The 72,089-nt window shown below is 42.6% G+C and overlaps 1 protein-coding gene across 4 annotated transcripts; it reads right to left on the minus strand.

The window, feature by feature from the left end:
* Nucleotides 1-28,150: 28,150 nt before the first annotated feature.
* On the minus strand, nt 28,151-40,001 carry LOC147447203 (RPM1-interacting protein 4-like). Of its 4 annotated transcripts, none has more exons than XM_086524274.1 (5): nt 39,723-40,001; nt 38,854-38,901; nt 37,934-38,467; nt 28,592-28,801; nt 28,151-28,295 (listed from the first exon to the last, which is right to left on the minus strand). In XM_086524274.1, the coding sequence occupies exons 2-5, from the start codon at nt 38,857-38,859 to the stop codon at nt 28,272-28,274; spliced, it is 774 nt and encodes a 257-aa protein (XP_086380400.1). In that variant the 5' UTR covers nt 38,860-38,901; nt 39,723-40,001; the 3' UTR covers nt 28,151-28,271. The 4 variants fall into 4 exon arrangements, with proteins under 4 accessions (XP_086380400.1, XP_086380398.1, XP_086380397.1 ...); XM_086524272.1 differs by having other exon boundaries at nt 28,586-28,801; nt 38,854-38,898; nt 39,723-40,000; XM_086524271.1 differs by having other exon boundaries at nt 28,586-28,801; nt 39,723-40,000.
* Between the last annotated feature and the right edge of the window lie 32,088 nt (nt 40,002-72,089).

A 72,089-nucleotide genomic window follows, 5' to 3' on the forward strand; every position in this document is an offset into this window, starting at 1 on the left:
TCAAGAAATTTTGTTCTTTCATGAGGGAATCGCATTTGGCATACATATCAGCCAAAGTATTGCCAATCACAACATGTTTCTTTAATAGTCTCACTGACCATCAATCTCATTGTAAATTCTCACCCGTGTAAAGGTCTTGTTTGAGTCCACATGCTCTTTGTCTAAAATAATGTTATATTCTTCCCTGATGTTGTGATATATCCAGTAATAACACTTCAAAGCTTTGTCAGCTAGCCCTTCAAGGTGCAAGCATAGTGTTACCATATACATGTGGTAGTGATGTGTGTGAACACACTAGGACCGCTGGGGCATTTTTTCCCTCTTTAGGAGGTTTTTTCCCCCGTGCATTGTATATACGCCCATCACTCTAGGGCTATCTATCTTTCCATTACACACTAAGTAACACACTCTCTATTGTGTTCCTAGAGCTTCCTTCGTCTTCTCCAAGTTGTGTGTGTTTCTCTGCAACCCTAATTCCAACAATTGGTATCGGAGCAGGTCACGTCCTCCAGAGCTTAGTCACCAGCTGCTCCAGCACACGCCTGCTCACTTTCTCCGATTTCAGTGAGCTTTGGCGAGCGTTCGTAGGTCGACAAAAATCTTGGGTGAGCTCGATGAGCTCGGTCTGCTCAAAATTTTGATTTGGGCTCATTTCGGCCTCCGTTTCCACTACAGGTAGTACTACACAGGCTATTTCGTCATTTTATGCAGAATTTCTGTCAGTGCCGTTTTTTTCATAACAGGTGCCTTATAGGATTCTACGGTTTGTGCTATATAGCACAGGTTGTTCCCGCTCCATTTCTCCTATTTTCGGGAAGTTTTCACATCAGGTGCAGCATTTACCATGGCTAACAACAACAACACAGATGTGTTCAAGATGTTTGCTGTTGAGGACAGGTTGGATGGGGACAACTACCCTATGTGGGCTTTTATGATGCAACATGTTCTTGTGCGATCAAAGGGTGTCTGGAACATTGTGCAGGGCATTGATGTACGTCCTGGTTCTGAGGATGTAGGCAATGTTGAGGATGTTGCAAGTCTTGCTGCAAGGATTGCAGCTGTTAGAGTTGTTTTGCCTACGGCAGAACAAGCTCGTTGGGATGTTAAGGATGCACAGGCTCATGCATTGACTGCGTTGTCTGTGAAGCGCACCATTGTTCCTCACATCCGTTCAGCAAAATCTGCAAAACAGGCTTGGGATATTCTAGCTGGTCTTTATGCAAGCCGCAATGAGGCTAAAATTGATTTGCTGCGTAAAGAGCTGGAGTCGAAGATTATGCATGAGGAAGATGATATGGACACTTTCCTCGCTAGTGTCAAGGATATCAATGAGCAGCTTATTTTTGTAGGTGAAGTCATTTCAGACAGTTCCCTTGTGCAGACTGTTCTTGATGCCTTACCAGATTCCTACCAGACTTTTGCTAGTACTTGGAGACTGATGACCCAAGGAAATCCTGAAGTTGTCAAGTTTGATGCATTATGCACATTGCTGTTGCAAGAGTCACTTTCTAGGAAAAACAGTACTAGGCAGCGTGCAGTTGAACAGGCTTTTATTGCTTCTCAAAGAAAGGGTGGTAACAGTAATGCAGCCACTTCTTATGGTTCTGCTGCGAGTAGCAAAAATTATGTTCTTAATGCTTCTGTTGGAAGCAATTCATCTGGAAATTCTGGTGATAAGGGCAAAAAGAAGATGCGTTTCCATTATTGTAAAGCCAATGATCACTTGATCAAGTCGTATCCTAAGTTGAAGGCCAAAGAGGCTAAGAAGAAAAAGGGTGGTTCCACTGCAAATGCAGCCATTGTTGAGTCTTTTGTGAAAGGAGATTGTGTTGCTGATGTTGATGAAGAATGGGCTTTTAGCGCAGAGTGCACTTACAATCCTGTTGTCCATGATGCATGCTTGTCAGTTGCTGCAGATTCACATATGTGGTATTTCGACAGTGGTGCTACAAAGCACATTACCTCACATCGTGAATTGTTTACCTCTCTCGAGTCTGTCCCTCATGGGAATTCAGTCACTTGTGCCAACAACGCCTCTTATCCAGTTCAGGGAGTTGGAAAGATTGTGCTTACTACTGCTAATGGCAATTCTTTCACACTTGTTGATGCACTTTATGTACCTGGGATCAAGAAGAATCTCTTGTCTGTATCCGCACTTGCTAGACTTGGACTTGTAGTCAAATTTGTGGATGAGAGATGTACAGTTCATGATCTCAGTTTTGGTGATGAAATTGTTGCATCTGGCCTTTTGTGCCGTGGGCTGTATAAGCTCACTTTGTATGACAAGTGTAGACAAAATTTTGCAAATGCTGTTGCAGATTCAAGGGCTATTTCAGATGCAAAACTTTGGCATGCACGTTTTGGTCATCTGAATTTTGCCAGTTTGCTGCGTTTGCAGAAATCTGATATGGTTGCTTCTTTGCCGCCTCTTGAAGCACCTATCAAACATGTTTGTGAAGGCTGTATTTTGGGTAAGATGCAGCGTTCTAAATTTCCAAAGGATAGTTCAGTTCGGGCCACGTGCAGGTTGCAGCTTCTGCATAGTGATGTTTGTGGGCCCATGCAAACTCCTTCCTTGGGCAATTACCTGTACTTCGTGACTTTCATTGATGATTACTCCAGGCATGCATGGGTATTTCTTCTTAAAGCAAAGTTCGAAGTTTTTATGTGCTTCAAACAATTTCTAGCTATGGCTGAAAATGTCTCAAAATGTACTATGGGCACCCTCCGTTCCGATCGAGGGGGGGAGTATATGTCTCATGAATTTAATGCATTTTTGGCTAGTCGTGGGATAAAACACCAATGTACAGTGCCTTACACACCTCAGCAAAATGGTGTTGCTGAGAAGAAAAATAGGTCACTGACGGAAATGGCACGATGTATGGTCAAAATTCAAGCTTTACCGCATTCTTTTTGGCTTGAGGCCATCATGTGTTCCACTTATGTACTTAACAGGTGTCCTACGAAAGCTTTACAGTCTATTACTCCATATGAAGCATGGCATGATAGAAAGCCTTCTATTGAGCACATGCGTGTTTTTGGCTGTTTGGCATATGCTTTGGTGCCACAAGTGCAGCGCAGAAAATTGGATGATAAGGCTGTCGAATGTAGGATGTAGTGTTTGTGGAAGATTCTGTTCAGCCCTTGCTGTCATGTACTAGAGACAGTAATGTAAGCTCACAGGACATTTATGACACTTTGTTGCCTCTTTTCAGTGGTGGAAATACGAATGTAAGTTCCAATGAGGCAAATGTACAGCCTATGGGGGTTTCTGAAAATGTTTTAGATCAGCCTATTATTGATGCAGATGTACATGATGTACTTGATGAGGAAAGGGCTGAAAATGAGCAGGCTAGAGGTATGCCAAAATGGTTGGTGCACACTTTGCGTGACAGTAAATTGGATGCACCTTTGTCTAGTCGTACTCGTTCAGGATCTTACCATGCATCTTATGCATCAGATTGTTATGCTTTGGCTGTGTCTAGCTTACATGATGTTGAGAAGCCTCTGACTTTTGATGAAGTACAAAATTCAGAAAATTGGATGGCTGCCATGCAATCAGAATATGATGCACTTATAGAAAATGACACTTGGACTTTATGTGATTTGCCTCCTGGCAAAAAGGCCATTGGTACGAAGTGGGTTTACAAGTTGAAACGCAAGCCGGATGGTGAGATCGATCGCCATAAGGCTCGACTTGTTGCAAAGGGTCATGCACAGCAAAAAGGCATAGATTATGAAGAGACTTTTGCTCCCACTTGTCGTATGACTACTGTGCGTTTTCTATGTGCATTGGCAGCTCATTTTGGTTGGGGTGTACATCAATCAGACATTGTTACTGCTTTCTTGAATGGTGACATATTTGAGGAAGTTTATGTAACGCAGCCTCGCGGTTTTGTCATAAAAGGACAAGAGGACAAAGTGTGCAAATGTAACAAGGCTTTGTATGGGTTGAAGCAATCTCCTCGTGCTTGGTATGAGAAAGTTGACACTCATTTGGTCAAACAAGGCTTTCGTAATAGTCCAACAGAAAGCACATTGTATGTAAAGCGTGAGGGTGATGTACTTCTCATTGTGGTTTTTTATGTTGATGATTTGCTGATCAGTGGACCAAATGAGAGACATATTGCTGAATTTAAGGCTGATTTGAATGCTACTTTCAAGATGAAAGATTTGGGGCTGTTGCATCATTATTTGGGTATACAGTTTAAGCAGTGTGATGGTGGTATTGCCTTGTGTCAGAAAAGTTACATAGAGACATTGCTATGTAAGTTTGGACTTGAGGATTGCAAACCTACTGGCACTCCCATGGAAAGAGGTTTGAAGTTGAGTCTACATGATGCTGATGATCCTGCTGATGTCACTCTTTACCAAACTGATGTTGGTTGCCTCATTTATGTATGCAACACGAGGCCGGATATTCAGTTTGCAGTCTCACAGGTCAGCAGATTTATGCATAGCCCAGGGTCTAAGCATTGGCAGGCTGTCAAGAGGATTTTTCGCTACCTTTGTGGCACTTTACATATTGGATTGTTTTATCCCAAGGGGGGATCATTGCCGCAAGACTTACATGCTTTTTCGGACTCAGATTGGGCTGGTTGTTTTGACACGCGAGTGTCCACAAGTGGTTTTTGTTTCATGCTTGGCAGTTCATGTATATCATGGTTGAGAAAGAAGCAGCCTACTGTGGCCACTTTGAGTTGTGAGGCTGAGTACAGGGCAGTCTTCACAGCTACGGTTGAGTGTGTATGGCTCAGACGCCTTATGGTTGATTTGGGTGTTGGACAGGACACTGCCAACACTATCTACACTAACAGTCAGAGCACATTGGCAGTTGCGAGGAATCCAATTTTTCATGCTCGCACAAAGCACATTGAGGTGCATTACCACTATGTCAGGGAGACTCCTCTAAGCAAGAGAGATCATCTTGGCTTTCCGCAACATAGGACAACCTTGCAGATCTTTTCACAAAGGCATTGTCTCGTGAGAAGCTTGAAGCTTTCTGCAAAGCTTTGGGCTTACTCCCCTTTGTGGACTGATCCTGTCCTCAGGGCATGGCACTTCCCTTTACTCACGTGCCAGCTCTCGTTCACCGCATCACTCTAGGGGGGATTTGTTACCATATACATGTGGTAGTGATGTGTGTGAACACACTAGGACCGTCGGGGCATTTTTTCCCTCTTTAGGAGGTTTTTTCCCCCGTGCATTGTATATACGCCCATCACTCTAGGGCTATCTATCTTTCCATTACACACTAAGTAACACACTCTCTATTGTGTGCCTAGAGCTTCCTTCATCTTCTCCAAGCTGTGCGTGTTTCTCTGCAACCCTAATTCCAACACATAGGTGGTGTCCTTGACTATAAGTGTCATCACAAATTCTTGCACCTATGTGAAGGTCTTGCATAAGGCCAGTGTAGGTGAATGCATCTAGAGATGTTCCTTCACATCCACAAACCACGATAATTAGCATACAAATTGATGAAAGCGCTACCAAGCAGGGCACAAGCCTTCAAAGTTCAACCATAGGTAGTGTCCTTGACTATATATCTCATTGAGAAGTATCTCACTTATGTGAAGGTCTTGCATAAGGTGAGTGTATCTAGAGACTACCCTTCGCATCCACAAGCAACAATTGGCATACATATTGATGAAACCACCGCCAAGCACGTCTTTCTCCAATAGCCCTTGACAAGCAATCTGATCATCGTGAATTCTCTAAAGTAACACATTGTTGTGGACCTGAGTGTGTATCCTACTATCTTGGTACAAATCTTTCTTCTAAGAATAAACTCATTGCTCTTGAGTCCTCTTTGTGTCTATGTACTTGTGCATCAAACACTGCTTTTGCCTTGGATTTCCCGCAGCTCTATGGACAATAAACTGGTTCTTCCTATAGTCTATGACGCTTCTTTCCTGAATTTGTCCAAAGACTTGTTATGTTTCTTTGATGGCGTCGAACGAGGGTGGACATGGAGAAGAAACACACATATGTGGATTTTAAAATCCGGCTTAAATAGGAGCCTCATAAAAAGCAGCAAGGATTGAAAGGTTTCTATTAGAAGCCAGGCCTCGTGGAAGAAGCAACAGCAAGAAATTTAAACAGAGATGTATAGCTAATGAAGTAAAGAAGAACTAGGGATTCACGTGTTCCTAGCATGGTTTCTATAGACAACAATCGTCATTATATATGTTTATGTATCTTTCATCCAACAAGTTTTTCTCTGCCGGGCTACCCAATTTGTGTAAACATATGCCTTTCAAAACAACTCTAGGATGACAAGTGAATTTTTTTCAAAATCAAGCTTCTAAGTGTGTGATTCGTGAAGGGCTAAGCCATATTAATTGATGTTAAAAAGAGCTATAGATTTTCAAGTTCTTAATGCATGTAATCATAAGTAAATTTCTAATGATGGATTCCTCAATGAGATCGGCCTCAAAAATTCCAACCCTTTGTGTTGTGTCAATTGATTAATTTTGTATTTTATGCAAGCTATATTCAATCAATACATATGATTAAATAGTTTTAGGAGTTAAAGAAAATTATGCATAAGTAGTAGCTATGCTACATTGGTCTCAAAGCACAACTTCTCTTTGAAGAAGAGATGGTTCAAGGGTAGAGCATGAGCAGTTCCCTATTAAGCAAAAAAGTAAGTCACATAGGGATGTAATGTCTTGTTGGGAATATGGATTGACACCCCAAGAGGTATAGTCTTAAGAGTGGACCCTTGCAAGAGTTAGCTTTAGCTTAACCACCACTATATAGCTATTAGGTAAGCCAGGAAGGATTTGTTGACATAGCATGGGCATTGTGATCACCCTCCTCTCTATTCTTGTTAATAGTACTTAAACCATTGGTATTGGTGGTACAATAACTATGTTTGAGGCTGAAGAACTGATATTCAATAAACATAAATTTTAAAGAAGATAATAAACTTTTTTTTTTTATCAAACGAATTTAGGAAAAACGTAAGATTCTCATGTGTCAAACTTTGGTATATTATGGCACTCATGAATCAATTACTAAGCTTTTATCGTGCAAAGAATGATGATTGCATAAGATGCATGAAGAATGAACTTTTTTTTTTGCTATCTTTTGCATATGTTGATTGTCTAAAGTACAAACTTTCATTGTTGAGAGGACCTTAATAATCAAAAGCTTCTATTTGATAGACTAGGATAAGTTTCTTCCTCGCACATGCAGAGAAGGATTACGATCCTATGAGGATTCACGTTGAAAAATGAACTATATGAGGACGGTTCGAGGATGGATTTAGGAATATTTGAATATACTAGAAAACTTCCTCTCTTTCATAAAGACAAGAATGTTATGCACAAAGTTGGTTTGAGGAAGAAGATAATGTTCCAAGCCAAGCCTCAGATTTATAAAGGCATAAGCTTGTGTCTATCATGGAGCTCATGAAAACGTAGATCAGTTTCAAAATTTCTTACCTCAAATTGAACAACTTGCCAAATAGTGATGATTGCCCATAGCAACTCAATATCTCCAAGGCATGGCTATACAATGGTGGGCATACTTAAAGGAACTTCAAACATAGGAAGCTTTCAAACCCACTTTTCACAGAGGTTTCTCTCCAAGGAACACTAGAAGATTTAGAAAGTGTCTTTTTCAATGTTTTTCATACAATACATAACATCATGAGCTTCTGCTCGAGAGGCACCGCATACCTAGCTAGGTACGATTGGGGGCAGGGGACCGCCGGCCCCCCCACCGGGCTGGCGGTCCCCTTCCCCCAATCGTACATAGCTAGGTATGCGGTGCCTCCCTCACAGAAGCTCATGACATTGAGGTAAGTCACAATGTGGGAATTTTTGTGAGAATTTGTCCAAAACTTCTTGTGGAAGAGAAGGCTCATTGGAAAGGAGGACTAGCGCTCTTTCTGTGATGACTCGAACAAGTGAGATTTCTTGTGACCATATTTGTGAAAAAATTGTTGTGATTAATAAAGCTATTGATTCTATATCAAAGTCCATTTGTAAATACAAAAAGATGAACGTTTTCTCATGCAAGGTTCATGTTGCTCCAATTGAGTTGATTTTATGTTGATTAAACTCGTATTCCTTATTTTGTTAAAATGCAAAGATTGATACCTAGATTAAAATTATGGTGAATTCTAGTTTAAACGTTTGGACTTTAGTCTCCAAAGGGATCTTTCTTCACTACCTTCTGGAGTTAAGAAAGATAGGAATAACTCAAGAGTAGGAATAAGTACATCCAAGATTCCAAGATTGATAAGATTCCTAAGGGGAGATTTTGCTACAAGCTACATATCAAGACTAGACACTATCTCTGAGATATCCAGAAAGCAAGTTAAGATGTCTTCAAATATGACTTTAGATCATGATTATATTTAGCTCAAGAAACTTTATGACCCCAAACTTTCTTAAAGTTCTCACAAAGTGTCTTTCACTAGACTAGCCTCAAAATTTCCAATGTTTTAATGAACCCCAGTAAAGCTTAACAAATTATGTTGTACTTACCAAGAATATGTACCATAAGAATACTCAGTGTAAAGCCAATGTGAGCTCATTTGATATCTCAAGATAACCAAGTAGGTTTTTAGAGGTTATCTTCAACCTCTATAATTCCAACAAATTAATGGAATGTGAAAAATGTTAAGCATCAAATTGAATTTGACCAAGAATGAAAGGCATGAGCGTCATCAAGGCTCCATTGAATACGTCTCAAACGGTATTCCAACATTAGGAAGAGAATGGGGTCTAGGAGGGCCTCTTAATTTGACAGTTTAAGGAAGTCGAACCTTAGTATTAAGAAAGTAATCAAAGGACAGCTTGTTTATTTGAATTCAAATTTTTTCCCCAAAATGGAATTTAAAATCTAGGGGGTAAAACCATATCATGTAGCATATCTATGGAAAGAGCTCATTGCGTAGATTGCAGATCTATGATCTTTGCTAAAATCGGAGATCATATGTTGGAGTTATGGAAGGCCAAAAAATCATAAAATTGTCCACCTCTTTTTTGGGGGGGAAAGTGCATCCTTTGACCACTCTTACGTATCTCTTACACACCCACCATTCTTGCACACATGGCATACACTAATTCGTCAAAATGATAATCGCCTATATAAGCTGATGGCAAATAAACAGACCTTCTTAGACCCCATCCTCTTCCTAATTAATATTCTTGAGCCTCATCGACCACGAAGCCATGGAATTCTTTTGGCCCACAATTGTGCTTGACCATCACTTTGCTTAAGAATTCCCAAAGAAGACGTTGCACATCTATGCACATTGCAAATATTGGTAGTTCATGCATTTAGGGAAAGAGGGGGATGGCTTGCATCACTGGTGTTTGAACAAGAAGACTGTGGAACACATAGAAGTGAAAGAGATAAGAAATAAAACCTTGGATCATAGATGTGACCTTTGTAACCCAATTTCTAGGGTGATCAAATTGAATCTATGGTAGATGTAGATCACCCGTTTGATTGTGTCTCATTTTATATATGAGGTCCACCTTGGGGACGATGGTGACACGATGGCTTGATGATGGATTTATTGAAAACAAAACATCTCTTGGTGTCTTTTCCTTGCCCTCAAAAAAACTCCCTTGGAAAAAATGTGTGCGCATTCTATTTTGAGCTTCAACAAGGCGTCGAAACCATAGATTTTCTTTGAGCCTCCATGGTGAGTTGTTGTTAGGATCTTGTAAAAATATTGGCATCAAACAAGATGGTAGAAGGGAGAAGCAAGCTTTAGAAAAAAGAGCTCTGCTTACCATCCATCGTTGGTTGATGTGCCCATCTCCTCAGTGATACTTACAAGCTCTTCCTCTCCTATGGGATCACTTGCTCCACATTCCTTCAACAAAGAGCCAATACCATTTCCTTGGCCACATACATTTTTCATGAGCCAATTGGCATAACCAAGTACATGAACGCTCCCCATTCAGTGATAAAGGTAGTTTTATCCCTATCTTCCAGCACAATGTTTAATTGATTGTAGTCATTATACCTATATAGAAGGCTATACATTTCATGATCAGCTATCTCATATAGCATCATAGCAGTGAATGGTAGTAAAATAGGTCCTTAATTATCCAAGCATTCAGCTTTTGGTAATCTACACAAACTTTAAGTTTTCCATTCTTCATCGGTACCACCACAATTGGAAATAACCACTCATTTCTTGCTCCCCATGTAATGAAGCCCCCCTTCAAAAGGTTATCAATCTCTTCCTTGAGCTTCTTTGCATAGTTTAGGTTAATCCTATACCTTTGTAATCTATCTAGTCGATCATCAAGCTTTAGTGGTATTCTATGATGGAAAAATTCAGGGTCTACCTCCTTTAAATCAATGTGTTCTCGGGCAAAAACATTTGTAGACTTTTGAAAATGCTATCTGGCTTTTTTCTTCACTTTTGGCTTCAAATGTTTGTTAATCTCCATGATTTTTGGATTTGGTTTCATGCCCAAGTTCCACTCTTCTACTTCTTGATCATTTGGTAACAACCAGCTGAGTGCCCAAGTTCCACTCTTCTACTTCTTGATCATTTGGTAACAACCAGCTGAGTGCCCCTTTGCCCTTTGTTCTAGCCAAGGATTTGGCCCTTCTTCTTTGTCCTTGTCCCAACTGCTTATTTGTTGCCAGGAGTGTCCGAACTAGTTGGAACCTTGTCTCCTTCAGATATCATTTGACTACCACCTTCTAATGTCTGTGTATTGTGATTATTGAACTTGATATCAACACTATCTAGTATAGTCCTACCTCGTGTGGCCCAGTCTAAAGTGGCACCATTTGAACTACCCCTCCTAGATGTATGGCTTTCTCCTCTGAAGCTCTCCCATCTAGACTTACCGGTTGATCCCCTTGGTTTAATTTGGTAAAGTTCTCAGTGTACTGTTGCTGCTACTCTTGAGCCCTTTTCTAATCTAACAAGACTACGTTTAGGTCAATTTCAGCTATGGGAAATATATTCATGTAGGCTAACATCCTTTCTATCTTCTTTGTGTCATACTTTTGACATAGCTCTTTAGGTCTCATTGCTTTATTCCATGTTCTAGTGTTATTCATATGGATCTAAATTCTTCTATTTGACCCTTGTGTAGTGAGTGTTTAGCCAGTAAAATCGTGTATGGACGCTACACTCCTTAGCCAAGATCTGCCCAACAGCATGTTGTAGGCGCCTTGAACGTCCATCACCAAAAACATTTTTTTTTATTTTTTTAAACCCCAATTTAATCTTGAGAATTTCTACTAGGACATTATATTGCACTACTCTTTGATCTGTCATTCTAGTTGTTGTGAATGGTGCATCCTTCATTTGTGTGATCCCTAGTTTTTGTCTGGCATGTTTGCCAAGCATGTTTACACCAACACCTGTATCTAGGATTACTCCGGACAGTCATTCCCACTAATTTTGAAAACTTTAAATCAATGTGGATGACTGGCACTTCATCATTTTTTATATGCAATCAATCTATTGCCATGTATTTAATCTTTTTGCCTTTGTTTCTTGATGAATTTTGCTACCTCAAGCAAAGTCTGTATGATGTCAATCCAATTCTATCATGAGCCTTTGGATTCTTTCACATACCTTAGCATAAATTTCATCTTGTTCATTTTTAGAACTTGAATTTAAAATGGAAGTCCTTCTTTTTGGGTAGCTATCCTTGCAGGCCATGACTACGCTTTCCTTCTCACCTTTTTTTGATGACGGATCCTTGTTTGGAGAGTCAATAGGTTCTTTTCAAAGCAATTATTATGTTCCCAAATCTTGTTTATTAACATTCACCACATCAACTCTTACTTGCAATATGTTCCTTTCAAAATTGTTTGTATCAAAACCAATCGCTAGAATTTATGGTGTCTTCTCAGAACTCTTCAAAATTGTTCATATCAACACCAAACGCTAGGATTTTTGGTGTCTTCTCAGGAATTTTCACACCAAAGCCAGATGTCACTAAGGTTCCTGCTATCTAAGCCATTGAAGCTACTGGTGAAAGCTTCTGAATGGATCGGGTCTCTAAGCAATCAAATTTCTTTGCATTTCTTTACTCTAGATCCTAACTCGTCTGAGCAGCCAAAATCCTTTGCTGTTGCCACTTGTCCACCTCTTTGATTTTCCCTTTAGAGTTCTACAATTCTCTTTCCTTCTCCCGTTACTAGCTCTTTTCACTTTGCTTGGGCTATTGGACTGACTCTGATGGGACTTCTTCAATGACAATGTCGTATCTCCTAGTAATCACATGCACTAGTACTGGCTCTACCATATTTCCTTCAGTCACTTTAACTTTCACATTTTCGAGACATTGTGTTGAAAGGTTCCCGTATTTCCCACAAGTATAACCACCAAAGTTTCTTTTAGTGAAATATATTCTACCCAGCCATACCATTGGTGTTGGCCCTATCGTCTAGGTCCTCAACAACTTTCTCTTGCTGGATCGGTTCAGGGTTGGTCAGTGCAATCATCAATATGTCTTTTGCTTCTTTGTGTATCTTGATTTTGAAATATTCTATACATTACCATAAGCTTAACAATACGTACGCTGAATGCATTCATTAGTTTGATGCTAGTTTGATTTGCATCAAATGCAGCAAGTTTCTACTTTGAGTGAAGGTCTGGTCTTTGATATTTCAAATATTTGATTTGATAGTTCTTCAATTTTCTTTGTTTAGGCTACTTTCTTCCTGGTCTTGGGTGGTTCTTCAGAGGGCTTGTCATCAAATGAATTAGAGCTTGATGGGGTCTCTTCTAGATTCACTAGAACGTGAGTCGGTTCTAGCTTTTTGGCCTTTCTCTTTCTTGGCTTGTCGTTCCAATTTAAGGGCTCTTTGAACTAATTGATTGAATTTCTTGGTTGGAGCTAGTACTTCTTGCTCCCTTAACTTCTTGCTCTTGAATCCATCCAAAAACCAAGCTCTCATCCGTTTTCTAGATGATGGCTCGTGTAACTATTTAGTGATCTCCTTAATTTTCTCTACATAGCTCCTTATTGGAAGTCTGCCCTATTATATTATATCTAAATCACAGAGGGTGTATTCACCCCCTCAATTCTCACTATACTCTAGGATAAAGGCTTCATCAATCTCAGTTTACATGTTGGATAATGATAGTACCACATCCTAGTTGCATCTTTTAACATCTGAAGGAAGTATTTTACTAGTCATCCTCGTCAATATCCTTGACGTCAGCGTATTGCTCAAAGGCTTAGATATGGACATAGACGCCATTCTCCGGGGTCCATTGTGTAATCATGTTAATATACCACATAATTTTAACATGCAGGCTTTTCTATTCTTGAAATTTAAGCAATTTAACAAAGGTACATTGACATGAGGGGTTTTTATAATCCCTTTTGGAACATCCACATGAACACAAATTATTAAAGGGTTCATAATAGTGGACCCCGCAAGATGCTATTGAGCCACAAGTTTTGTGCACCTTTGATCTGAAGATTCTGATTGCAATCTTCTAGTTTTAGGCTGAGTTCTTTTTGTATCCTTTTTATTTGCAAGAATAACTCTTTTGGGCACCTACATTGAGGTCTTTATTTGTGACATGCTCCAAAATTCACAATATTTAGGCACCCACAACACTTTGCTTCTATTTGGCATTTCAACCAATTCGATAGATCTTTAGGGTTTTATTTCTGTAAGAAATGCGGAATACAATAAGGATCTAGTAGCAAGGAGAGTAGAGAGAGAAACGATGCAAAGTAGATTAGTGGCAAATCAAAAACTTTAGATTAGCACACTATACAAATTGATGGCATCATCCACCCATGCGCTCTCAAGGTAGAGCTTAGATGGCGATTTAGACAACTAGAGCAAGTGAATACAAGGGACTAATAATCCTTACATAAGGATGTGCTGTGTGCGTCAAGTGTGCACACCATTCTACCCAAATACTCATGAAAAGGCCTCCTTATATAGTTGTAAGGGAGCCTCTAAACGCCCATGTGCAGCCGCCCTTAGATAGCCAAGTCCAAGTAGGAATCTCCCATGCGCCCATGTGTAGCCGCTTTTGGGTAGACAAGTCCTCCTAGAAATCGGCCACCGGCCAAAGACCACCGGCCGCCGACCACCGACCAAAGACCATGGACCACCGGCCACCGGACAGCCATTTTTCGATTGTCTTTCGGCCGTCGTCCGACCAACATATTCCGGCGAAAAGGAATATTCCTCCAAAGTTGCCCCTGAATTTGCTCCGTACCACCCACGATCACAAACAGAGATCTCATCAACGTGCATAGCTGGAATCCACCAAATATATGTGCACCATTGGCTTCTCATCATATGGGGGCCTTACAAACTGTGCAGCATATATTGTGGTGGCAAAACATAGAGAGGTGGGCATTGCAAGTATACCAACACCCCCCTTCAATGAACACCCAAAGATCCTCTATGTTGGCCGTGTGCCAACTCCAAGTTGATGAAGATGTCGAAGTAGCTGGTCTTTCCCTAGAGCTTTGGTGAAGATATCTGCACAATTATCTTCAGTAGGACAATACTCTAGCTCCACAATTTCATCCTCAATTAGCTCTCGAACATAATGATACTGAACCTCAATATGCTTTGTGCGTGCATGGAAGACAGGGTTCTTGGCAATCGCCATGCAACTCTGGTTGTCGCATTGAAGTGTTGTTGCTGAATGAAGAGAAACACCTAAGTCCATGAGGACTCGCCTTAGCCAAACTGCTTCACAAGCTGCAAAACAAGCAGCTTTATACTCTGATTCCGTTGAAGAAAGAGCGATGGTTGGCTACTTCTTGCTGATCCAAGAAAACACTCCAGAACCAAGTGAGAAACAAAATCCAGAAACTGACTTTCTAGAGTCACAATCTCTTGCCCAATCAGAGTCACAATACCCACTAAGAGTATTTGTGCCAATGCCATAGGAAATGCCATGGCTTAAAGTACCTTTGATGTACTTAAGAACTCGCATACCTTCCTTCCAATGAGATTCTCTTGGTTGGTTGGAAAACTTGCTTAAAACACCTACCGCAAAAGAAGTATCCAGCCTAGTGTTGCACAAGAAAATTAAGCTTCCCACAAGTTTTCTGTATTTTTTAATGTCGACTAAGGGAGAAGAATCTTCCATGGAGAGTTTTGCATTTACCTCCATTGGAGTGCTCACAGGTTTGCAATCTATCATGCCAAAAGCTTTTAGGATCTCTGTTGCATACTTTTGTTGAGAGATGAAGATGCCTTTTGAGGATTGCCAAACCTCAATCCCCAAACAATAATGCAACAAACCTAATTCTATCATTTCGAATTCAGAACTCAAATTCTCACGAGTTTGTTGGATGAGCTCTTTGTGATCACCTATGATTATCAAGTCATCAACATACAAGATAATAATGACTTGTTTTCCATTCTCTCTAGGTACATATAAATTCGCTTCAGAAGCACTTCTTCTAAAGCCAAGTTTTCTTGAAAACTTATCAATTTTGACATACCATGCTCTTGGAGACTGTTTCAAGCCATATAAAGACTTCTTCAATCTGCAAACCTTCTATTTTGAATGGGTGTCTCAAACCCTAGTGGTTGCTCAATATACACCTCCTCCTTGAGAATTCCATTCAAAAATGCAGACACGACATCCATTTGGAAAACAACCCATAAATAGATAGCAGCAAGAGCAAGCACAAGACGAATAGTTGTCATTAGAGTTGTGGGAGCGAAGGTGTCACTAACACCAAACCCTTCGACTTGAGAGAATCCTTGTGCTACTAACCTGGCTTTGTACTTTTGCAAAGAGCTATCAGATTTATATTTGAGCTTGTACACCCATTTTGTGCCAATGACTTTCTTCTTTGGAGGCCGATCCACTACTTCCCAAGTGTCATTCTTTATGATGATGTCGTATTCAAACTGCATCGCTTCCTTCCATTTTGGATCAGCCATGGCCTCGTCGACGAAGGCTGGCTCCTTCACAGAGCCCACAATTTCTATCATGAGAGCCATGTTGACGATGTGTTCGGAGGCTCTCCTTTGCTCCTCTATTCTCTTTGACCGTCGCAAACCCCCCTCCTCTTCACGAGGATTGTGAACTTGAGGGTTTCAAGCGTCAAAAAGCTGTTGAGCCCACTTTGGTAGTGGCTTTTCCTGTGATGCTGCAACAGGTTGGTTAGATTTATTTGAGTCATCATCAGACAACTCCTCCTCTTGATTTTTTACCTGACTTTGGTCTGGCACATGGTGAGTTATTTCTTCATTTGATGAGAAAGTGGACGAACCTGGTTTCTCGACCGTATGTGGCCCTTCTTCAAATACCACATCCCGACTTGTGAGTATTTTCTTTGCCTCTGGATCATAGAGTCTATAAGCCTTAGACTCTTCACTATATCCAATAAATACACACTTCTTGCTTTTGGCTTCTAACTTTGTTCTTTGAGAATCAGGAATATGAGCATAACAAAAACACCCAAATGTTTTGAAATGCAAGACTGAAGGTTTCTTACCAGAATAGGTTTCTTGAGGCGTTTTCCCTTTCAAAGCCTTTGTGTAGCTTCGATTGAGAATGTACAGTGCTGTACTTACTGCTTCGGCTCAAAAGGAATCTGGCATACCCTTGGCTTTGAGCATACACCTTGCCATTTCTACCACCGTCCGATTGCGACGCTCCACAACGCCATTTTGTTGTGGTGTGTAAGCTGTAGTAAGGTGTCGTTTTATGCCATGCTCATTGCAATAATTGTTGAATTCATTTGAGATGAATTCTCCTCCTCGATCTGTGCGAAGCTTCTTCACCTTCTTTCCTGTTTCATTTTCTACAAGCTTTTGCCACATTTTAAACTTTCCAAAAGCTTCAGACTTCTCACGAATGAAATACACCCACATCTTTCTACTAAAGTCATCGACTAACAGCAAAAAGTAGAAAGATCCACCTAAAGCGGATGTAGACATTTTTCCACAGAGATCTACGTGTACCAACTCTAGAGGAGACTGAGCTCGATTACTACTCTCTTGTGGAAATGCCTTTCTTTGTTGCTTGCCCATCATGCAAGCTTCACAAACTTCATTCATCTCTGAGATTTGAGGCAAGTGTGCTACCATCCCAGATTTTTGCTTCTCTTTTAGCACAGCAATGCTTAAGTGACCAAATCTCTCATGCCATAATTGAGTTGTACCTTTTTCTGTAGTGACCGTAACTGCAGAAAGTTCGTAGAGGTTGTTGCGCCTTACACCCTTTCCCACTGTGTTGCCTTTAGAATCCAAGATTTCTGCTCCATTTTTCTTGAAACGGACTTCAAGATCACGATTAGTGATTGCAGAAATTGACAACAAATTCTTCTTGATTTGAGGCACGTACAACACATTAGAGAGCTCTTTAGTTTCTCCTATAGCTGTTAAAAAAGAAATTGTCCCAGACCCTTCGGCTGGACATTTGGCATTATTCCCAACAATTACACTTATGGGTTCATGTAGAGGCTTCTAGGAACTATACCAGTCTTTCTTACTAGTCATATGTCGGGATGCACCACTATCTAGAATCCAAGAACCATCAACAAGCGGAGTTTGTGCTAATGAGCATACCTCTTCTATGACAGCCCATAGTTCAAGGTCTGTTTCAGCATTGTTGGCGGATTCTCTTTCCTTCCAAGAAGCTTTCATGGTGCCGTTCTTCTCATCTGCTTTCTTCTTTCTACAGTCTTCAACAGCATGACCCTTTTTGTCACAGTAAAAACAGCTACCTGAAAATTTCCTCTTCTTGGGCTTCTTCTTAGAATCATTTGACGTAGTCCCCTTGCCTTTTGCATTGGCTGTGAAGGCAGCATCACCTCCACCATCCCTGATTCTGAGTCATAACTCCTCTTCAAGCAACATTGCACTTAGTTCTTCAAACATAAGAGGGGTTGGACGAACCTGAGTGTTGAGTGCCGTAATGAGACCATCATATCTCGCCGGAAATTCAAAATTTCTGCAATTCTAGATTCATATGAATTGTTGGATACGGTGTTGGGGTCAAATGGTGCCGTCAAGATTTCCTTCGGTGAATGCTCGTGGACGAACAATGGCACTTGAAGACGCCGACACAATTGATTTTGCAAAGTAATACAAGTACTTCTCGTACTTTCTTAGCTACGAGCACCTATAGCTCTGATACCATGCAAGAAATGCGGAATACAATAAGGATCTAGTAGCAAGGAGAGTAGAGAGAGACACGATGCAAAGTAGATTAGTGGCAAATCAAAAACTTTAGATTAGCACACTATACAAATTGATGGCGTCATCCACCCATGCGCTCTCAAGGTAGATCTTAGATGGCGATTTAGACAACTAGAGCAAGTGAATACAAGGGACTAATAATCCTTACACAAGGATGTGTTGTGTGCGTCAAGTGTGCACACCATTCTACCCAAATACTCATGAAAAGGCCTCCTTATATAGTTGTAAGGGAGCCTCTAAACGCCCATGTGCAGCCGCCCTTAGATAGCCAAGTCCAAGTAGGACTCTCCCATGCGCCCATGTGTAGCCGCTTTTGGGTAGACAAGTCCTCCTAGAAATCGGCCACCGGCCAAGGAAATCCGGCCACCGGCCAAAGACCACCGGCTGCCGACCACCGACCAAAGACCATGGACCACCGGCCACGGGCCACCGGACGGCCATTTTCCGATTGTCTTCCAGCCGTCGTCCGGTCAACATATTCCAGCGAAAATGAATATTACGGTCAACATATTCCGGCGAAAAGGAATATTCCTCCAAAGTTGCCCCTGAACTTGCTCCGTACCACCCACGATCACAAATAGAGATCTCATCAGCGTGCATAGCTGGAATCCACCAAATATATGTGCACCATTGGCTTCTCATCATATGGGGGCCTTACAAACTGTGCAACATATATTGTGGTGGCAAAACTTAGAGAGGTGGGCATTGCAAGTATACCAAAAATTTCTACCTTTCACATGCAAACTTCATATTAGATAAAGTGGGGAAAATCCCATTCCTAGCTTACACTGATCTAGAATAATGTACCGAAAGCCATTTAAATGGAGGCTAATGTGTTAAAGAAATGATGGATGCAATGGGCAATGGGCATGGACCCATTGTGTCTATTCTTTTTGCTAACTATTAAGCTTTGTACAACACTTTTCTATTGTGAATTTTAATCATACTTTGTATGGTATTTTTGAATAGGATTCAATTTCCTTATATACATTGGAGGGATTGGATAAATGAAGCTTAAGGCACTCAATTAAAAATTTCCCTAGCTTGCAAAAATCACAAGAACACAGTAATGTAGTGTTGAATGGTCATGGGACCATTCTTGTCATCCTTTTGTTCTACTAAGAGGTTCTACAAGCTATTTTATTACACTAAATTTTATACATTGGGCCACAAGGATGAGTAGGAACATTGCAAGGGCTATTGAACATAATCTTGAGGCACCAGGAATTTCTATCTCTTAGTTTTGACAACGGGATGAAAAATACTATCAAGGCAAGCCCACCTCGTTTAGGTTAGTTTTCTCAACACTACATCATGTAAAAATTGTGATGCTCCCCATATGTACAATGCAAGTGCCCGCCAACAACACATCTCTACCACTGGCATATCTCATCTCATCCTGAGAAATCAGCTGAAATGAGATGTTATATTGGCGTCATCAATATGCCAAAATGACCTAGAGACCAAAAGGTTACATCCATGTGTGATCTTATACAATTTCCAAGAACGTAAAAAATAAAAATGAATGAAAGAGAGAGAGAGAGAGAGAGAGAGAGAGAGAGAGAGAGAGAGAGAGAGAGAGAGAAATTTTATTATCATTCTCGGACGTCAAATATGACCGATGGGACCAAAGTTACATGTGATGTAGTATGTGTGTGGCTGATGAGCGACTCTCGATACTCCAAAATTGTGGTGATGAGAGTCGCAATGGAGAGCCCACACACTGTGGTGGATGGGAGAGGAAAGTGTGTAGATCTAAGTCATGGGTAAATATGTGAGGGAAGCAAGTTCATATGTGACCAAAATCTGAGCACTCTAGTAGTGTGTGGTACTCAGACTCTCGAACTTGCAGTGAGCATAATGTGCATAATCGATTTGACTCTTCTCTATTTCCCCAACATCCTGTCTCACATCGAAGGAAGTGGGAGCTAAGCTGGATGCCTACATTAGTGGATATCTCTAACAAGGGGATAGGCTCAAGCATGTAAGGGTGAGTATGATTTCCTCTTTCATCAAAGAACATGGTTTTGTAGTTGGGGGCAATATGGGTGGTGTAATGTATGAAGCGTGACCCACCGAATTCCTCCCAAGCCATAATACATTGGCGTTGTAAAAAAGCTTCATTCACTTGGAAGTCAATTGAGGAATCATGTAGCAAGTATAATGCATCCCATCTCCCATACCGCTTCTTTATGTCTCGCATCCATCCCGTGCTCAAGATCTTGCTTTTATACGTCTTTTTAACTTTTTTGCTTGCTTCCCATGCAATCGTAGGAAGTCGCTGTGAGGGGTTTTGACGCATCTTTATCATGTACTCCACAACTCTTTCCATGCCCATAACCTCAATTGGAAAAGACCCCGACTCAAGAAGTAGGAGCATATATGGTGTTTGTGTCTTAGCTTGGAGAAAGTTTGTAAGAAAACGCTTTTGGAAATTCTCAAACTATTTCCAAGTAGATTTTGAGATGCTTCCTCCCCACACTTCAACTCCATAAAGAAGAACCGGTGTCACCAATGTGTCAAAAAGGTTCTTCTTGAGAACCCAACACTTGATGTTTCCCGCATTACATATGTTCTCAAATGCATAGTACGCTCCCTTTCCTACTTCCAAATGACGCTTATCACATTCATGCCACTTGTGATTGGCCAAAACTTCAAGGCCAAGGTACTTAAACCTCTCAACAACTTCAAGTGTCTCATTGTTGTACACAATGCATGGCTTCTCCTTATGGTTGGTTTTCACAAGCATAACCTTTGTTTTGGATTCATTCACAATCAGTCCACTATGCAAAGCAAAAGTTCTCAAGGACAACCATTAGTTTTTTTGCATCCTCTAAAGTGCGCTATAGAAGCACTACATCATCCACATACAACAAAAGCATGATTATCACATTGCAAATAATGATCTCTTCAATGCCTTCTTCTTGCATAAACTCAAGTATCATTCAGTCTCCGTTGTTCTTTTTTTGCATTTTCTTGCGTATTAGGGAAACGGTCGAGAGTGCCTAAAATAAAAAAATTTGTTTCAATTGATCAATGCATAGACCAAAGAGAGTTGGTGACAACGGACATCCTTGTTTAACCCAATAGTGCTTGCAAAAAGTTTTAAGATTACTCTTTCCATGAGCAATTGACACATCACCTTCTCATAAATTTGAGAAACCACAAGCATAAACTCTCTTGGCACTTGGAGTTCTTCCATCCTTCTCCAGATATTGCTACGTGAAATCATATCAAAAGCTTTCGTAAAGTCCACAAGGCAACAATACAATCACTTGCCTTTCAACCTACTTTCCTCCATCACAACACAAAGAGTGACAAGATGATCAATTGTGTTATAGCGTCGACAAAAACCCACATGTCCTTTTGTACGCTTGTCATTCTCTTCAGAGCAATCACTTAATTTTATCTTCATTATGCATTCAAATAACTTTGTTATAAGAGACCCAATCATTGTAGTCTGGTACTTATTTACGTTCTCTATATCCCCTTTTTATACAAAGGCTTGACCCAATTAGCACTCCAATCATAAGGCATACCATGTTGAAGTGCAAAGTTGAACATATCACACATCCTATCATGTGTAAAATCTCTTGTCCATTTAGTCATTTCCGGCTTAATACCTTTAAGATCTCCCGCTTTGCGAGCGACCAACTTTTGGAACCCACCGCATGTTGAGATGTCGAGCTCTATACCTTGAGCTGGCATCCACTACGGGTCTTGGCCGCTTACGGCAGCACTGGCGCGTTAGGTGACTGACACGGAGGATCTCTGCCAGTGATTCTACAGCTGGACTACACTTATAGTGCCAGCCTAGTACGCTTCTAGCGAGTTCACACTTAGTGACCGCATGTACATATGTGCTATTTTTCAGCTTTAGCACTTAGTCATTTCGTACTCTCTTTTCTATGAAGAAGAAGAAGAAGCTTTCCATCTCTGTGTGCTTTGTGCTTGTCTTGTGTAGCTCTCTTGCATCCTCATTCTTTACATGGTATCAGAGCCTGGTGCAGGCAAGAGAGGCTAAGAGAGCAAGAGCATCACAATCCCTTCGTTCGCAATCCAAAGTGCAGTATACAAAGATTTACTGTACAAGTACAGTGGTTGTATGTACGCTTGATTGTGGACACTCGTTGAGTGTAGAAAGCGTTACAGGTACCACGATAGCAGGTTCAGCAGATTTGCAGGTTTTTGCAGATTGCAGCTATTTTGTCTTGGTGCTTCAAGATGTCTGACGGTTTCAGTCAGATTGTTACTGAGAAGCTTGAGAAAAATAACTACCCTGTATAGAAGTTCAGAATAACAAATTTCCTAAAAGGAAAAGGTTATTGGGACTATGTAGAAGGAGACAATGAAAAGGAACCAGAGATTCCCGAGGCAAATGCTACAGCAGAACAAAGGAAAGCTTTGAGAGACTGGCAACAAGGCCAGAGCAAAGTGATGTATTGGCTTTCTATGAGCATCACAGATGGCATGATGGGCTATCTACAGGATGCTGAAACCCTCGCCATTGCATGGAGAAACTTAGGCAGAGTGTTCGAGGTGAACACCAAGGCCAGGAAGCTTCAACTAAAGTCGGAGCTAAATCGGGTTAAGAGGAACAACCTCTCAATCAATGATTATGCCTTGAAGATCAAGAGTATCATTGAGGCTCTTGGATCTATTAAAGTCTCAGTGGAAGACGATGACATTGTCCGTGCATGCTTGGATGGTTTAGGAGATGAGTATGTACATTTTAGGTCTTCCATGAATACAAGAGACGACATCTCCGTGTTCCAAGATTTGATTTCTATGCTTATTCTTGAGGAGAAGAACCTTGACACATCTTCTTCCCATGGCAGAAATAATTCTGAACAGGCCTTCTATTCTAACTCCAATAGAGGTAGAGGTAGAGGTCGTGGTCGAGGCCCAAGGGATTGCAGGGACCAATTTCTGGAAGGTCAATCAAATCAAAACAATACAGGTGGCAGGGGAAACCAGTCTCAAGGCAGGGGGAGTCAAAGAGGTCATGGTGCAGGATCAAGCAGGCAGCAACATACTCCAGATAGCAGAGAATGTTGGACTTGTGGTGAAAGAGGTCACATGTCAAGTGACTGTCCAAAGGGAAAAGCAAGTGGAAAGAGAGAACAGGGCAACTATGCATCTACTAGCAGAGATGCAGATGACAGAAAAAACGAGCGCATGTTTGTTATGCAGCAGGTAATGAATACAATGATTGCAGAGAATTCCACCCAAGATGATGTTTGGTATGTGGATTCAGGTGCCTCTAATCACATGACGTCTCGTGGAGAGTGGTTTAGAGATATGCGCAAACCAGATGTGTCAGGCTATGTGCAGACAGGAGATGACACAGCTCACCCCATTGCTCATGTAGGGGACATACCTCTAAATACGAAGAGTGGAAAATCAAAGTACTTAGCAGATGTACTTCATGTCCCAAACATTACAAAGAATCTTGTTTCTGTTGGACAAATAGTTGAGCAGGGTTTGCACGTTCGCTTCAATCCAAATGGCTGTTATGTAGAAGATTTTCAGAATGGCTGTAAGCTGATCATAGAGGGCAAATGTGTGGGCAGAATGTTTACGCTGAATGTAGACATGCCTGAGGTAAAAGCTGCATTATTTTCACAGGGCACAGGTGTTGTGACTGATGTTGACATTTGGCACAAACGCATTGGCCATGTCAATGAGCAGAGATTGCGCAGCATGCAATCAAAACAGATTGTAAAAGGTTTGCCCAAATTCAAGGTGGATGGTATGCATAAAGTGTGTGCAGCATGCCAGTTTGAAAAACAATCAAAGGGCTCATTTCCACATGAGCGCAATGTATGTAAAATTCCACTTGAGGTGGTGCACACAGATGTTTGGGGTCCCCAACCGATACTGCAAGTATACATGGTTGCAGGTATTATGTCTCTTTCATTGATGACGATACAAGGAAAGTATGGGTCTACTTCATGCGTAACAAAAGTGAAGTGTTTGGTCACTTTCAAGACTTCAAAGTCATGATTGAGAAGGAGACAGATATGCAAATCAAGACATTGAGGTCAGATGGAGGGGGAGAGTACTTCTCCAATGATTTTTTAGATTTTCTACGAATGTATGGTATACGCAGACAGTTTACATGCAGATATACTCCACAACAGAATGGGGTCGCAGAAAGGAAAAACAGGCACATTGCAGAGGTTGCATGTGCATTGATGAATGAGAAGAACATGCCTCATCATTTCTGGGCTGAAGCCGTAAATATAGCTGTGTACATTATGAACAGGACACCTACAGCTGCGGTGCATGATGTAACACCTGAAGAAAAGTCTACAGGTACAAAGCCTGATTTGGCACACTTGAAAGTGTTTGGCTGCACATTGGGATGATGCAATGAATGAAGAGATGGCTGCATTGGAAGCAAACGACACATGGGAGTTGGTGCCATTGCCAAGTGGCAAGAAAGCTATTGGCTGTAAATGGGTGTATAAAACCAAGCATAAGGTTGATAGTAACATTGAGCGTCACAAGGCAAGGCTGGTCGCAAAGGGTTATGCACAGACGTATGGCATAGACTATGAGGAGACCTTTGCTCCAGTGGCAAAGATGACGACTGTGAGAGCTGTCATAGCAGTGGCTGCATCTAGAGGATGGATTATGCATCAAATGGATGTAAAGAATGCCTTCTTGAATGGTGAGTTGCAAGAGGAAGTGTATATGGATCAGCCACCTGGTTATGTCGATCCAGGTTACCCAGATTATGTATGCAGACTTCTCAAAGCTTTGTATGGTTTGAAGCAGGGCTCTAGAGCATGGTATGACAGGATTGCCAAGTATCTTGTCAGTATTGGTTTTAGGAGAGCTCATGCTGATCATTCACTCTATGTACGTGAGAGTGATGTGGGGATTGTGGTCATTACCATATATGTAGATGACCTTATTATTGTTGGTGACAATGCTATGGAGATTGACCATGTGAAGGGTCTTCTCAAACAGGAGTTTGAAATGAAAGATTTAGGCGAGTTGCGCTACTTTCTTGGCATTGAGGTGATCAGGACTCCAGAGGGTGTATGGCTATCACAGAGACAGTATGCTTTGGACATGTTGTCAAAGTATGGTATGGATGATTGTAAGCCAATTTCTATTCCCTTGGATGTGAATGCAAAGCTGAGTGCAGAGAAGGGTGATGTTGTTGAGAATGTCAACATGTACAGGAAGATTGTGGGTAGTCTAATCTACTTGACTATCACGAGGCCAGACTTGAGCTACACAGTAGGCTTGGAGAGTCAATTCATGCAGCTTCCGAGGAAGCCACATTTGGATGGAGTACGACGCACACTTAGGTATGTGCAAGGTACTCTTGACTACGCATTGTTCTATGCAGCAGATGCACCATTAGCATTGTATGGGTATACAGATGCAGATTGGACAGGTAGCATTGTTGATAGGAGATCTACAAGTGGCTTCATGTTCTCTTTTGGGAGTGCTGCTGTTACTTGGAGCAGCAAAAAGCAGCCTACGGTTGCTTTATCGAGCACAGAGGCCGAGTACAGAGGTGCAGCAGTTGCAGCGTGCGAGGTAGCTTGGCTACGCACATTACTTGAGGACTTGGGAGTGCAGGTGGACCAGCAGATTTTCATTCATTGTGACAACCTCAGCAACATGCAGTTGGCTAGGAACCCAGTGTTCCATGCTAGGACCAAACACATGGAGGTCCATTACCACTACGTTCGAGAGCGAGTGTTGGCGGGCGACATCGACTTGGTCTACGTCAGCACAGAGGAGCAGATAGCGGATATCTTTACGAAGGCCCTCGAAGCTGAGAAGCTTCGACGTTTCCGGACTATGCTTGGACTCTGCGACATGCAGAGCTCGAGGGGGAGTGTTGAGATGTCGAGCTCTACACCTTGAGCTGGCATCCACTACGGGTCTTGATCGCTTACGGCATTTACTCACTGGCGCGTTAGGTGACCGACACGGAGGATCTCTGCCAGTGATTTTACAGCTGGATTACACTTATAGTGCCAGCCTAGTACGCTTCTAGCGAGTTCACACTTAGTGACCGCATGTACATATGTGCTATTTTTCAGCTTTAGCACTTAGTCATTTCGTACTCTCTTTTCTGTGAAGAAGAAGAAGAAGCTTTCCATCTCTGTGTGCTTTGTGCTTGTCTTGTGTAGCTCTCTTGCATCCTCATTCTTTACACCGCATACATCCTCAATAGTAAAAAAAAGAGGATATACATGAGAGTGAAGCATAAAATGACATTTTTTCAGCATTTGGTTGCTCATATAGTTGCTTACAATATGTATACATATCCACCAGACTCAAGTTACCAAAACGCTCAACACGCTTGTTCCTCAAGTTTCTCCAAAATCTTCCACATGCACGTGCCTTTTCTTAAACTTGAAAAGTTATTGTTTTACTTTCCATCTTCTCCTCTTCTTTTGAATCAATGCTTTGTATGCATGCAAATAAATTTGATAGTTTTTTTTATTCATAGTTGCATCAAGATTTATCAAGGACTTTCGAACATCTTGACATTCTTTATCAAACCACCTCTTGCGTGATCTATTTTTGTTGATACGATGGAGAAGAAGAAGAGATATTTTAATATCGTAGTAACAATGCCAAGAGATTAGGAGCTTTGAAGTACCAAACATGTAAAAGAGTTAAGAGCTAGTTAAGAATAGAAGTTATATAAGTTTTCTCACCTCGTTCTAAAGATAACACACACATTGCAATTAGAATTACACTAAAGCTCAGCTCTCATTTTATGTGTGTTGCTTAACAATCAAGGTGAACAACATGATGTGTAGACATTGAGATCACACTCTCTTCAAGTTTAATGCCTAACAATGTTCACAAGGTTGTGTAAAATTGCACTTACCTAGTCTACATCCAATGTTGTTGTCAATATTTAATGGGGTTCGGTTCAAAGAGTAGATAGGCTTCATCAAGCTAAAAGCAATAAATTAAGAGTAGTGTCAAGGAGGAGAAAACAAGTGGTGGGAATAGATAGCAATATGAGTAATGCATTATGCAAAGCTAAAAGCCCTCTCACCACTACCTCACCAAAATTTGAGACGATATAAACATTGGAATGTGTTGGCATAAAATACTTAGCTTGTGAATCTCCTCTAGTCAATAAGCTCACAACCTATAGCTATTGTTAGTGGTATTGAACCCATTACCAATGACCTATCTATTTGCTACGATTGACCAAGCTCAGATCAAGAAGTCTAGCCCACTTGAAAGAGTGTGCAAGTTCAACTCTACACTCTAGATATTATCCACCCAATATCATATCGATAATATCCGGACCCGCTGTCTTTATAGAATAGCCCCATGTACCAACCATTTTATATGTATGCAGTTGAAACTTTCTTCAAGAAATGAATGGCTTGTTTTTCCATCCTGAATTATTATAGGATGCCCACATGCAAGCATGTTGTTTATGAGCCCAACGGCCCAAGCAAAGCAGCTACTAACTTTTCGCAAAAGTGTAGATGAACTTGCCATAGATTCCTATGGTGGACACTTCCCAACTCCAACAAGTTTTGCAGTTATCAATGTGCAACAGTAAAAGAAAAACAAAAAATCTATCGATTTTCTAGCATCTCCATTTTTTCAAATAGTTTCACTTAAGCATCAAATTTGTGATATAGACTCCATCCCTTTGAAGTGTAATCTCTCAAATAACTCATTGAAGTTCTTGAAACCCCAACCTCAATTTTCTACTTCACCTATAGAGGGTCTCCACACTTCATAACTACCGCACATAATTCTTGTTGATCCTGCCCGTTACAAAGGAATGAACACCATGCTAGTGGGAAAAATATGAACTACTTTGCCAATACCAAAACCACGGTGTATAAGCATAAAATCGATCACAATCGTTGTGCCCATGTTATTAACCTATCAACACAAGTTGGTTAAACTAAATAGCTAGCTTTTGACTATTAGAAAAAAACATATCATAAAGACCTTTGTGATGCATCTTACACCGATGGAAAGGCATAACCATATGTATATATATTTACTAACAAAGTCTAATAAGTGTTAAATTTACACGCACACATCCTGTGCTCATTAAAATCTTAAAGAGAACACAAAATCCTTTGCATAGTAAATCATGCTCGAAAACACAGCCACCTCTGCAAAACAAAAAAGAAAGAAGCTTAAATACTGACAACTAAATCTTTAAATAGACTTTAAAGATAATTAAAAACCTTACTACAAATAAAGAGCTTCAAGATATTTCCATAGTGATCCCTAATAAAAGGTTAATCTACCCAAGCCCTAGTTAAGGTATGTATGTATGTACGTGCACCTTTTTTTTTTTTAGTAGTATATGTATGCGCGCGCGCACACACACATGCATATACATACACATATGGATATATGTAATTATATAAACCATGACAAGAGGGACTAGAATGCTTACCGCTACCTTCTGTTGGAATGATTGATGTGGGGCTTTATATGCATCATCAAAATCTCCTTTGACAGGAGAATCGCTTTGAAGAGCAGGGATGCGGGCTGGTCCCCCTATTTTTTCGTTCCGGGCATTACTAAAAATAACAGTAAAGCCATCTCCAGAGTTAGGATCGTTTTCATCCCAAGCACCAAATTTGGGAAGTGCCGACGATCTTTCGGGGAACTACAAAAAGATTAAATTATGACCAACTGTAAGCAACTCCCCAAACGTACACAAGCACTTAAACTAAACAACAAAATGAGAGTAAGAAACCCAATGCAATAAGCCCATGAAATTAACTTCTAAAACCATTCTCTCTCTCTCTCTCTCTCTCTCTCTCTCTCATGTTGGGCTGGTACCCTCGATACTACATTAAAGGAAAAAATTGCCAATTTACAAACACAGCTGAAGCCAGATTACAAGATACACCAAATCCAACCTCCTCCGCATACATAGACCCATCACGCACACAAGCACCGCAACAAACCACAGCCACAAAGAAGAAAAATAGACAAAAAACAAAGTAAAACGAGGAGGGAGGGAGGAATTGGGCTCGAGGAAAGGGGGTCCAGGAGGGTGGGTACAACAGTCGCCAACATGTCCAGTAGCAGCAACGAAGAGAGATAGCAACGCAAAGGCAATAGTAGCATATGGCGAGAGCGCACAAGGAGGAGGGTGGCCGCAATAGCAGTTCATAAGTCTCTCTCTCCAAAACGCCAACGTCCTCAAACATTGGGGGAGTGTTTCAGGACGTAAGCGTACACCTGTAGGACCGGGTGTCCCATACCACCCGGCCTCACCTCCCCGAGGTGACCTTGCGCACTCCTAACCTCGTCAGCTAACCACTAGCACTCTACCAGTGGGGTCAATAGTCCACAAAAAACACTGGCCAGATTCACACTACGTCCACCCAGACACCCATCCAGGGTGTCATAGACTAGTTACCCTGAAACCGGCCCGTAGGGCGGTGGACTTTGGCTTTCACCCGAAACTTTTCCATAGACTTTAGGACACAAAGGAACTTCACGAATAAGCCTGTGACTAGAAATCAACACTTCAAGACAAACCACGGCCTGGTAGCTAGAGCGCTACCAAGCAGACAACGACACCCTGTTGGCCCCAAAGACTGGCGTCGCTTTGGGTATTTCTTTATTCTTATTATACCTGTACACCTGTCCCACTTTTATCAGGCTAAAATTCGTCTACTCCAGCCCGATTTCAGCAACTTAACCATAGTGGAAGTCTCCACGAACAAAATCCCATGCAAACATAGACTTTCCACGCACTTTAGAACTCTTTGCAAAACCTGGCGAGAAATTGCAGTACACGTCAAGGACACTTTCCCTTGCGGTATGGAAGCTTTCCAGTGAGCCTTTCCGAGGCTCCCCTGACAATTCTCCGCAGTTTAGGTGTGAAACCCTAAACCTCAACACAGCAGGCTGTAATTCTCTGTTTTGGACCATTTCAAGCCGAGCGAGCATGCCTACGCGTGTCTCACGTGCTCCCGCACGCAATGGGACAATTCCCCTGTAAATCGAACGAGTTTTCACGCGAGAAAGGTCTCAGTTTTCGCATTCCTTCGCGATGGAACTGTGTGTACTTGAAGGAGATTAGCAATTAGCTAATCCGGTTCCTATACAGAAGGCTCTTGATTTGGCAAACACACATAAAACCCCCAGAACTGTACATGGTCATCTGAGAAGCCCAACTAGTGGGGCATTACCATATGTGCAAAGGGGAGAGAGAGATGCGCGAGAGCAAATTGTCATGCTACATAGAGCAAGGAAGAAGGCAAGCTTTCCATTAAAGATGTGATCACCTGCACCCACTACTCACACACACACTATAGCACACTAATGAGGTCAAATCAGCCCCCTGTCTTGAAGTGGGCACCTCCACTTGTTGATGCTTCTGGCAATTGCATCTAGAGCCGCCAAGTGTCCCTTATGCCTCTTTTGAGTTATTTTCCTAGCAACTTATAAGTGTCACGAGGGGCCTAAATGAATTTGAACTAAGCCTAGACACCGTTTTACTGCTCGGATTATTCCGGTGCCAATTGGCCCGGCCAACTCGTGGTGACCTGCCCTTCCCGACTACGGGTGTGCTCTTACTTAGTGGCGACATTACCTACTCCGAGCCGATTTTACGGTCTTCACAGATCACCGGAGTTTATGCTACTTCTTGTCATAGAAGCAGCTATCGAAAAAGCAGATGCGGTGGGCGAACATCTTGTCACAGCTTCACTTCCAGATTGTCCATGTGCAGGGACAGAAGAACTCGGTGGCGGATGCTTTGTCCCGGAAGCCGTTGGTTCTAGCTATTTCCATGATACATCATAGGAGCTTCGAGGATATGGTCGATTAGTATGCCACAGATACAGATTTTGCAGATATTTTCACTCGGATACGCAATGGGGAGGTAGTAGCAGGATATTCCATTCGGAGTGGCTACTTGATGAAGAAGACGATGTTGTGCGTTACACAGCCGTTGAGGGAAAAGGTTTTAACCGAATGCTACTGTCCACCTTTTCGGGTCACCACGGCATTGCTACCACCTTGAAAGGTGTGGAGAGATACTTCTTTTGGCCGAGACTCAAGAAGGACATGGACGATTTTGTACGCAGTTTCTTGGTATGCCAGAAGGTCAAGTTTACAGGCATAAAGCACAAGGATTGTTACAGCCTTTACCCATACCCACCCGCCCCTGGGAAAGTATTGCAATGGATTTCATTTTTTATCTCCTAAGAATACAAAGTGGACACGATGGTATCTGGACTGTTATTGACAGATTTAGTAAGCAAGCTCATTTCATTCCAGTGAAGAAGACCGTCAAGCCGGATCACTTAGCAAGACTGTTTGTGGCCCAGATCTTCACATTACAAGGCAAGCCTGAGACAATTGTCTCCGACAGAGACCCCAGATTCACGAGTTTGTTTTGGAAGACTATTTGGGAGAACATTGGCACGTGGTTGCAGTTTTCGTCATCTTTCCACCTGCATACAGATGGACAATCGAAAATTGCAAATTCGGTCCTACTTGATTTATTGAAGTCTTACTTCTCGGATCAGAAGACTCAATGGGAAAACTATTTGCCCTTGGTGGAATTTGCCTACAGTAACACGATTCACTCTTCGATAGGGAAAGCGCCATTTGAGATTATTGAAGGTGCTACAAAGGTTCCACCCTTCCTAAGCACGAAAGATAAGATTTTTGAAGCCGACGAGTACACACGACACTTCGACACAGCTTTTGCCAAGGTCCGGGAGGCTTTGCAGAAATCTCAAGAAAGACACAAAAAGACAGTAGAACGACATCGTCGCCATTTGAAATTAAAGAAGAATGATTGGGTGCTCTTACGTTTTGAGAAGGCACGCCTGAGAAAGAAAAAGTGAAAGGAGCGGCTTTTTCCAAAGGTTAGCATCAGATACTATGGACCTTTCCAGATTTCCGAAAAGATAAATGATGTCTCCTTTCGACTGAAGTTGCCCAATACTTAGAGGATTCACAATGCTTTTCATGTGAGTCTTCTGAAGCCTTTTAAAGGCGATGTGCCCGATGATGGGGAGCCTGATGAGCAACCCAAAGTGGAGGAAAACGAGGAGATACTCGTTCCAGAACAGATTTTGGCACATAAAGAAAGAAAGGTAAAAGGTAAAATGATAAGCGGCTCTTGGTTAAATTCAAGAACTATCCCGCATTGGATGCAAAGTGGATGGAGCGGGAGGACCTGACAGATACTCCTCAAATTGTGAACCTTTACCTTGAAGCATTTGGTTTAACATAGTCTATTCCAAATTGAACCCTGAACTCAGCGGGGCGGAATTTGGTGCACTGTGTATGCACAAGAGGGGAGTCGCTCCACTCCTTTGTCAACAAATTGCCCCGATTTTTGATACTAAGGTCACTGATGTCTCTTTTGAGTTTTAAGGATACTGTGAGCTGACAGTATTCTGTTGTATGACTTTATGAACTGGAATTCCCGATAATATGATACTGATTTTTTCTTGACTTGTCTAAGTGCAGAACTTGATAGGCGAAATGACTGTAGCATTTCCGTCTGAAAGATCTCGATAGACGTGATTGCAATAAGGATTAGTTAATCGGCCAACTATGAGGTCCCGAGTGAATCTAGATGCGATTGCTAAATACGTTGCCAATTAATCATGGTCTGAGATCCGAATGAATTTTGAATGTGATTTGTCATGTGATGTCCTGTGATGTGACTGTCGATTGGTACATGTGCTAGATGTGTGTTCCTAGTGCGTCGATACTAACAGTCAGTGTCTGCTAAGACAGATTATGGCCTCTGTCTGTTTTGCAGGCGTAATCGAGGGCGATTACAATGCTTTCAAGGGGGGGTATGCACAAACTAGTGACGCGGTATGGCCTGGACATGTGACAGCAGATACACACATCCCCCTCCCAGAAAACAGGCCCGAAAAATGCGCTGACCTACTGACGTGGCAGCAGAGTACGGATTTCCGTGATTTGCGACGGGATTCGCGGAAAAGCAGACTGAAGGCTGAGCGTACGGATCTCTGTGAATTGCAGAACTGTGCGGAGGTTGCTTTTTTGCAAGAAATCCTACGCAAGGCCAAATTTTTAGAAGCTTTTGGGCTTTGCTTTATTTTGAAACCTATTTTTAAAAATATGGCACCTTTTGGGGCTCTGTTTTTGGCATCCCTTGTAATGAGTAAATAAGTGGGTAGGGCTCCCACTCTACAGAGCATCTAGACGCAGAGTCTGAGAGTGAGAGTCCTCCCACTCTCTTGTACTTTGAACACAGATTAATACAAAAAGAAATACCGAAAGGGGGGCCAGTCTTTGGGGCCAATATATCTAGGCAGGAACTCCGCCGGGCCGTGTCGAATCAATTGTGAACTGTGAACTGTTTTGAAGTGAATCTCTGCTGCGTCGCGGTAGAATCTTGACTTGGAGTGTCCAAGTTTGTTACAGATTGCGGTTCCCAGCCTCTTTGGATTGAGACCCAAAGACTCTGAGGTCAGTGTTACCGGGGAACGCCCCCTAGCCCCCGTTCCGGCGTTCCGAGGGGGCAGTTCCCTTCCCGAACGTTCCGAAACGTCCCGAAACGTTTGACGTTTCGGGTGGCAAGTGCAAACCGGAACGGTCGTTCCGGAACGTTCCGAACGCCCCCAAAACGTTCCGGAATGCCTCTGGAATGGCCAACGGCTACAAACAAATTTGGCAAAAATTGAAAAAATTGAAGTAAATGTTTAGGCTTCTTTTTGAAGTGTGCAAGGCCTCAAGGACTCATAAAATGCACCCCCCTCCCCCTTTCTCTCCACAAGCTAATCCTCAAGGCTCAAGCTCTCTCCCTCTCACACTCTCAAGATCTCTCCCTCTCAAGACTCACTCTCTCAAGCTCTCTTCCTCTCCCTCCCACTCTCTCAAATCTCTCCCTCTCCCTCTCACTCTCTTGAGTCTCTCTCTCTCTCTCTCTCTCTCTCTCTCTCTCTCTCTCTCTCTCTCTCTCACATCATCTAGTCATAGCAAGATTGAATGGTCTTCAAAACGAGTTTTTTGTGAATATTAGAGTCAAAGCACTCTAATACTCCTTGTATTTAAACACAAGAAGCTAAAAAATGCACTATTTGGGTGTTTTTTATACCTCCCGTTCTGCACCGTTCCCGTTCCGAACCCCTAGCCGTTCCCCCGTTCCGCGGGGATCCCGTCGCCGTTCCCGTTCCGCGTTCCGGGTAACTATGTCTGAGGTATCCAACGAAATGAAATTGTAAGTCGAGCCTGGATCAAAGAGAACCGGGACTCTCTTCCCATTTAAGTTGCCCCATCCCTTTAAAAGTTGTCGTTTACCCTTCTCCTTCCTTGTGTTAGCTTGTACATCAGGATTGCGTTTGGAGCAAGAGGGGGAGAATCTTTTTTGAGATGTGGGCAATCCAATTTCCTTTGGCCTTTTTCATCACAAAAGAAACATTTTCCCTCTTTCATGTAAGTCTGTCGTTGAAAGGGAGTAAGATATCTACTTTTCTTAGTTCCTATGTGAAACCGGCCCGTAGGGCGGTAGACTTTAGCTTTCACCCGATCTTTACACTTTTAACTTTATGACACGAAGGAACTTCACGTATAAGCCTGTGACTGGAAATAACACTTCAAACAAACCACGGCTTGATAGCTAAAGCGCTCCCAAGCAGACAACGACACCCTGTTGGCCCCAAAGAATGGACCCTTTCGGTATTTCTTTATACTTATTACACTTGAGAAAAACCTGTAAACTTCTACAAGCTGTCACACTTTTATCAAGTTGAAATTCCCCTATTCTAACCCGATTTCGGCACCATAACCACAATAGAAGTCTCCACGGACAAATCCCAAGTAAATGGTGACTTTCCACGCACTTTGGAGCACTTAAAAAAAACCTGGCGAGAAATTATAGAACGTTAAATTCTCTGTTTTTGGCCTCCAAAAAGCACCAAAACACCTATTCGGTGACTCCCTAGCTTTCTCGAAGCTCTTGGGACCTGTAGGAATCAAAACTGCGCTCTGATTTGCATGCTGATCATTCTTGTAGGTAGCCCTCAAGCTCCCGCACCTATAGGGTCACTTGCCCCTTGAATTAGACGAGTTTCCTCATTAGAAATCTCTCCAAATTGTTCTATACAAGCACCCAAGCCTTCCTCGAGGCTCCCCTGGCATTACCTTGCAATTTAGGTACGAAACCCTAAACCTACAGAAAAACACGGTAGGTTGTAATTTTTTGTTTTGCATCATTTTGAGCGGAGCAAACACGTCTACGCATGTGTCAGAAGCTGGAGCACACAATGGGACAATTCCCCTATAAATTGGACGAGTTTTCACGCAAGAAAACTCTCCGTTTTTGCATTCCTTCGCGATGGAACTGTGCATACTTGAAGAGGACTAGCAATTAGCTAATCCGGTTCCTCTACAGAAGGCTCTTGCCTTGGCAAACGCACATAAAACCCCCAGGATTGTACATGGTCATCTGAGAAGCCCAACTAGTGGGACATTATCATATGTGCAAAGGGGGGAGAGAGATGCACGAGAGAAAATTGTCGTACTACATAGAGCAAGGGAGAAGGCAAGCTTTCGATTAAAGATGTGATCACCTGCACCCACTACTCACACACACACACACACACACACACACACACACACTGTGTAGCACACTTATGAAGTCCAAAAATCAATCCCCCACTCAAAAATGGGCGCCTTTGTCTTCTCCACATAGAAATAATTCTATAAATATATACCTTCATAAGTTCAAAGGTCATCTAGCTACTCAAAGTTAATCTCAAATGCTGCCAAAAATTGGGTGTGTTGTATTTTTTCGTTATCGTGAATTCATTCTAAACTTCCATTCAGGTTTACAAGCAAAGGAGCACAACTACAAAATGATTTTATGTCACCAACGTGTGACTACTATCTATCCTTTTTGTTGATTTCTTTCCTATCATTTATTTATTTCCACTTTTTGGAAAACGCCCTTCGGGAAATCTAACTGCCCCGCATTGCATGGCTAGTGTGGAACTGTTCAAAGGGAGTCCATGCCTGAGGGCAAGAGAGCACTAAGGTTGGACAAGGACTATGGTTAGCCAAAGTGGGGTCATTGGCTAGCCAAAGTGGAATCCTTTGCTATAGAGGCTACATTTCAGTTCTGGGTGTGGCTGCAGTGTACAAAGGGGGTCAGATGACCTAGAAAGATACAATGGCAGCATCTCCTAAAATTTAGGGAACTGCTATTTTGGGACCTGAAAATGTGTTTGCGTCATTACCTCCGGAATGACAAGGGGAACATTTTCTTACTCTGCCGCGAAGTCAACTGAGCAACCGGTCAGGATATTTTTAGGCGGCAATCCCGAAACGGGAAAATGCTTGTAAATGCGCCAAGTGGCACATTCTGGTGCACTTTCCTCATGCAAGAGAAGGTGGCGCTGAATTTTAAGCTGGGAGAGACTCATTTGCAGATTTTTGTCACAAGTTAAGAGCTATGGAGTGCTTCCTTTCCCTCCTATGTACAGTGCGGTGCCAGGAGTGATGCCCTGCACGCTACGCACTGCTCTCTCTCTCCCCTATGGCAGTATGTTATGCCCCTCTAGTGGGCTTTTCAATTGACCAATGTACAGTTGTGTCGGTTCATGCGCGATTGCCGAGGCAAGAGCCTCTTGCACAGGTACTGGATTAGCTAGCGGCTAATCCCCCGCAGGTACAGGTGAATTCGGAGAGGTTTCACGCCAGAAATCTCGTCCGATTCAAAGGGCAAGTAGCCCTACAGGTGCGGGAGCTTGAGGATTTGCTACGGATGCGACCGGCACGCGAAACGGAGCCTAAAATAGTAAACTACAGCCTGTTGTGTATTTTTGCAGGTTTAGGGTTTTGGCCCTAAACGGTCCCTAATATCCCCAGGAAGTTCGGGGACACGAGGGGACCGTTGTACAGGTGATCTGGCGTATTTTCGGGACTGAAAACAGAGAATTTAGCGTGTTGCAGATTCTCGCCAAGTTTTGCAAAGTGCCCATATGCGTCGGGAAAGTCGGTCAATGCGTGGGAATACTGACTGTGAAGTGTCCTAGTACAGTTATGCTGCCGAAATCGGGCCGGAACAGTTGAAATTCAGCCAAGCTTGTGCGGGGCAGCTTGTAGGGAACCACAACGTTTATTCCCTCTTTTAATCAATAAAGAAATACCGAAAGGGGCGCCTAAGTTAGGGGCCAATCTGGTGTTGGTCTACTCATACAGGTGCAATCTAGCAACTTGTATCCCTCTCCCCTTTGTTGTGTCTTGAAAGTATAGGTAAAGTGGGCGACAAATTAAATGGGTGAAAGCAAATAAGGTTTAAGTCTGAAGTCTACCGCCCTTTTTGAAAGTACAGGCCGGTTTCATTTTACCTGTCAATACCTATGGGCAAATTTCCCAAAAAGCCTGCAAGAACTTATCATTCCAACTAGTGACACTAAAACAAGTGTTTGATTAGTTGATGCAAATGATCAGCATGATCAAGAAGCTAGATCTCCACATACAAACACCAAGTTTTTGTGTTTGAGGGATCGGACTGTGCAGAATACTACACAGTCCAATTGTTATAATTGTGAAAAGCAGTATCTTTCTACGTGCATTGGTCTAGCCAAAGAAAGTGCAGTCAAAAATTTCAACCATCAAAATTGAGCCTGGTAAAACTCAGCATTCACATCGACCCCTTTTTCTCATGGCCCTCAAATCTGGTCTCAAGAACAACACATGGGTGCGAGCACGCACACACAATCACACAAAAAGAGAGAGCAACATTTGACATGCAAGTTTTCAAAAAGAAAAATCCACTCACCATGTCTTCTCCTCGTGAGGCCGGATGAAGGCGGGTTTTTGCAGGGTGATTGGGAGGCGCGCCATCGTCACGTGGCCATTTTTTATCAGGACCAAGGTATGATGGAACAGTGGGTTTGTTGCCAAGGCGACCTCTGAAAGGAGAAGATGGGTGGCTAGGGGATTGCTCACTATAATGACCCTCTCTGAGGCCCATTCCCTCACTATCCCGCGTTCCACCGTAAGACCCCTTCTTCCCATGCTCCACCGCAGTGGGCCTCCCGGGGGGGCCACTTATGTTTGCTCCAACATGTGCTGTGTCCATCCTTTGCTCTGATTCATCTTCATAGTATTGTGGTGGTGTCCTTTGGGAGGATTTTATGCCATATGCTGCAAAATACTCAGGGGGATATTCAGAGGGATCATTCGGGTTGATCACCTTGTTGCCTGCACCTGCGCCTACTTTGTGATCTGCCCTTGCCTTCTCAAATACCAATGTGAATGGCGTTTGCTCATTTGCATCCCAGTTCCCAAACTTTGGGACATGATTTGGCTTCTGCCATAGGAAAACAGATAATAATTATTCATAATGCATGGAACCACATCATGCTGACATCTCTAAGCATGCCCACAAACATGTACATGGCACACGCAGGTATGGACGGCATTTTATCATTGAAATTCTAGGTCACAAGCTATGAGACATGCATTGGCTTCTGCATATCATAACAAAAACAACGACAATGATGGATATACTCACAGTGCATAGTAAAGCGTAAACTCACACTCACAATAATGCATAACATAACACTGACATGTGCATGCATGCTCAAAAGTGCACACATGTGCACAATCACATACAGAGCATGATTGGTTGCCATTGCACTCGATAGCAAGCACTAGACAAAAAAAAATTATGAAATTGAGATGCTAGAGCCATACCGACATCACAGTGACAAGTAGGAAAACCTCTCTGCGTTAATGAACCTGCTAAAAACAGACAAAGAAATCAGAGGTTACAGACAAAAAAGCCCAAGACAAATCAAGAAACACTTGAGCCACTATAATTTGTTCAAACAAGACACAAAAATGAAATTCCTGAAGCTTTAATATTTAAGGAAAAGGCAAAACCAAGTACTGCTCAAACACAAAAATGGAATTCCTGATCCAAGAGAGAAAAAATGTAAGGAAAAGGCAAAGTTCAAACCCACAACTGAGAAAAGAGTTATGTGTGTGAGGCTTAAATGGGAACTTTCTCAATATCATCATGAATGAGAACTAATGTCAATTACCACGGCAATTAAGAAAGACTGCCCCTTGATTCCAAATTGGAAACCCTTACTTTCCTACATGTGTCCATTTCACAATCAATTTGATGAGAGATCGTACAAACCCTCAGATATCTAAAGCAAAAAAGAACATTGATTGTTTTGTGACCAATTAACAAAGCGTTTCGGATGTAAAATTTCCAAATAATATAGATTTCACATAGAGATGAGTTGTCACAAATCAGATATATGCATCTATCTATTTAACATGGAAATGTTCGACAGAGTTTTTCAGACATGGAAAGCTTGATCTTACATCAAATATAGATTGAAAAAAACACATTCAAGTGTGAAGTCTCAGTTGATACAACTTTCGATTCAATAACTGCCAAGGAAGAATCCTTAAAATTGGTCAAGAGAGGTATAGGGTCATGACAGAGAAGAAGAAAAAGGGATTGAATGGGTGCAAAAGCTACATTTGAATCAAACGATAAGTGCAATGGCATTCAATAGCTGAAGAGAACATGAGCTTGCGGTCAATACCAAAGATTCCGCAGGTGAACGAATCCGCAGCAGTTGTAGAGGTCACCGGAGCTCAAAATGGAAGGATGCGTTACGGAAAGCTTTATTCTGAGGCAGCGATTGCGAAAGGAGAAACTCTTTCCACCGAAGACGAGGCCCTAAATTGATGTTTTGATAAAGTCTTCCAGGCAGAGAGCTCCGTCTGGCGGAAGGAGGGGGCGGCACAGAGAGAGAGAGAGAGAGAGAGAGAGAGCGAGAAGGTCGTCCCGCGAGGCTTCGTCAAACACTTCCCGTAGGTAGTAGGCTAGCCTACCCAACGTTTGAATTCTAATTTTTAGTATGCAACGGCAGTCAACTCAACACATTAATCCAGATATACATAATACATAATAGGGAAAATTACCATCTAATTTGTGGAAATTCCCAAAATACCCTTCAAATTTCAAAAATCCCCAATATACCCCTCATATTTTGTCAAAAATTCCCAAAATGCCCTTCAAATTTTTCAAAATTCTCAAAATACCCTGGATGTGAGAGTAAATTTATCCAAAAATTTAAAAAATTGTAGCTTTTCATAAGAAGACTGATTGTCTATGAATAAGATACTAAAACTAGAATTTGAGCTGGATATGTAGGCTTTGGAGATGAATTGCTTCATTATTTTTAAACATAATTGCCTTTTTTTGGGAGGTAATTTGTGACAAATTACATGCTAAGCACTAAAAAACGGATATACATTGTCAAAAAAGAATAAAGATTAGGAAATCGTGAACAATCCAGCTAAAATAGATACAAGGGTACTATCGGAATTTTTGAAATTTGAGGGGTATTCTGGGAATTTCCACAAATTAGAGGGGTATTTTGGTAATTTTCCCTACATAATAACATATTGGCCCTCCAAGTGCACCCTATGTTTGCGCACCTCTAAAATATTTATTTTTCCTAGAAGATTCCCTCCCTTGATTCCTCCCTCCCCCCGCACTTGTTGTGCCTCTCGCTTTCCCCCCACCCTCACAACATTTTCTCTGACTTAACATCAATGCAGAGATAGAGAGAGCTGGTGGTCGAGGCGTGCACAATTGACACTCAACTCGTCAACTGTGCCCACAAAGATGGAGGGAGCTCATCCCCTCCTCCCGCTCGTCTGCCATCCCCTCCTCTACTTCCCTCGCCAACGTCTGTGCACACCCACAATCCTCGTCAACTTTTGGCTTCTTGGGCGTTGAGAGAGGTAGAGACAATCATGGGTTGCACACCTGTTGCCATAAAATCTAATATATAACTTTACCAAATGATTTTCTCATGTTAAACTGATCATTTAATATGGGAAGATAAAAGGGGAATAAGAGCTATGTAAAATAGATATGTGTTGTTAGACCTACCTCAGCATGGGGCCAAAAGGAGAGATGGTTACATCTCAAAAGGGGCTCAAAAGGAGATGGTCTATTGAAGAACAATATGCAGTTAATAGAGCTTAAAAGACCCTAGGGTTAGCTTCATTAAAGACCTCCAAAGGTTAGTGCTAAAAGTGTTGGGTTTGGAAGCAATGGGCTCAAGGTGGCTTGAAGATGAAGGCATCCATATCTTAGACAGTTAGAGAAATAAGTACACACACTTTAGTAAAGGTGGACTCAATACACAAAAAAAGGCTAAAAATACTTTTAGCATAGTGTATGACATCATAGTGTTGGGCTTCATTTATGCACAAAGTCGGAGTGGCTATCTGGCTGATAACTCTCCATGTGGCCCTTCTTAGAAGCTAACAACTTATAGGACAAATGCCAATAGCAAATAGTATGCACATGTAGAGGTGTTTCCCACATTAGGAACAAGAAGGACATGCCTATCTCAACAAACTTCCCCTTAGGCATGGACTATATTGAATGAAGCTGAATTGAGACCTAAAGCCACACAGGCTAACGGTCACACATACCGAGGTATTCACACAGACTGAGTGGTCTCATCATATGTCACACAGACCAAGAAATCCTCCACTTAAACAAAGAAGGTGAAAGACCATCCATATTTACAGTACATCAGTATACTCGCAAAAGTAGTTGGGGGCGGCACACACATGGAGACAATTCTCTTCCTATTGAGCTGCATCTCCATCCTTTTCTTCTACAAGATTGACTCTATTTTTGTTGCTTCCTTGGCACTTTGATGGTGAATGACCTTTGATGCAGCAATTGCTACAATATTTGTTCTTGTAGCAGTCCTTGGAGAAGTGTCCAGGCTTGCCACATTCGGAACACTTCTTGTTATTTTATCTAGGTGATGATGATGACACCCTAGATGATGATGATGATGATGTAAAATAAGCTCCTCCCACTGATTCAGATTTCTTCTTATTTTTCTTTTCTTCTTCATGGATTGCCCCTGTAACATATTGCAGAGAAGGTATGGGTTCCTTTTCCTCTAAGACTGTTACTATGTTGTCAAAACTTTCAGGTAGAGCACTCAACAACACAGCGACTTGATCTTCTTCCGAGACTTGGCATTGAATGTAAGTGAGTTGTGTGATTATGCTCATTAGCCTGTTAACGAGGCTTGAAACATCCTCCCCTTGAAGCATAGTAAGTTTGTAAAGATTTTTGTTTAAGCTAATCTTACTTTGCTTTTGTTTAGTACCAAATTATGATCCCATTGCAGTGGTGCAGCTATCTGTAAAGTGCACATAATTATCGTGGAGTGATGTGATAATTATGCCTAGTGCTTGTTCATCTTTAGCTTGTGTTTGTGCGATTTGAGTCCTAGTGAGAGTGCCTTCAACAGAAGTGGATGGTTCGCTTATTCTCGGTTTTACAACAGACCATAGTTTCTTTTTCATAAGGTATCCTCGCAGCTTGGTCTGCCAAGTGTGGAAACCGTCTCCAATGAATTTTTCAATCCCCTTCTCTCCCATGATGCAAAGTGGTTCCAAACGCAGAGGGTCTCGGTCTTACCAATAGAGATACTACCTCTATGGCAGTGTCTTGCCCTTTACAGGAGGTAATATGAATGCGGGATTATGCCTAATTTGTGAAGTCACTCTTTGCAAATAGGATTTGCAAAGTTCCTCTTCACAAAAAAAGAAGGTTTAGCCTTGAAGTCGAAGCTTTTAGCCACACGTACTTTGAGAATTAGACTTGAAATTTTTGAATGTCCGATGCAAGGTTTTGCAATTATATGCGGGTCTGAGGGGTACTTGCTATGTGTTGCGGAGTTTGTCGAGCTGCCACACGAGATGAGGATTTCCATTTTTGAAGGACCTTTTGACTTTTGACCATTTGTGGGACACACCGCATAAGGGGGTTAAGGGAGCCAAGGGATGGGCGGTTGCCGACAACTGTGTGTCAGGACAAGGGTCCTACGAGGCAAGGCCCAACCTAGGGGGTCAGGGACCTAGGCCAAGGGCCGGGACTGGACCAGTGCGGACTGGGGATCCGCTTAGGGCAAGTGCTAGGAGCTAGCCTATAAGCGGCGATAGGGAGGAGGATCCTATGTTCAGTTACCCTAGGTCTTATATTGGTATCAAAGCTGGAGGAGGGGAGAGCTATGGAGGAGGAGGAAGACTTGCACGGATGATCTCTCTCTCTCTCTCTCTCTCTCTCTCTCTCTCTCTCTCTGAGTTCCACAGACATAGGTCGTGGGAGCGGTCCCTTGGAGGACGGAGGAATCGGGGTCGAGGACGACCGTGTGCAGCGTCGCTTAGAGCGGGAGAGGAGGCGGCCTCGAACTGCATGAAACTGGGCCGAGTGTGGCTTGCTGGGTTCGCCTTGGGCTAAGGACGACAGTCCGTCACAGCGGAGTGGCCTGAAGCTCACGGCATCGCTCATCAATGCTATGAGTTCCCTGCGTAGTCGTCTGTAGTGCCGCCATCGTTTTTTTTTTGGCATGAGTTCATATTATTGAACATGAGAGTGCCCTAAGTTGGGCACCCTCCCCTATTAAGCAGCAACTCCCGCGCGATGCATGGCATACGAGAAGCCTTCCCTCGTGATGCATGGGATACGAGAAGCCTTCCCGCTTGATGCATGGGATACGAGAAGCACATACAAGCAGATACGCAGGAAGCGAAGCACTAGTGGACGCCGATTGTTTTTGAAAGGAGACAAGCAGATACGGAGGAAGGGAAGCACTAGCGGATGCCGTTTTTTTTTGCAAGGAGTCTGGCAAATTTCTAGATTCAAGCAGTACCAAGTCTGGTACCAATTGGGTGACGCCAGACGATATGGTCGCGGTTTGCATACATGCAACGTCATTTGCAAGATCACCGGCAAGGCACTTGGAGCCGGCAAGTGAATTTGAAGGACGTGGTTGACCTCGGCTACGGACAAGCAATGATTACCAAGTTTGAGATTTCATGTTATTGCTGTTTTCAGGTGTGCAATTGTATTGCAGAAACAGGTAATTATGCTAATCTTGGCTATGTTTCTCTGCGAGACTACCTATGGGTCAAGTATGCCCATGGTCATTATGTCCATTTTCTTGCGCATCGGGCAAGGCCCTTGATAGCAAGAGTAGGTCATCTATTGCATCAACCAACAATGTTTAGAAAATCATTTTTTGTTTTTATTAATGCTTCCAAATCATTCGATTTTTGGAATGGCAAGATTGGTCGGCAGGTGTGCTTAATGAGGTACGCAGTTGATTTTTGTTTATTGCCATCTGCATAGCTAGTTAAACAATTCTGGCCGTATCTCTACATAAGGTAATGTATGAGACTGTCATGAGACACTTAGCATACATCTTTTGATCGTCAACCATGAATTGATGTAGTAACAGCAGGGCTGTCACTTGCTTATGAAGCATTTGACCTAGATGGAGCATGTCTCCAAGCACAGGCACGGCTTCTGACAGTTCACATAAGCACTCAAATTTTGTTGGATACAAGGGCCGATTTTTTTGTATCTCAAGGAGACATATATGGCCTCTTATTGGACGTGTTGAAGGAAGCAAGGCTTCAATTTACGATTCTTGTATTGTGATTTTTCCCTTTTGGGGTATGCTATGAGCACACGCCTTTGGGGAATTTCTCCATATGCCTGCAGGATATTTCGGGCCAACTTTCTCTCGCGCAATAGAGATGGTTATGATCTACATTTGAGCAAGTTTTTCTTCCATCTCCAGACAACTCGTTACAGCAGGATGACAAGGTTATTTTGTTACATGACAGAAGGGAGTATATGATACAAGGGACGTATATGTACATACGACAGCCTCTACTCGTCCAAAAAATATGGCTATGCGCCATTTTTATGCGAATTTCCTTCCACGGAATCTCAGGCCGACGGGTTACAACAAAGACTAGGTTAGCCAATTTTACGTTCTTCAATTTTTCCATGTTTACATCTTTGATGGGAAACTATTGCTTTTGTGCAAAGCAAAGTGTTTTCACAATTTTACATGAAGCAAGGCTTCTCCCTTGTGCCAAGGTACTGCCCAATGACTTGGAATCACGAGCAGTGGCACACAAGATTGACAAACTGGCAAAATAGGGAATACCACCTCACAAAGTCCCAATCAGTTTAAACAATGCAAGGCACTAATGGTTTGGCTCTCACGTTTGAGGCCATCACTCTGGCCAAGGGCTTCACAATCTGTATGCACGGCACGCTAATCAGGTGGCATAAATTCCACCGCTTCAGAGATTACATTGCCGCTCTAACACCAGGCACTCTGTCACAGACATACTACGTTCTGGATAATTTAAATTTATGGTTGCTATAAACGCACACTACCACTAAATGGAACCTAAATCTACGACATATTTCACAGGCAAAGTGCCATTTTAAATCATTTTTCTAAAGTCACGACCCCATATATGGTAAGAGAGTCAAGTTGTGGCTTGTGTTTTCTATCCCCTCTCTCGTTGAGAGCATTATACAGGCCGATTATTGCATGCTTATAGGATAAGCTGCCAGTCAGGCATAAGATTTCTAAGAGCACACATTCTGGGCACACACACACTAGAAATTTACGGACAGTTCCTTAGCCCAGCATCAGCTTTTGATACATATTCTTCTCGTGAGTCAGCTTGAGCCCATGTGCTCTAACTCACAGCTAGCACATGGCTAAGATTCTGCTCAAAGTAGTCTTAATTAGTTCTTCGATTGAACACTATTTTGCATAATGGCTATGAGACACACCAGCTAAGAGCCATTGTTAGGACAAGGGTAAGACCTAACTATTGGCATTCTTCGGATAATTCTTTTCAAGATCAACCAGATCTACCCAGGGAAGTACACATCGACATTCCTGGACAAGCAAGAGTCTGGCCATTACGGATGTCTAGGGTGTCATTTTTTCACTACATGTTTTCAGTGTGACACCCTAGTTGAGTTTTTATACTCTTCAACTCACAGCAACTAAGCTCTACAAGGCCGTATCGACGCAGCAATCATTTGCGACAGCATGGCTGTCCATAAGAGCTCAGCAGTTCACTTTTGTGGATTTCCTGCTCTCTCTATAGCAATACGGCGTGTCTATGGACATACTGTTTTGGGGTAAGACCCGGCGGGTGATTGTTATCTCACCCCATAGGCATTAAGGATCACAGTTTGATCTGCATTGAGGATCACAGTTGATCTCTCCTAGTTATACTTTCAAGGAAAGAATTCCGCAATCTACCACACACAGTAGCGAACGGAGACACTTTTCAAGTTGATTCCAATCATTTTGTACACAGTTGACTATGTTGTTTACCGTTATCTGCTAGTTGAGCAGTTTCTACAAAGAGTCTTGAAAGAGTACGAGCGGAAGTGCGACGCGAGAGAGAGTGCGAGAAGAAGAGCATGACGATATGGTGAACTCGCTCTGTTGTAATGTGTAGAGCATAGTGAGTTCTTATTAGGTTTTTACAAAAGAATATGTGTACATACCTGGCGGCCCGCCCACTTACCTGGGCGACCACATTGGGCTTTATACCCCAACAACCTCCCACTTAAAGTCCAATGTGGTACTTTAAGTGTGAGAGAAGCTACTATACAAGCTAATATACAAGAGATGTAGAGAAGTGATGTACTACCCTACACCTAACTGCTTGGTGCGAAAATGTGCAAAGATCTCTGAGGGAAGTCCTTTTGTACGTAGATCAGCAGGATTTTCTGTGGTGTGAACTTTGACAAGATGAATTTTCTTATCCTCGAGCAGTTCCCTGATGAAATGATACTTCACATCCACATGTTTTGTCTTTGAGCGATAAACTGGATTGCGAGCCAATTGTATAGCACTCTGACTATCACAATATAACACATGCATCTCTTCTTTGATTCCCAAATATGTTACTAGTCGATTAAGCCAAATTGATTCTTTGCATGCCTCTGATGCTGCAACATATTCAGCCTCTGTAGTAGACTGAGTAACACAATCTTGTAATCTAGAACGCCATGATACTGATCCACCAACCAATGTAAAGACATACCCTGACTTAGACCTTCGGTTGTCTAAGTCACCTGCATAATCTGAGTCTATAAAACCCTTTACACTTAGCTCCTGACTCCCATAGCATATACGCATACTCTTTGTAGCTTTCAGGTATCTCAATATTCCTTTCACTGCCTCCCAATGTTTCTTGCCTGGGTTTGACATGTATTGACTTACTACTCCCACTGCAAATGCAATGTCTAGGCGAGTAGCAATCAATGCATACATCAAACTAGCCACTGCAAACGCATATGGAATCTTATCCATTTCAGCCTGCTCTTCCTCAGACACGAGACAATCTTGTTTGCTAAGTTTCACATATGGTGGCAATGGAACACTCAATGCCTTTCCCTTCTCCATATTGAAACATTGCAAAACCTTGTCAATATACTCTGTTTGAGATAACCAAATCAACATCTTTGATCTGTCTCTCTCAATGCGCATACCAAGTATATGACTTGCCTCACCCATGTCTTTCATGTCAAATGATTTTGCCATCTTTGACTTCAAAGCTGAAATTTCTTCCAAGTGCTTGCCAGCAATCAACATGTCATCCACATACAAAATAAGGATTAGCCAACTGCCATCCTGAGCCTTCTTTGTATATAGACACTGATCGAACTCACTACGTTTGTAGCCTTGAGAAAGCATAAACTTGTGGAACTTATGGTACCATGCCCTCGCTGATTGTTTTAAGCCATAAAGACTCTTTAACAACTGGCATACCAAATCTTCCTTGCCTTTCTCAACAAACCCTTCTGGCTGCTGCATGTAAATTTCCACATCTAAATCACCATGCAAGAACGCTGTCTTGACATCCATTTGGTGCAACACCAAATCTAATATGGCAACCAATGCAAGAAAGCATCTCAATGTAGTCATCTTGACCACCGGAGAGAAGACTTCATCAAAGTCAATGCCTTGTTCTTGCTTAAAGCCCTTGGCAACAAGCCTTGCGTTGTACTTTGGCTGACTATCATGAGCGGTGATCTTATACCTGTAAACCCATTTACAAGGTAGAGCCTTTTTGCCCTGTGGTAATTTAACTAGCTTCCATGTCTGATTTTTATGCAGAGCTGTCATCTCTGACTGCATGGCCAATTGCCAATTCCCGAAGTCCTTCATTTGCATTGCTTCCTTGTAACATGAAGGCTCATTGCAATCAGTCAACATGACATAGTTCATAGATGGAACAACCCGATCAAGAGGTCACGTGATACGTCCAGATTTACGCAAAATAGGTGGCTCAGGCTCAGCCACAACCTGTGGTTTCACTCTATCCTGTCCTTGCTCCTCTTGAGCCCTGACATTTTGTCTTGCACGTGCAGGTCCATCTTCTTGGAAGACAACTCTTTTAATCTCCTCAACCCTCTTTGGTTTAGAATTATATTTGGCTTCATTAAAGTCATTGTTGGGGATAACCTTTCTGGATTCGAGATCCCAAAGTCTGTACCCCATCTCACCAGAATTACCATAGCCTAGAAAGATGCACTTTCTACTCTTTGGCTCAAGTTTGTTCCTAAATTCCTTTGGAACGTGAGTATATGCCTCACAGCCAAAGACTCTGAGATGCTTGTATGAAGGCACCTTGCCTAACCATACCATCTCTGCCACCACTGAATCCTTCTACAAAACCTTGCTAGGAGATGTATTTATAAGATGAACAACTGTTGATACAGCTTCATCCCAAAAACCATTTGGTAGTTGTGCATTAGACAACATACTTCTGACCTTCTATTGTATGGTCCTATTCATCCTCTCAGCAACACCATTTTGAGGAGGATTGTAAGGAGCAGTAAGTTCACGTTTTATACCTTTTGAATCACAAAAGTCCTGAAAGACCTTTGAAACATACTCTCCACCATTGTCAATGCATAAGCATTTAAGCTTCTTGCCACTCTGATTCTCCACAAGTGTCACAAACGTTTTGAAAACACTAAACGCTTCATCCTTGTGCTTGAGAAAGTAAACCCATACTTTCCTCGAGTAATCATCTATAAATGTCATAAAGTAAGAAGCTCCCCCTAGAGATAGGTTAGGCATAGGTCCACACAAACCACTATGGACAAGTGCCAACTGTGTATCTCTTCTACTGCTTCTATGCTTACTTGGCTGCCGTGTTTGCTTACCATACAGACAATGTTCACAGAATTCAAAATCATTAAATGAAAATACAAGCAAATAACCAGAATGAGACAAGATTTCCATTCCCCTCTTGGACATATGTCCTAACCGGATATGCCACAAAGAAAAGTTCGGCTGCTCGGTTACATTGATTACATTTTTAGAGACATTTGATACATAAATCATGTAAAGTCCTCCAGACTTTACTCCATGTGCTACTGTCATAGAACCCTTGGATATCTTCCACATGTTCTGTCCAAAAGTGGTGACGTAGCCAGAATCATCAAGTAAACCTGTGTTGATCAAGCTCTTTGTAATTGCGGAAACATGTCTCACATTCTTCAGCGTGAAAGAAGAGCCATTCTGAAACTTCAATTGAACATCTCCAACACCTAAGATCTCACATGTCTGCCCATTGCCTAGCCGAACATGATCTTTAGTGGTCACATAAGAGGTAAACCACTCCTTGTTTGGAGACACATGAAGTGATGCCCTGAGTCTATAATCCAGTCACTCAGTGCATGCCCATCATATGCTGTAAGAAGAGCTGAGTCCATTGTATTCTTCAAGAAGTAGATGTCTCCTGACACTAGACTGTCATCCTCTGCAATAGTGTTTGTCACATTTATTTCTTGAATCTTCACTGAGGACTTGTTCTTCTCACCATGGTCTTCAGCTTTCTCTTTGCCTTTTTCTGCTTTCCATTCTCTGCAGTCTCTTTTCATGTGACCCTTCTTGCCACAATGGTAGCATTCTATGTCACTCTTACCTTTAGCACTGCGGGACTTGCTACGAGAATGATTCCTCTTTCCACCTTTGTACTTTTCTTTGGTCCTTCCCCGGAAAACTAAGGCTCTTCCTTTGCCTTTGTCCATTGTCTTTCTGTTGGTTTCTTCAGTAAGCAGGCTGCCTTCTGCACCTGCTATGGTCAAACCATCTGGAGGTGCAGAATTAATCAAATCTGTGCGAAAAGTGTCCCAACTTTACGGCAATGTGATCAATAGGAACATAGCTCTAACAGGTTCATCAAACTTGACACCTTGAGCTGACAACTGACTGTAGATGGTGTTGAATTCATTCAGATGATTGGACATAGGTGTCCCTTCTTTCATCTTCAAGTCAACAAGCTTCTTAAGCCAGTATACCTGTGAAGCTACACTCTGCTTCTCATAAAGATCACTCAGCTTTGTCCATGCTTCATAAGCCGACATCTCGTCTGCTACATTGAAGTAAACGCTTTCTGCCAAAGTCAGCATAATGGTAGAAAGTGCCAATTCATCCATTTCGCTCCATTCATCTTCGTCCATATCTTCCGGTTTTATCCCCTTGAGCTTTATAGGTTTTATATGCTTCTTTTGTACCAACACGTGCCAAATCTGCTTCTTCCACAATGGGAAATTGGTTCCATCCAGCTTCTTGATATTGTAAAGAGCAGTGTCCTGTGATCCAGCCATAGCTACGCTTCAAAGTAGTTTACTTTCCTGGGAAAAATTCGGCAGAGTTTCCCCTGTAAACTAACCTCTGAACCAATATCAACCTGTCAAATGAAACAAGAAAGCTTCAGATTCTACAGAAATTTCGGCAGAGTCTCCTATGTAAAATGGATCTGGTGTACTAAAAAACAAACCAAAAACAGCTCAAAAAACCATTGTCTCTCTAACACTGTAAGCTGTGGGTAAACCTGTCCTGCACCTGTACTCTCTCACTGTCCTGTCACTATCCTGTAAGCATAGACTGCGACAATGCCTCAACGGAAGTAAAGCAAAGATGCAATCCCAACTGTCTAACTCACAGTCAATACATCCTAGCTGCCTATCTAAGGGTGCTCGAGGGATCGCTCCAAGACCTGTATCACCGAAAGGATCTCAACATTCGAGAATCCCCCAGCTCAATAAAACCTCACTCGACCCTCAACAAAGGTTGCAGTAAATCTGACAATACATAGACTTCCCACAAAGTCGTACATCCACAAATTTCCCACTGTATGCTGTAACCGCTGCAGCGGTTGTTTGCTACATGACTCACAGCTAGCAAACCCTCAACAGACATACATCATCTCTGACAATACATCCCATGTGGAAGTACCTGTAATGTCAGGATGAAATCTGGAACATCAAGCAGCAAACATGAGGTACCTGATGAACTAGTGGATGTCGCCTACAGTCTGTGTGTAAATGCGTTTGTGTCGTATGTGACACACCTCCAAGAACTGTCAGCCATCCTTCGATGTGTAGACAACCACAAATCAGCACTCTGGGAGTGCCGATATCCTCAACACTTGCAGTCGTAGGCCGAAACCCCAAATTTGTAGAGTCGGATTTGCACCCGCCGAGACCACGTAGTCAAAAATGGTTTGCGCAGAACTTTGTCGAAGCCGAATGGTATTCGAGATGACCTAGAATGAAATTATGAGAACACCAAGCCCTTTGGGCTTTCCACAGGATTTGGGGCCGTGTCTTTGTCTGTCAAATCTCACTCCAATCTGAGTAGGTGACTCTAGCTTCCTGCAATGTTGCCCCGAGCCTCGATCTAAGCTCTGATACCAGTTGAAGGAGTACGAGCAGAAGTGCGACGCGAGAGAGAGTGCGAGAAGAAGAGCACGACGATATGGTGAACTCGCTCTATTGTAATGTGTAGAGCATAGTGAGTTCTTATTAGGTTTTTACAAAAGAATATGTGTACATACCTGGCGGCCCGTCCACTTACCTGGGCGACCACATTGGGCTTTATACCCCAACAAGTCTTACCAAGGGGTTTGACTACGTAGATTCTAATCCAAGGGCTTGGATTGCAAAGGAAACACCCAGGGTTCCCAGTGCAATGCTGTTTGTTTTTTCAGGTAGGGGATGTGCTCCTCTCCACTTGAATATAGGTAAGTGTACATTACGTTCAAATCTCCAGGTACGCATCTATTGATTTGGTGTTATTCCATTTTTAGTATTCTTTGCTTGGTTTTTCAAGACGTATAAGTACGCTTGCATGTTACAGAGCCATGCCAAGGACATGTTGGCACAAAGTATTTTGGGCCAAGTGTCCAATCTATCTTTTTGCCTTATGTTGTTACGAACCTACTTGTTAGGTTCAATTTGGCACATGTTGTCACATGGGATACAACATGTTCTCGGAACTCAAGGAGTGGTTTAGCCAGTGTGGAGCAAGGCTAATGAGGGTCCCTCTCACTCCTGTCGTAGAGTGTTTGCAGTTACCTCCACACACAAGTACATCTCGGAACTCAAGGAGTTCGGTTTAGCCAGTGTGGAGCAAGGCTAATGAGGATCCCTCTCACTCCCGTCATAGAGTGTTTGCAGTTACCTCCACACACAAGTACATCTTGTACTTGAAGGATGTTCTTTTTTACACATCCTTACATGAGACATATTTCACATGTGGAGAATATGAGTCTCTGGACTGACACTAGCGCCATCATTTCAATTATGTGTCACGACAAAGTCCCTAGGTGCTAGTCATATCTGTTTTCTGACCATTTTTAGCACGACGTATCAGGAGCGATTTCGTGGCCAAAAATTGTCGGATACTTAGAATGACTTGTTAAGGTACAAGTACTGCTACACAACATTACAGATGGTTGTTTATACATATAGCAAGGCTATAAGTTGTTATAATGAAAAATTTTCATCGTCTATACCTAGAAGTGATCAATGTTTCACCTTCTCTTGTGATTCAGACGTTTCAGCAAGGCTTGCAAAAGATTGCAACTAAAAGTATTTACTTTCTTTTTAGAACTATTTACATTCCTTTTAATGTGTGCTAGGCGCATCACATTTGCCATAAGTATTGGCAAGGATCATTATGGATACATAGGTTCGGGTTAGTTTTTGCTAAATGCATGCACACTAGGTGTTATGGGCCCTAGTGTTTAGCAAAGGCTGATTTGGAACAGCATGCATATTCCTCAGGTTGTTGCTTATGAAGCATTTTGCACTCTATGTGCACTATCTCTATGAGATTACTTTTGGGTCTACTAATCACCAACAGAGGTCATGGCTCGGTTTGGGCCTTTGTGGATTTTTTCAAGTTAACCACGATGGTTATTTTGGACATTGTTGATTCCTCACCAATGTTATACACTACTGTGATTCCCCGTTTACCAGTCATCTGGGACGACTGCCTGTAAACCGTGAGGAAAACACACCTCAGCACTGTCAGTTATCCAAGGGGATAGGCAGATTACAAAGAGTAATCTTGTGCTAAAGGATCTGCATACGTTAGCACAATGCATTTCTGAATAGATGATTTTCTCCCTATTCTAGAATTTTCTTAAGTACGGTTTTCGACTTTGAACACCTATTGTGGTGGGGTTGGAGATTGTGTCAATACTTTCATACGTCAAAAGGACTTACCAGGTGTGCTGACAAAGTATGTTGGCAAGTAACCTTCATTAGGGATGAGCATGTAGTTCTTTGTGTTCCAAACTATTCAGAATTCTAACACGAGGACACTCCCTATCTATGAACTTTTCAAGATACTCAGGCGACTAGGAAATCTAGCTCACAACTGCATGGAAAGTTACGCCAAGATTTCCTTGCATTATTCCAGTACCTTCAGAAGATATGAAAACTGATTATGCCTTTGGACAACTCTTAGTTGTGGTTACTCCTTTATAGTACTCAAGTGAGTTATAAATGGAGTTACCATTTAGACCCAAGTGACTCTTACTTGTGGTTACTCCTTTACAGTACTCAAGTGAGTTATAAATGGAGTTACCATTTAGACCCAAGTGGTTGCAAATGGACAATAATGTTGAAAATCAAGATGTTGCTCTTGGTTTCATTGAACCTCCTCACTGCACCAATTATCTGTCATACAGACAACTGGCTCACTTATGGGACGTCAATAAAGAAAACATCAGTATTTTTAAGAAGATATTACTACTTGTGTTTTCGAGGACGACAAATATTCCTTAAGGGGGGAGTAATGTCAGGACAAGGGTCCTACGGGGCAAGGCCCAACCTAGGGGGTCAGGGACCTAGGCCAAGGGCCGGGACTGGACTAGTGCGGACTGGGGATCCGCTTAGGGCAAGTGCTAGGAGCTAGCCTATATAAGGGGCGGTAGGGAGGAGGATCCTATGGTCAGTTACCCTAGGTCTTATACTGTGTGTGTGAACAAGGGTCTATTATCTAAAAATTACAAAGCATTAAAAAAGATGAAAGCTTGCGAAATCTACCGATTGCAAAGAACGAGCAGAAGCCGTCCAATTGCTTGGGAATGAGTTCTGGTGCTCGGCATGAACTGAGGATGCAGAGTGAATCGTTTTGGCCTCGTGATTCGATCCGTGGGGGCTGATCGAGGCTAATTTGTTGATGAAGCGCTAGTGTGTATGTGTGTGTGTGAAAATAACACTGCAGGATTTGCTTCCTACTAATTGCTTTGCATTGTGTAAGCCAGCGCTAACAAATTCCCTTGTTTACATGCTTTCGATTCCTTGATTGCAATCAGCTATACGAGATTTCAATGTCAATGTGTGGTATGCACACAACACCACGGATCCAAAGCAAGATACCGAGAGTTGAATCAAGTGAAGTGGAGTCGATTGTGGACATTCACTCTCGATTTCATCTACACAATGCAGGTTGCCCAACTCTGAGATTTGGCTACGAGCTGCCTTGAACTTGAAAAGCTCAAGAGCTCTTTGCTTTCCTGCTTTTGGATTCTCTCCTTTCTTCGATACTCTGCTGATTCCCTTGCTTTGATGCAGTGCCGAGATCTACCTTGCTTCGAGCTCATAGCTTTTCTCGCTACTGCTTGACACTCTCCTTGATTCCTTTGCTCTCCTACTAGCTGCCTTCTGTCATCCGTGATTGGCCAATTTTGTGTTAATTGCCTTCAAGACAAGGGTGCACTTGATGGAAATTGGAAAAATGGGTATTCTAAGGATTGTAGGTATTGCTAAGCAAATGGCGGTGCTAACCGGCTCTAATACCAGTTGTTGGGTTTGGAAGCAATGGGCTCAAGGTGGCTTGAAGATGAAGGCAGCCATATCTTAGACAGTTAGAGAGAGAAGTACACACACTTAGTAAAGGTGGACTCAATGCATAAAAAAGGCTAGAAATACTTTTAGCATAGTGTATGTACATCATAACGTTGGGCTTTATTTATGCACAAAGCTGGAGTGGCTATCCGGCTGATAACTCTCCATGTGGCCCTTCTTAGAGGCTTACAACTTATAGGACAAATGCCAATAGCAAATAGTATGCACATGTAGAGGTGTTTCCCACAGTAGGAACAAGAAGGACATGCCTATCTCAACAAAAAGTACTTAGGCCTAGGACCTTTAGGTACTTAAGACCTTAGGCAAGCTAGGCATGTGCTTGAGGTGATTAGTGACTAAGTGCTTGAGGTGCTTGATGACTAAGGTGTTGGAGGTGTTCAAGTCAAACATGATGCCTACAAAGGAGGGGGCGAGTCCTAAAGGTAGGGGATGAGAAAGAATGCACTCCTTTACTCTCAAGAGCCACCCTTTCCACAAGAGGCATAAAGGACACATGTCAAGCCCCTAGCCATGTTGCCCTCATAGTGTGCATGAATCCTATTGGATGGCCTTTAGGGAGGTCCAATGAGAATTTAGATTCAATTAAATAATTAATTAGCTCTCTCTCTCTCTTAAAAGGAGAAAGGAGGACACTTGTCCAAATGCTACCTCTATTGCTAGTTATCACCAAAGCATGTGATTGGCTAGGCCTTGGCATGGGCCAATAGGGTGCAAGCTAGTGCTAAGGGAGGGAGGGGTGGATCAAAGCAAGATGGGGGCCTCCTTTTTGGCATACACTCCCACACACTCACACATTCTCTCATGTGTTGAGCAAGAACTCCCTCTCCTTCTCCAAGCTTGAGAAGAAGAAATCCTACACCAACACCTCTTGGCTATGGAATGCAAATCCAACCAAGAGTCAAGCTTCAAAGCAATGCCTATCATCTTCTTTATCTCCATTACTATGCTGTGCTCTAAGAGTAATGATATGTGAGGAGACTACTTCTTTTCTTGTAAGAATACATCTTCTTCTCTTCCCTTCCCTCACTCCCTGCTAGCTCTCTTCATCTTTGAAGGTGTTTGAGGTCTTGGGATTGAAGCCGGGGACAAGTTCATGTTTATTGCAAGTTAATTATGGGCATAATATTGGTGCATGAAGCTTATCATATTCATGGAATCAACAAGGTCTCAAGGAACACAAAGAGTGTATTGTACCAAGTCTCTCTTTATGGGAGAATCTATAATACAAAAGCCTTTTGGACGGGGGATCGGCTCCAAGTAAATCCAGTCATCGATTGTTGTGAGTTTCTCTAATTCTCTCTCTCTTTTGCAAGTATTGTTCATGCCAAGCTAACTAGGTATAATGTTTATTTCGCTATCTTCAATCAAGTACTCTCCCTATGTTCATTAAGAATTCTCTTAAGGAAATGCTCATCCCTGTCACTTTAATTCCGCTACAATCAATGTTACTAGCATTATTCCGCTACACGTGCCTTTCGCTTCTCCTTGTCAATTTGTTACCTCCTAGACTTTTGCTCGCTGCCCGTAGTTATGTATGCTTCAGCTTCTGCTCTCACCCGCTTCCACTTGCACACACACAGCCACAAGCTCTACCAGGCCATCTTCTGACACCCCCCTACTCATGCCCATGCTAATCAACAAACAACTAACTCCACATTGGTTGAGCATATGGAAAAATCAAGAAACAAAGAGGCAGAGAGACATGGGGGCATGAGAGAAAGAGAGGCAGGATACCGCCCACCAGAAAGTCATGAACTACACGTAATTTCCCAAGGACGGAGTTTGCATGGGCCCACAAACATCACTATGCACAAGCTGCAACCTGCATGTGGCCCTAACTGAACCATCCTTTGGAAACTTAGAATGCTGCATTCTACCCAATATACAGCCTTCACAAACATGTTTGACAGGTGCTTCAAGAGGCGGCAAAGAAGAAACCATATCAGATTTCTACAAACACAGCAAACTGGCAAAATTCAGATGTTCAAAACGTGTATGCCATAGTTTTGCATCATGGACATCAAAATTGTAAGTGCACTCTGCACTAAAAGCCCATTCTGCATCAACATCAGTATCACAGTCTCCTTTCACAAAAGAATGAACAATGGCTGCATTTGTAATGGAACCAACATTTGTAGTGGAACCACCCTCTTTCTTCTTAGCCTCTTTGGCCTTCAACTTAGGACACTTCTTGATCAAGTGATCATTAGCTTTACAATAATGGCAACGCATCTTCTTTTTGCCCTTATCACCATAATTTCCAGATGAATTGCTGCCAGCAGAAGCATTGAGAACATAAGTTTTGCCACTCGCAGCAGAACCATAAGAAGTGGCTGCATTGTTGTTACCACCCTTTCTTTGAGAAGCAATAAAAGCCTGTTCAACTGCACACTATCTAGTCCTATTCTATCTGGAAAGTGACTCTTGCAATAGCAATGTGCACAATGCATCAAACTTGACAACTTCAGGATTCCCTTGGGTCATAAGTCTCCAACTACTAGCAAAAATCTGGTAAGAATCTGGCAAGGCATCAAGCATAGTCTGCACAAGAAAACTGTCTAAAATGACTTCACCTGCTGCAGGAATAAGTTTCTCATTGATATCCTTGACACCAGTGTTGGACGGATACGCCGCGACGAACGTCAGCACAACGAGAACTCACCTAACAAGATTTGTCAGCTAAGGACGAAGCTCGACCCGCAGGCGTGTGGAAGCAAGCATAGGGTGTCAACCTACACTCGACCGACTCCTAACTAATTCTTACAGAGGTCTCTGTCCAATGTCTAAGTCACAGCCTTCAGGAGTGCATAAGAGGAAACTTCCTACAACGCTTTCTAAAACTGAACACCCATCAAACAACAGAACTTGAAGGAGACCCTACTAACACCAATAGGTCGCTCTCCCTAAGGTCTATGAACCAAAACCCCAACCCAAAACACCCCGTGCAAAATCACGTAGGATGTCTGGCCGAAATTTGCAGGTCTTCGTTTCCGAAATCTAAAATACCTAATGTGTAGCTCTACTCAATGTGATCGCGTGGATATGATGCAATGCAAAATCGGACAACGTTGTCACGAGTTTTTTAGAGCAAGGGATTGCGCATATGTACATATACATGCATGGTGCATCAAATAAAGAATTGCCCATTTTTCAGAGCCAGGTGGTTACTGATGCATGGTTTTTAGGACCTCTTCTGAAGATGCAATAAAGGCATAGTCAGTTGTTGGGGAGATGAGGATACTCTAGTCCAAGGGATCTCGAAAGAGAAGAAAAATCTACTTCACAAGCACCAAAGAGTAAAAAGTGCCATGGACAGAAGATACGTGGGAACGAGCTCTTATGCATGCCTACAACCTATATCTTACAAAATAGCCCATTCTAGGTGTGAATTTCTAGTGAAATTTACACGCGGATGTTCGTGTGGACTCACAGCACAGCATACTCCGTTTTCACTTTTTTTATCGACAGTAAATATTTTTTACCTACAATAAATATTTTTCACCTACATGGTAAATAAAAATCACTTTTTACCTACAGTAACTTTTTTTACCCATGGTAAATATTTTTTACTGCACCATAAGTATTTGGTAGGTAACAGTTCACTGTTACTAGAAGCAGTGATTGGGCATCAACAATGCAGTTACAAGAGGAGAAAAGGGGAAAATATTATGGTAAAGGTGAGTCAACAGGGATAAAGACTTTTGAGCTGAAAAGAGACATGTTGATTTTTTCAAAGAACACATGTCAAAAGAAGCCATGGTTGAGGATTTTTTGAGAATTCGATATTCAGGAGGACCCAGCTGCCACCTCCTCCCCACAGGTCCCCCCCTGACATGTGCAGAACCTCCAGTTTCAACAGCCACCTTACCTGCTCTTAAATGCTGGTCAAGGCCTTATCCCCATGTGTCACAATCAGAAAAATCAGTATTTACCCTCCCCTCTCACATCACTCTAGAGAATATCTTGATGGTGACATATCAAGTGACCTCAATCTGTTGACCACCCTAAGCAAAAAGTAACCCCAATCAGCGGATTTAAGCATGTTTATCCCTAATCCTAAACCCTCTCAGAAACCTATATAAGGAGGCCTTCTCTCACTCAAAACAAACACTTCACCCACTTCACCAAGCAACGAAGCTATGACGACATTGCTCACAACGAGGAGCTATGGATGGAGCTCTACTCTCTCTCCCTCTAGTATGCTACATTACTAGCCCTAAAACCTAAATAAGGAGTCTTCTCTCATGCTCCATGGCCACCATCCTCGCCATCATTCTCTAAGGTATTGATGTGTTGCTAGTAGGATCATACCTACTTGCTGGGTTGATTGTTTTTGACAAGGGATTATGCCATCCTTTGCTTGCTTCTCTATATCCTTGTTATGTATGATCAGATGCCGTTGTATTGTTAAGCTGATGTCTTGTGTATATATATGCTACATAAGGTCCCTAAGCTTCGTTTCTATGTGTTTTGCCATATGTTTTGATGCCATCATAATGCCAGAAGTCTCACTTGCCTAAGTGCACTATGTGTGAGGTCCCTAAACCTCTTAATTTAGGGTGGTGCCCCCTTTGTTTTGTTCTTTGCTTGTTTGCATGAGGCGTGGTTTGTGGAGTGTGCACGAGTACAGAGGCCACCCGATTGCACTGCACTTTTTCCCGCTATCATTTTGGTGCTCCCACTGAGGAGGGCTACACAGACCTTCAGTCCAGAAGCAATGAAGATGTGCAATCTACAACATGGACGAATGGGGTGAGGAGTTTGCAAATTGGAGAACAGAAGAGGAGGAGGCTTTAGAGGCCTTAAAAGCTTTCATCGAGGTCTTGTTACCAAGTTGCAGTGTCATTGAAATTCAAGAAGTAAGTTCTTCTACATGCCTTGTTCGTGATCGTCGCTAACGAAGGAGAGTGAGAAGAAGAGCTTGATATACCTCTCCTCTCAACCTATGAGTGCTCCAGAAACCTCCAACGCACACGAGCTTGAAATATTCTACATCAACATACACGAAGGTACTGTGACACACATTAAGGGAAGAGAAAGCATCACCAGACCTCTCTTTCCTGAGGAGCCGACTAAGAGGAGGAAGATCACCTCTACACCTAAGTGGCCCAAGGCCGCAGCGCGTGCTCAAGCGTAAGGTAACATTTGGCTTAATCTCATTAATAAGGGATTACATGACCACTACAGGCAAGAAAAAGGCTAGTGAGCAACCAACCTAAACCTGCAACTTGCAACCACGACTCTCACCCCTAAATCCTCCTGAAGCAAAGAGGCGGAGGCTTGCCTACAAGATTGCCGCCCGTCTGCGAGTGCTCCCAGTGCACTTTGTGAATCCAAAAACCACCAATCCCAAGCCAACCTCCTGTCCGCGTGAAGATCACTTTGGATATTGTCCAAAGTGCTTTGGAGACCAGGTGAAAAGCCTCCCTGCCCTACCTTTGCTGCTAATTTTCAAGAAGTTATCTCAATTTAAGGAAACTATCTTAGTTGATGATGTGTTGCACATTAATGGTGTCACTTTCATTCGTCATGCTGATTATGGTAATAGCATCCAATTGTTTCTTGCTAAAAGGCTCAGCATTGTACAAAGTGTTGCCATCACGCCTTACGTCTTCACAGATGCATCAGGAAGAGTCGAAGTGATCCGAGGTGCTGACCTTTTGTGGCTGATCAGGCTCATTGGTCCCAAGGTGGTGCAACTAAGCTAGGCTCTTGTGTGTAAGTATGGATGCCAATAATGAGAATGATGATCCCCGCATGTTTCCTTTCCATTTTGTGCGTCATATTCGTGTGAATATTTGTATTGATAGAAAAATCTTTTATCAGCAAAGAATAGCCCTGTTGTTTGGAGCCGAGAGACTTGGGGAAATCTTGCGCTCTCCTCATCCTGTCATTCTACCCTTACTAGACTATTACCATTCCTTTGATGTGTCGATCTTCATCCTATTTTGAGCTAAGTTGTGCTAAAGCTCCAAATTGTAATTACCATACTCTATTTTAAAATAAATTGGAGCTGTTTGTGTAATTGTTTACTCTCTCACTTATGGCCTTCCCTAATTTTTATGGTAAGCCTGGGGAGGTTGCTCCAGACTTTTTGGATAATTTGGAAATGGCCTTTCTGGTATCGGGAAGGGATGACGAAGCTACTAAGTTAAGGGCCTTTCCTTTGGTCTTGAGGGAAGGTGCAAAATTATGGTATCAAACTTTGGCACCTGAAGAAAGAAGAGACTGGGAGTCCTTAAAGATGGCCTTCATCGAAGAATTTCGCCGCCATGAGCCTCCAGAGGAGATATGGAGACAACTCTTAGAGCTACGCCAAACATCACCCAATGACTATAGAAGCTATGAAGGAAAGTTTTCCAACCTGTGGGAGAAATGATGTGCATCACTAGGTGAAGGAGAAAGGGCGCCAGAATGCCTAAAGAAGGACTGTTTCCTGGCAGGGCTTTACCCCATCCTTCGAGAAAAGGTAAAAGGTAAATTCCCAGATACCTTTGATAAAGCTATGACTTATGCAAGGGAGAAGGATAGGAAGTTAAAATTCCAAGCTCAACTACAAGGGGGAATGGAGCCTCCATCGCTAGCTCAACCTACGGCAAGCGTAGTAGCAGGGACAGGAGCAACAGACCAAGAGTCCTCTCAACAAGAATTACTTCAACAAATCACCAATCAACTAGAGAGCCTGTCCATCAATCTGGTTCAAGGTGTAAGGGCTCCCCAGCCGGGAAATGAACGAAATAGACAAGAAGGACAAAGGCAAGCACGTGAGTACATTTGCTACAACTGTGGAGAGGTAGGTCACGGCATGTATTATTGCCCCCATCCACGACGCTATCAAGGAAATGGTAATCAAAGATGGCCTCCTCGCCAGCAAGTCACTCCTCCTCGAGCTAGGCCACTAAATGGACAAAATGCACACGTGGCTCCACCAATCCAAATATTGAGACACCCTCCTCCACCACCACAAGCACCAGTAGAGATCCCTCCACTACCATCGGGAGGGGAGGACAGGGCTGTCTCTGTCATAAGTCTTGACAATGGTAAGGATAACGGGAAAGAAAAAATGGAGGAAGCTGTTGCCATGCCAATAAAGAGAGTTAGGAGACAAAGAACTGATGAAATGGAAGCTTCAGAGCCGGATAAAGGGAATGAGGGTTCCTCCCAAGTGATAGGAGACAAGAAAAGGAAGAGTAGGTCAAGGAGGCACATAGGAGTAGAAGAATTTCCACTTGGGGTAGGATCCATACCTTACGACCTGGTAGCAGACGTGAGTAAGCAAGGACCAAAGATTTCATGGCAGCAACTCCTCCACCTTTCCCCAAAGATGCGTAGAACCTGGTCTAAGATGGTCAGCACCAGGAGGGCTAAGGCAAAGTCAGTTGGGTCTATTAGTGCAAGAGGCATGAAGGATATCGTGCCATTCATTGATGCAGAGATTAAGAGTCAGCGAGTCTCCAATGTGTACGTAGATGGTGGAGCCGAGATTTGTGTTATGACAGAGAAATTAATGCACAGGTTGGGTTTGGAAGTAAACGAGCAAACTTCCTTACAAGCTAAGATGGCAAATAATGTAAGGGTGGCTTGTGTGGGAAAGGTTAATGGAGTGAAGGTTTCAGCTTTTGGTGTGGCAATCTCAATTGATGCTTATGTGATCCCAACTAAGGGGGAGGGCTATCCGCTAATCCTTGGAAGACCTTGGCTTATGGCTATGAAAGCTAGGCAAGATTGGGAGACAGGTTCCCTTGAGCTGCGACCAAATCATAAGGTAGGTGGCAAGCAACAAAAAATTGTGTATGACATGAAGCAGGGTAGACAACAAGACCTAGAGATGGAGACTTCTATGGATGAATGGAGCACAAGCAGCTGCTCGTCATCTGAGGATGAGTCATCTGAGGAGGATGCTAGCTCTTTGGAAGTCATGGGTATAATACTGCGAAACCCAGAAGGAGAAGGTGGTCAAGACTCTCTAAACAAGGAAGAAGCCACAGGCTTAGAGGAGATGCTAGCTAAGGACCTACTAGAAGAAGAGAGAGAACCCTATTTGCAGGTACTAAAGAAGCATGCTGGCCTCTTTATAACTGATTACGAGCACATTAAAGGAGTGACGGTAACCCAACACCATATCCAATTAAAGGAAGGTGCCAAACCAGTGGTGCAAAGGCTAAGGAGATTAGGGCTAGTGCAACAAGATGCACTCTTAAAAGAAGTAAAAAGATTACTCAAGGCAGGATTTATCTACCCAGTGGAAGATTCTAAGTGGGTGTCTCCAGTTGTGGTAGCACCAAAGAAAAATGGGAAGTGGAGGGTATGTGTGGATTACAAGCCTCTAAACGCAGCCACAAAAAGGGACCATTTTCCTTTGCCTTTTCAAGATGAAATACTAAATGAAGTGGCTGGTCATGAAAGGTACACAGTGTGTGATGGGTACTCAGGCTACTTCCAAATCATAATTGCAGATGAAGACCAAAGAAAGACTACCTTCATAACACCTTGGGGGTGTTTTGCTTATAGAGTTATGCCTTTTGGTTTAACTAATGCCCCAGCTACTTTCCAGAGGTTTATGAACTTGGTGTTTCAACCTTACTTTGGTAAGTCCATACAAGTCTTCATTGATGATTTTTGCATTTACAGCTCTAGGGAAGTACATCTGTCCAAGGTTGATGAAGGTTTCACCCGTCTGGCCCAATTGGGTGGGCAATTGAATAAAGACAAGTGCCACATAGGTGAGAGCAAGGTCACTCTACTAGGCCATGTTGTGTCTCAAGATGGTATTGAGGCTGACCCTGAAAAGGTAAAGACATTGTTAGCTTTACCTACTCCTTCAAACGTGAAGCAACTAGTCTCCTTCATTCAAAAGGTTCGCTACATGGGACGATTCATACATCTCCTTTCTCAGGCAATCTATCCTTTGCAGCAGCTCACTAAACACACTACATTGACATGGAGTGAGGAGGGTGAAAGGTGCTTTCAAGAAGTTAAAACCATTTTGAGCTCATTGCCTGTCGTCCTACAACCCACATGGGGTGAATTATTCTATGTAAATCCTAGTGTAGGTCCAGAAGCTCTAGGAGCTGTCTTGATGCAAAAAGACCCAAAGACATCTCTCATGAGACCAGTCTACTTCTCTAGTAGAGTGATGACAGCTGCTGAAAAGGGTTTCAGTGCAACTGAGCAATTGGTGCTAGCTCTTAAGTTTGCAGTGGAGATGGTTAAGCAAATGGTTGGTGTATGGGCCTGTAAAAATGACAATTGTCTGTTAAGATGAGGGAAGCAAAGGCCTTGTTGAAGGGTTTTAAAGAAGTTCGAGTGCACTTTGTACCTAGAGATCAAAATCGAGAAGCAGATGCCTTAGCAGGTGAAGAACTACAAACTCTCATAGTAGGTGCTATCCTTGTGAAAAGTCCTTTATACTAGGGAAAGGAGGAGCTGCATGATTTACTTTACTTTCTTGAGCATTGTGAAGCACCCTCTGGTATGAGTAAAAGTGAACGTAGGTGGTTGGCAAAAAAGGCTACCAGCTATAGCTTAGTGAATGAGGACTTGTATTGTAGAAGGAAAGATGCTGTTTTAAGGAGAGTTCCTGCATCCCAAGAGATAAAGGATATTTTGTTTAGTTGTCATGAAGGTGTGTGTGGTGGCCACTTTGCACAAGAGATTACTAGCAGAAAGATTTTACAAGCAGGGTTCACGTGGCCAAGCCTCCATCGAGATGTACAACATTGGTGCCGCACATGTGAGGTTTGCCAAAAAGCTGGACCAAGGCGTCTTACCCATGAAAATCAACATCCAATCAAAACCTATGGGCCATTTGAAAAATGGGGGATAGATGCAATAGGGCCACTACCTTGCACTCAATCAGGGAAGGAATACATCATTATGGGGGTGGAGTACATGACCAGATGGGCAGAAGCTCGTCCCACAAAGCGCATCACAGCCAAGGACGTGAGTGATTTCATTTTTGAAAACCTTTGTTGCCGTTTTGGCACACCTTTGGAGATTCTCTCGGATAGGGGACCGGGATTTCGAGCTGATTTAGTCGGGCAATTGATGAGCAAGTTAAAAATCAAGCGCAGGCACTCTACACCATACTACCCTCAGTGCAATGGTCTTGTGGAAAAGGTAAATGGTCTTATATGTAAAATCATCACTAAGCAAGTGCATTTACATCCTAAGGCATGGGACAAACACCTAGATGCAACACTTTGGGCCTACAGAACATCCTTTAAAACATCCTTGGGCTATACACCTTTTCACTTGGTTTACGGGCAAGAGGCACTATTGCCTATAGAAGTGGAGCTAGCGAGCCTCCGAGTTCTAAAAGCACATCAAGAGGATAGTCAAGAGAAGCAGGTGGAAGGAAGAATCATCGATTTGGAGAGGTTAGGGCTAGATCGAGAGTCAACAGTGAAGTACTATGCAGCCCAGGCAGAGAAGAAACGAAAGAAGTTCAATCGCAACCTTGTCAAGAAAGGTATCAATGTCGTTTCTTTAGTGCTCAGATACGACAATCGCTTTGATCGCAGGAAGGATGGTAAGTTCTTGCTTAAGTGGGAAGGCCCTTTTGTAGTGATACAGAGGTTCTCAAATGGTAGTTACCAACTAGGTGACCTAGATGGTAAGGTACATCAGACCCCGGTAAATGGTTGGCGATTGAAGGCCTACCAATGTCGTCTTTCACAGCCATATGCTGGTGAAATCAATGCTAAGGATGGTTCAGAGGAGAGCTCATCATATTCGAGCTCCAACTAAGGTAACAATCATGTACATAGTCGTTTCAAAAAAAAAAAAAAAGAGAAGACAAAAAAAAGAAAAAAAAAAGAAGGAAAAAAGAGAAGAAAAAAAGAAAAAAAGAGAATGCTACTAGTGAAAGCGGATATTGACAATGGATGGGGTATGGCTTTCAAGGGTCTAGGAGACCAGTTGTTAGTCATGGATGGATACAATTATTCATCAGAAAGGACTAAACAGGGTGCATCAGCCAAGAAAGCAGTAACATGGCAAATTCAATTGGTAAGTATTCAAGAGAACCCTATTGTAGCACAACCTACAGCTAGAGGCATCAAATACCTCTAGCTTAAGGGGGAGGGCTATATGATGCATGGTTTTTAGGACCCCTTTTGAAGATGCAATAAAGGCACAGTCAGTTGTTGGGGAGATGAGGATACTCTAGTCCAAGGGATCTCGAAAGAGAAGAAAAATCTACTTCACAAGCACCAAAGAGTAAAAAGTGCCATGGACAGAAGATACGTGGGAACAAGCTCTTATGCATGCCTACAACCTATATCTTACAGAATAGCCCATTCTAGGTGTGAATTTCTAGTGAAATTTACACGAGGATGTTCGTGTGGACTCACAACACAGCATACTTCGTTTTCACTTTTTTACCGACAGTAAATATTTTTTACCACAGTAAATATTTTTTACCTACAGTAAATATTTTTCACCTACATGGTAAATACAACTCACTTTTTACCTACAGTAACTTTTTTTACCCATGGTAAATATTTTTTACTGCACCATAAGTATTTGGTAGGTAACAGTTCACTGTTACTAGAAGCAGTGATTGGGCATCAACAATGCAGTTACAGGAGGAGAAAAGGGGAAAATCTTATGGTAAAGGTGAGTCAACAGGGATAAAGACTTTTGAGTTGAAAAGAGACATGCTGATTTTTTCAAAGAAGACATGTCAAAAGAAGCCATGGTTGAGGATTTTTTGAGAATTCGATATTCAGGAGGACCCAGCTGCCACCTCCCCCCCACAGGTCCCCCCCTGACATGTGCAGAACCTCCAGTTTCAACAGCCACCTTACCTGCTCTTAAATGCTGGTCAAGGCCTTATCCCCATGTGTCACAATCAGAAAAATCAGCATTTACCCTCCCCTCTCATATCACTCTAGAGAATATCTTGATGGTGACATATCAGGTGACCTCAATCTGTTGACCACCCTAAGCAAAAAGTAACCCCAATCAGCGGATTTAAGCATGTTTATCCCTAATCCTAAACCCTCTCAGAAACCTATATAAGGAGGCCTTCTCTCACTCAAAACAAACACTTCACCCACTTCACCAAGCAACGAAGCTATGACGACATTGCTCACAACGAGGAGCTATGGATGGAGCTCTACTCTCTCTCCCTCTAGTATGCTACATTACTAGCCCTAAAACCTAAATAAGGAGTCTTCTCTCATGCTCCATGGCCACCATCCTCGCCATCATTCTCTAAGGTATTGATGTGTTGCTAGTAGGATCATACCTACTTGCTGGGTTGATTGTTTTTGACAAGGGATTATGCCATCCTTGGCTTGCTTCTCTATATCCTTGTTATGTATGATCAGATGCCGTTGTATTGTTAAGCTGATGTCTTGTGTATATATATGCTACATAAGGTCCCTAAGCTTCGTTTCTATGTGTTTTGCCATATGTTTTGATGCCATCATAATGCCAGAAGTCTCACTTGCCTAAGTGCACTATGTGTGAGGTCCCTAAACCTCTTAATTTAGGGTGGTGCCCCCTTTGTTTTGTTCTTTGCTTGTTTGCATGAGGCGTGGTTTGTGGAGTGTGCACGAGTACAGAGGCCACCCGATTGCACTGCTCTTTTTCCCGCTATCAGTTACGTGGGGCCCACATGTGTACAGGTAGGACAGGGTGTACATAGTGCATCGATTTTCACTATTACCAGTACCACTGTATTTTTTCTACAATAAGGAGAAGTTGGTAGCGCGTAAAACTTCTCGAGGAAGCTATCCACGGGCCGACGACATGAGGTAAGCAGGTGCGTCAGATGGCATCTAGTGGCGTCAGGAGGGCGAACGAGGTCAATATTTGCACGCGGATTAGGACGGACACAACGTGGGTGTTTTCTTGTGAGAGTTATGCAGAAAGGTCATCATTAGGAACACTTTTTGGGGCCAATTCATGTGGTGGCGAGACACATTATTGAAAAGAAATGAGTGCCAGGTGTGCGGATGATGCAAAAAGGTGACAACTATGCACTGCGAGGTCAGTTTTTGGCCTGTTCGGGGTCCGTTTGAGGTCATCTAAAAGGCCAAGGGTGCCCAACTAAAAAAGCTCAGCGTGGGAACTGAAAAAACTGAGAGAAGACCAGAGAAAACGTGGAGAAGAGAGGAGGAACAGCCGCAACTGTTTTTTTGCTCATTTTGGAGCCTGTTTTGGCCGTAAACTGCTTATCCGTGGTCGGATTTGAGCACTTTGACATTGTAGACTGGGGTTTTGGGCCGTTCCGGACGCGATGGAGCTGTCCATTTTTCCAAATTCCTCCCTCTTTTTGTACTATTTTGGCTGTGTAAGTTTCTCCTATGAGCGAAGTTTCTGCTCCAGTTTGTGATTGTATCTGGTATCTTTTACCCATATTGTGTGAGTTGTTTGCCCCATTGGTGTTGGCCCAAGCTCATTTGTATCTAAACATCATAAATTCTCCTCTTTTGAGCTGAGTTTTTTGGGTGTGTGTGTCTGTGTGGAGTGGGCAAGTGGATAGTCTCTCTCCTCTCACTGCAGAGGTGTGTTCCCTGTCTCGACCAGGTGTGTTGTGTAAGCCGAGTGGTGCCCCATAGTGTGTGTGTGTATCTTTCCAAGAGTGTGTGTCGGGTCGTTATAGAGGCGCTGTGTGTGTTTTCATCCCGCTCACATTCTTTTGGCGCCCCCACGGAGGATCTTCTTCGAGTACCTTCAGTTTCGAGCTTCAAGCTTTGAGATTCGGGATTACAGGTTACAGGTTACAGGTACAGGTACAGGTACAAGTGATTCACACAGGTACAGGTAGCTGGAGTACAGTGATATACTAGTAGTGATGTCACTTGCAGTTGTTGTGGGTATGCATCACTTGGTGCCTATTTGAGCGCATTGTCTGCTGGATTGTACGTTACTTGTGGAAACTGCCATTGTACGCATTTGTGGAGCCATACTTGGTTGTATTTGGCAGTCCCAGCCATTTGTGAGACTTGGTCTGCAAGATAGTCATTTCTGAGACTTGACTATACGCGATTTGCATTAGCCTTCGTGTGAGGGTCGATAGCGTGAGGTTTTTATTGAGCTGGGGGATTCTCAAATGTAGAGATCCTTTCGGTGATACAGGTAGCTGGAGCACCCTTTTTGTGACCTCGCCATAGGCTATGTACTAGTGAGTCCTACTTGATGCTCGGGTTCTATTGTTGACAGTTTATGCATACATAGACAGTCTATATTTTGGGTTGCTACTGCTCTATTTCTGGGGAAACTCTGCCAAAAGTTTTCCAAGTTATGATGGCTGGTTTTTTGGTCTTTTGAGCCATTTATGCTGTTATGCTGCTGAAATTTTGGCAAAATCAGAGGTTAAGTCAGGTGTGCCTTCTTGGGAGCTTCATGGTTGGCTTTAATGGATGATCAAAATGGCCCTCAATTCACTCCATTTCATTTAACTCAAAGAATCCAGATAAATGTTCATGTGTCCAGGAAGATTTTTTTTCCAGCAGCGCATAGTCTTTATGTTCGGGCCAAGAAGATTACGAGAGATCTTGGAATGTCCTTTGCCTGTTGTAATTCCGATGATCAACTATGAAAACTCATTTGATGTGCATGTGTTTGTCCTTATCTAAAGTTGAGCTCCATTGAAGTTTCTGGGGATTGGCTAGTCAAAAGTTTTGGGTTTCTGCACGTGTGTTCGAAGGGGTTCTCAAAGCATCATAATTTGGGTAACCATGGCTTTCTCTTATCCGGAGTTTCATGGAAGAAGTGATGAAGATGTGGAAGAATTTTTGGAAAAGATGGAGGTTGCCTGCATTAGCAACCAGATTCATGACCCTACGCAAATGTTACGCCTTCTCCAAATTTGTTTGAAGAGTGATGCACGAGTCTGGTCCAAAACATTTGAAGAGGAGTTGCGTGCAGCGGATCCACCTGTAAGATTGAGTTGGGACAATCTAAGGCATGGGTTGGAAGTGGAGTTTGTGAAGATAGAAGATCCTGACAACGTGTGGCAAGAATTACAAGGTTTGATGCAAAAGGAAGGTGAGCCAGTAGATGCGTACATACGTAAGTTCTCATTGGCATGGGAGCGGATGTGCAAGGCCTTAGCACCACAGGTACCCCCGCCTGACATGATGAAGAAGGACAGGTTCTTGGCTGGTCTTTGGGAGAATATACATTGGAGAGTGGAGCTAAAGAAGCCTAGGACATATGAAGATGCACTAGAGGTATCAAGGAACAAAGAGTGGAAGCTGAAAAAAATGAGCCAGTTAGGGGTGGAGTCTTTGCCCATGAAGTCTGAATTTCACCCTCTAGAGTCTTTACAAGGTCGCATGTCAGGGGTTCATCACGAACCAGTGGTTCCTGTTACTACTCAGGTTATGCCAGCAGTGGTCACTACAGCAATGCAAGATGATGGGCTAAGGCAAGACATGAGGCAAATGGTAGATTTGATGAAGAATCTTAGCCTAAACATGCTAGGTCAAGTGGGAAATAATCGAGGTCGAGGGAGGTTTGCAAATCAGCCAGGAGGTGAAGAAAGGCCTAGGAATGGTGTTGGACAAAGCAATGGTAGGTTTTGGAGGCAGACGCCCACGTGTTATAATTGTGGAGAGTTGGGTCACATCAGCCCGCAATGTGATAAGCCACCAAGGATGGGGGGAGACATGTATCCATTGCCAAGACAGGTGCTAACTAGGTCAAATGATTATGGCATCGAAATTAAGGGAGACGAAGGAACCAGTGGACTGACCCAGGAGGAAAAGGGAAAGACAAAAGTGCTAAGTGTAGTCACCTTGGAGAAGGCATCAAAGCTAGAGGATACATTAGTGATGCCTATTGGGAAGAGGACCACAGCGGATAAGGAAGGAAGAAGTGCCCCAGGTCCTAGTAAGAAGAAAGGAAAGAGCCATGAAGGCGAGGATGTCAAGGCCAAGAGGAAAAGGAGAGCTCGTCGAAAGTTTCATGTTTCAGATTTTCCACTAGGGGATGGGCAATTAAGCTACGACTTGAAGGAGGATCTGACGAGCAGGAAGGCAGATGTTACTTTTGGGCAGCTTATAGAGATGGTGCCTAAGCTAAAGCGACAGTGGAAGAGGATGGTTAACCCAATGGAGAAAGAGCCAGAGAGAGGTTCAGTAAAGGTGTTGGCAATGGACGAGCTACCAGACATTTGTCCAATAGTAGATGTGTGGCATAAAAGGAAAAATTTGGGACAAGGTAATGTGGATGGCGGAGCCCAAATATGTGTCATAACACACTCATGCGTTGAGAAGATGGGTCTCACAGTGGCTGGGGTGTCAGGTTTTCGGATTAGATTGGCAAACCATCAAAAAGTAAAATGCTTGGGTGTTGTAAAGAGCTTAGAAGTGGAGGCATATGATGCAAAGGCAGTGGTTGATTTTCATGTGATGCCAGCAGGGTTGGGAGCATATCCTATTATACTGGGCAGACCAAGATTACGTGCAGTGGGAGCTGTTCAAGATTGGAGACATGGTACGATTAGCCTCTATGGAAAGACAAGTACCAAGAAGCTTTATAATATGGACACAAGGAAACGATTAGAGGAGATTTATGAAGATAAGGATGAGTCTAGTGATGAAGACTCTTCCACGGTGACAGATGAGGATAGTGATAGCACTACCAGCAGTGATGAGGATGCTGATGTTGCATTTCTTTTGATGGACAAAGAAATACAGGAGTTTGGTTTAGTTGCATTTGCAAATGAGGTTGAAGATGAAAGTGAAGGGCCTTATGAAGTGATTGAAGGGCTGATGCAAACCAAGGTTGAGTTGTCAAAGAAGCAGGAATTGATGACACAAATGATCAGTGGAGACCTCTCAGCTATGGAGAAGGATATATATTTGCACATGCTGGCTAGTTTTCC

The sequence above is a fragment of the Adiantum capillus-veneris genome, chromosome 11 (genome assembly GCF_014529385.1).
Source record: "Adiantum capillus-veneris isolate H3 chromosome 11, ASM1452938v2, whole genome shotgun sequence".
Lineage (NCBI taxonomy): Eukaryota > Viridiplantae > Streptophyta > Polypodiopsida > Polypodiales > Pteridaceae > Adiantum > Adiantum capillus-veneris.

Bases quoted from the DNA above. Each gene is read 5' to 3' on its own strand.
- LOC147447203 (XM_086524272.1), bottom strand. The intron at 28,802-37,933 runs GTGAGTGGATTT...ATCTTTTTGTAG, and splicing joins CCTCACGAGGAGAAGACATG to TTCCCCGAAAGATCGTCGGC. The intron at 28,296-28,585 runs GTAAGCATTCTA...TTTGTTTTGCAG, and splicing joins CATTCCAACAGAAGGTAGCG to AGGTGGCTGTGTTTTCGAGC.